The sequence below is a fragment of the Amblyomma mixtum genome, chromosome 2 (genome assembly GCF_055824585.1).
Source record: "Amblyomma mixtum isolate Tamu chromosome 2, ASM5582458v1, whole genome shotgun sequence".
In the NCBI taxonomy this organism is placed as follows: Eukaryota; Metazoa; Arthropoda; class Arachnida; order Ixodida; family Ixodidae; genus Amblyomma; species Amblyomma mixtum.
The window spans coordinates 127,264,336-127,336,424 of NC_143013.1; the positions used below are offsets into that span (position 1 = coordinate 127,264,336).

The following is a 72,089-nucleotide window of genomic DNA, read 5'->3' on the forward strand; positions in this document are numbered from 1 at the left end:
TAGCTGGCTCTGACACCTTGGTTGCAGCATTGAATTCTGGTGTTCCAAGTGCCAACTGTGCGTTGTCCGTCGACGTGGAAGAGTTGTTTTACTCGATTCCGCACGATGAACTTTTCAGTGCAGTAAGAGAACTGATTGACGTTACCGGCGTGGTTGGATTCCAGAATACCTGTGGTGTGTCTCCTGATTCTTTTATGGAGCTGCTCGCTTTTTATCTTGATTCTACTTTTGTTTCCTTTGGCGAGAAATTGTATGTGCAGAAAAAAGGAATTTGTATAGGTTCCAGTGTCGCGCCAGTGCTGTGTGAAATATTTCTTGCGCGTCTAGGTCGAGTGCTCGAGCTCAAGCTAACCCAACCTTTCACAGCAAAGATCATCAGATATGTAGACGACTTTTTAATTGTTTTGAAACTTTCTTCTCATGACTCTTTGACAGAAGTAGCTGGCAAGATCTTAAGTGTATTCTCAAACTGTTCACAATTTCTTAAATTCACTCTAGAACTTCTACAAAACGGATCCATTCAGTTCCTGGATTTAAAGTTATCTTTTAACAGAAGTGATCATGTGTGCTGGGCCTTCCAACCTAGGTCAAAGAAAGCATTGCTGCCTTTTGATTCCTCCCACTCCAAGGTGGTAAAGCGGGGTATTGCCTCCTCCTGTTTTAGATCCGCAGTTTTAAAATCATGCACTCATATGTTGAAGTCCAGATTTTCCCTTCAAGTAGAGCGGCTGGAAAAGGCAGGGTACCCGTGGTTTCTGTTAACTGCGGTTGCTGAAACAGTGGCCAACAAGCTCAGTAAAAAGAAAAAAGTTGCTTCCCAAGAACCAGCCGGCCAGAAAAAAGTGGAAGTCATTCCCTACCTGCACAGGGTTTCACATAATCTCAAAAAGATTTCAGGCAAATATGGCATCGACATTGTATTTTCGGCACCCTGTAAGCTCTCTAGATTATGCAATCTAGTGGGAAAAGGGGACTCGATTCGAGGAACTTGCGGCAAGAAAAATTTGGAAGAAAATAAGCGTGTCGCATGTGCAACAGGGGTAATCTAAAAGATCCCCCTCAGTTGTGGGCGTTTTTATATTGGACAAACCGGTAGGTGCTTAAATGATCGCTTGAGAGAACATGCGCGTTCCTTGGGGGGGGGGGGGGGGGGGGGGGGGGGGTTCGAATCTGCCTGTTCATTGCCGCAAGTGTCGGGGTTGTTGCCCTCAGTTCAGCCAGACCCAGCTTGTTGGAAGAAGGAAGGGGCAGCTTGAGAGAGAGATTGTAGAGGCCATTGCCATCTTGGGCTCGCAACCGGATGAATGCGTTAGTTGGCCTTCGGTTTCCATCCTCCAAAAAGAACTGGGTTTCCTTGACAGGTAACAGGTTGGGTGACTTCCTTTTGACGTTCTTTTTCTTCCTTTGTCTTGTGGTTTTCATGCTTCCACATGCGATCGACGGTTTTTAACACTTCTGGTATATGTAGATTATGACTCGCATGATGAGCATTGCATAGCGTTTTAAAGTCTGATTTCTGTACATTGTGACTCGCATATCTTTCCTGTGCATTGTTGTCAGTTAGGTGTTGTTATCTGTTGCTTTTCATTCATCCTTTTTTACCCGATTGTAAGATCACACGTGCCTCTGTCTTTATAAAGCCATGAAGTTTCAAATAAAATTTTAGTTGCAAGTACCGCCCATTGTCGTCTTCCTTCTCTGTCCCGTGTCCGCTGCGGTGTCTAGCTCCTTCTTCCCATATGTGTCCTGTAGGAAATATGAATCAAGTGCAATTCCTAGTGTAGTATCCAGTTTTGACTAAAGGCAAGACCACAGCATGACATAGATTTTTCAGCAGTCTGTGAAGAATGCAAAACATCACGAAAAAACAGCTGCCGCAGGTGCCGGGGGAGGGGTGGTCAGGGGTTCAGCAGCAGTCTTTTCTTTTTAAAATTGTAGATTTTCAAGGTAAGCCGTATAGGTTGTCATCTTGGCAGTCATTTCATTTTATTTATTTCATTTCATTTAATTTATTTACCCTAAGGGCCCTTTCGGGCATTACATAGGGGGGGGGGGAATACAATTAAAAACTGGTTATATATGCACACAAGTAAAAACTCACTTATAAGATAACCATAGAAATATAGAAAAGGAAAAAATGTAGGGAGAAATAAAATAATTTGGAACGTGTGTATTTGTACAATAGATATATATTTTTGAATGATTACACAAGGCTATAAAGGCTTCCATGGTGCCGGCCCATAACCCAGATTCCCATATAGTTAGGGCGCACAAAATTGATATTGATGCCTATGTTAGCCAGTACATAGATTCGAAGCTACACTTCAGCAATTCTGGTGAAGTTTTAGAGTAGCAATATGAGCAGCCAACTGGTGTTGTGGTGGCAATACAGAAGGGTAATCGCAATCTGAAGATACAAGAAGTTTTCTTTTGATTCGTTGATAAACATTATGTAGAGCCCGTCAGCGATCTACCGAGGACCATGAACTTCCAACACTCTGTCTGCAAGGAAGACTGCCACATCCAGGCCGTAACCTTCGAACCATAAAATTGTCCGGGACTATTATGCAAGCTACCACGAGTTCTGCGCTCACCCGACATTACCGCGAGTGTGCACGATGGCATTCAGTCAATTAAGATAGCGTGGATAAGGCAAAAGCAGCAGGTGTGAAGATACAAATAAAACAATTATTGTCGACGGCCGCCATCTTTGGCAAAATGGGGCTGCTCAGTAGACCAGCTTTAGTGAGCGCAAGCCCGACCTTTGTCAGCGTTGTCTTCGGTACGCGGTGCCTCCTGGGCCGGCGCTGGCCGTTGGTGTCTCATGTATTTCTTACAATATCCCGGTGTGAAAAGGCGGCATCCTGGCGGCTTGAAGGCATGGGACGGTCGCAGAGTCACAGTGGGATCTCAGGCGGTTGAAGTAGACAATTTCTCGGCCACGCCGACGGTGATCACGCGAAGGCGTGAAGGGTTAGACAAGATCATTGACTGAGATTGTTTGCTGAAGAATGCTAAAGGGACCCTCTTATTTTCTGAGCAGTTTGGTAGACTGGCAGGGACTGGAGGAGGGCACCAAAAGTAAGATCAAGGAGTCGGGAGAGGATGGGAAGGCAGCAAAAAGGCAGTAAAAGCGCGGGTGTGTTTCCGACGGTGCTAGCTGTGAGATAAGAAAAAACGGGTGAGTGGACAGCAATCTTCGGCGTGGGTAGCGGCTTGAAAGACGGGTGCAAATTCGAACGCATCTGGTCGGCAAGCAAATATGATGTCCCTGATGCTAGAAGGCTTCCGGCCATACAGAGGAAAATACGGGAGGAACCAGTGGTTGCTTGTGTTGCCGAATTGTAAGCGCAGGTGATGGGAAAAAATATGCTTAGCTATCATGTCATCGAGGGTACGGTTAATGCTCTCGGTCATGCCGTTCATGTGCGGATGGTAGGAAGACGTTGTGCGGTTAACGATATGATACTATGATACTCCCTAAGAAGGGCCTCTACAACACCGGACATGAAGACGCTACCGCGAACCGCTGAGCAATACCTGAGGCGCACCGTGACGCAGATTCATGCTCTGAAGTATGAAAGTGGCTTCGTCGCACGCCGTCGCAGCTGGTAACGGGACAAATTCCGCATAGCGCGTGACGTGATCAATGGCGAAAATGATCCAGTTGTTTCCTGCGGAAGTGCTGGGATGAGGGATATAAAGGCCGATTCTAACGCTGTCACAGTGACGGGTATGACAAGATAAAGGCTGCCGAGGAGCAGGTGTGTGCAGCGGTGGGTTCTTGCGACGCTTACATTCGAGACAAGAGCGGACAAAACGATACATGCCCCGCCAGTAGTGCCGAGGACGCAGGCAGGTAGAAGTTTTCAGCCAGGCGGCACAAGCTCACGACCAGTCGTGATAATTGGAGCGAATGACGGAGCGGAGATGCCGTGGAATTACGAGCAGTTGCTGCCATCTGGTGGGTAGTTCCATCGGTACAGCAGCTGGTCACTTATGAGAAAGGAATGGGCTGACGACGGAGAGCTCGAGAAGAAAGGTGCGCTGAGCACTTGGTTAAGAAATCCAGAACTGAAGCCAGCCACAGATCATTGAACTGCTCAGAAGCCATATCCATGGTGTTGAGAGCAGCTGTGCGGCCGCAGATGAACAGGTAAGCATGAGAGGTCAGAGTGGAGCGCTAAAGAGCGTCGGCATGTCAGCGCTTACGACGGGAGCGATAAATGACCCGAATTTCGTAATATTGTTGACATACAGCCGCCCACAGACTTGACACGAATGACGAAAGGCAAGGCGTGGACTGCCGTCAGCAGCACGAAGTGATAGTCAGTGGTGCGAGATAACGCTCTCGGTATGCTTACGGTGGCTGACGATAGCTTGTGCGCCGCTCGCTTTGACTGCTTTTCCGCTTGTGCCTGATTGCGGTGTGGACAGCGCGCTCGACGATGTGGCCTCCACGGCCCCGGCAACGCTCTTCGCAGTTTTCTTATCGCGGTAACCAGAAATTGTGCGCCAAGGCGCGGTTCGCAGCCCCTGTCGTCAGCTAGCGTCAACATAGCGAGAGCATTATCTGGCACCTGATCACTATCGCTTCGTGGCGCTGACGGCAGTCCTAGGCCACGCGCGCTGTCATTCGTGTTAAATCTGTGGGCGGCTGTCCAGCCCAACCTGCGGGCTGGCCGGAGGCATCTTTGAGAGCAGACAGCCAGCAATGGATATGGTGAACTTTGATGACAACGAGCGGGCGCCAGTGTAAGCTAGGGCTAAATTCTGTGATCCCCATAAGCAATTTCAATGAAACATGGTGCTGGGCTAGTTGGGTATTCATAGTTGGTAGGAAGACAGCGCAAAAACGACAACCACAGGGGAGGACAAGACACAAAAGAACGCTACTATCAGCTGATTTATTTTGTCATCAAGTCACATTTATATAACCAGCCAGTCACATCACGTCACACTTTGCAGCGCCAGCTATCTTAGACTAACAGTTAAGAAAGGTTTAATCACCTGTTCAGCTGTAAATGTGGCTTTTGCCACAGACAGATTGCAAAAAAAAGGAAAAAGAAAAAAGCACAAAAAGAAGAAGAAAAAAGGATGAACCGCGCATGGCTTAAGACCAGGCAAGGAAGTAAACTCTTTTGTGTCTTGTCCACCCTTGTGGTTGTCGTTTTTGCGCTGTCTTCCTACTAAGCCATAAGCAATAACCAAGCATTCTATTCCGTTACGGACAGGGGCACCTCCACCAAGTGTTAGGAGGCAAATCAAAACAGTTAATGTGGACAGCCACAGTCTTTGTTCGAATTGTGGTGCTCAGTGGACCACGTTCGTGAGCGCAAGTCCAAACTTCGTCAGCTTCGCCTAGAGTCGGCGGTGTCTCCTTCGTCGGCGCTGGCCTTTGGTGACTCAAGCATTTCTTACTCGCGCAATAAAATGTCGAGATAAAACCACGCATGTCAACACAGCAGCCCCCTACGCATGCGACATCCACGTTCCAAACACACCTAACTGCAGAATGTGAAGTGCCAACGCCGCTTAATGCTATTAATTCGATATCCAAAATCTTAAGATCGTGACGTATCTGATGTTTAGTTAAAACTCGCCGGAATTCTTTTGCCATTCATTTTTGGGGCGCGTCGAAAGCATTCCTCCTATATCAGCCAATATTTCTAGCCACATTCAAAGAACACTGCATACATAATTTCATTTCATTCATTCATTTATTTATACTGTCAGCCCAGATCACGGGCTATAACAGGAGTGGATAATGAGGCATAAAAAATAGCAAAAACACAAACATTGACACGGGCACAAAATTCGGTACATAAAGCGTTTACCACTTATACAAAAAATAAAACACTGGCATATATTTCATGTAGACAATAAAATGTCATGCAGCTTATCTAAAAATTCCGTAAGTGATTGTGAGGTGACAACAGAGTTTGGTAGCATATTCCATTCCTTAATGGTTCTTGGGAAAAAACTAAATTTAAAGCAATCATTCCAGACTGTGGCCATTGGTATGTACTATCGCGCTCAATATGAGTTGCAACGCGCGGTCATCGACCGGGGCTTGCTCTGTGGTGTGCCTCCTCCAAACAGTCGCTCGGAATTCTGGGAGAAACTTTTTCCTGAGCGGGGTGCTGTTGTTTCCTGGAACAGCAGTTTGTCCCAGAATTCCGAGCGACTGTTTGGAGGAGGCACACCACGGAACGAGCCCCGGTCGATGACCGCGCGTTGCAACTCATATTGAGCGCGATAGTACAAGCTGTGACGACGGCGTGATATTTCTCCAGTTTTAATTTCAAAGTACTTTGAATGGTTTATTTTCAAGCTGCGATTAATAATCTGAAAAAGAAACTTGAGCCTGTCACATTTGGTTCTAAAATCGAGCGCTTCCAAATCAGCAGGTTTACACAAAGACGGGAAATCAGAATGTCGGTACATATTAAATATAAACGTAGCACCGAGACGCTGAATTCTTTCCAGCTTAGAGCAATTGAATGCAGTGTGGGGGTCCCAAACAATTTTTTCATATTCGACGATGGGCTTATCAAGCTCTTAAAAACCAGAACTTTGATTGAAGGGGTTGCACTATGCATATTTCGTCTGAGGCTCCAGAGTGCTTTTGAGGCCTTGGAACATGTATTATCTATGTGTGAATTCCAACGTAAGTCAGAAGTAAGTGTTAATCCAAGATATTTGTATTTATTGACCCTGGTTATTATTCTATCATTGATACTATAATTATAAACTGATATAGTTTTCTTTCTTGTAACGGTCATAAAAACTGTTTTATTTGGATATAATACCATCTGCCACCTTTTGCACCATTCGTTGATTTTTTTCAAATTTTGATTTAGTTCAACATGATCTTCCAGAGTACCAATTTGTTTATAAATGATGCAGTCGTCTGCATACAACAGGACCGGTACACTGAGTTGGTTAGGCAAGTCATTGATGAAAATCAGAAACAGGAGCGGGCCCATTACGCTGCCCTGCGGAACGCCGGAGTCTAGTGGACTAATGCTGGATTTATGAACATGAACTTGAACATACTGTGCTGGATAGGAAAGATAGGACGTAAACCACTTAGTTATCGTTTCATTTTTAAATATACATCTGATTTTAAGTAACGGTTTCGGGCGCGAGACTTTATCAAACGCTTTTGCGAAATCTAAAAGTACTATGTCTGTTTGCATGCGGGAATTAATTGACAAGCAGAGGTCGTGTACAGTTTCAGTGAGCTGTGTGTTTGTGAAAAGTCACTTGCGAAAGCCATGCTGATTAGCAAATAACAAATTATTACAGTCAAGATAACTTAATAAATGTTTGTAGATGATATGTTCAAGTATCTTAGAGCAAGCACAAATGAGGGAAATAGGTCTGTAATTCTCAACGGTCGAAGTAGGACCACTTTTAAGCACAGACACTAGCTTCGCATTTTTCCAAGCAATGGGAACACAACCACTGTCGACAGACAACTGAAAAATTTTAGCTAGAAATTTCGAGGTCCACGCTGCATATCTATATAAAAATTGATTCGGGATTCCATCTGGTCCTGGACTCTTTTTGGTGTCTATATTCAAGAGCAAATTCAGGACCCCTTCCTCACTGATCTCTACATCCGATATAGGAGGACAATCCGCAGGCTGAAAACACGGCGATTCGCCATCATCACGTGTGAAAACCGATGTAAACAATGAATTAAATCTCTCAGCTAACTCTACGCTCCCTTCATCATTTGCCTGCTTATTTTTACCTGAGCGATTTACATACCTCCAAAACTTGCTAGGTGCCTCGGTTAGAAACCTTGTGAGAGTCTGACTGTAGAATTTGTCTTTACTTTCTTTGATAAGGCGTTTTAATTCTTGGCTCATTAGATGTGTGGAGTTTTTCAGTACAGGACTTGGATGGTCTGAGCACCTTTAACGCTAACGTTTTCGCTGTCTTTTTTTGTGAATGATATCCCTATTAATCCAAGGATTCCTTCTTATTGTTTTCATGGTTTTAGGAATAAACATATTGATTCCATGCGCTATCATGTTTGCAAAGAACTCCCACAACTCATCGGTTCCAGCTCTGTCTTCATAGAAGCTCCTGAATTCCTTAAACGAGTTTTCGAGGTAGTCTAATACTCCGACATCGTCAGCAGCAGCAAAATTCAAAAGAACTCTTCTAAAAGGTTTATGACGGATATCAGGAATCATATTGAGGGACACAACCACCATCTTATGGTCAGACAAACCTTCTTCCACATCACAACTCAGCAAAAAATCTTGTAAACCGGATGACAAGAAGACAAGATCCAATATCGAAGATGTGGTTGAACACACTCTTGTGCTCTGGTCAAGAATCTGGTTCAAATCGTAGCAATATGCGAGTTCAACCAGCTGTTCACTGGTAGCTACATCAACATTGCCAGGAGAAAGAGACAACCAATCAATTTCAGGGAGATTGAAAACACCAAATAACAGGATATTGTCACAATAGTGAATTTTGGAGTCCAATAATCTTTTCAAGGCAACAAGCACATCAGTAGTTGAGTTTGGAGCTCGGAAGAAATCCCCCACTAAGACAATGCGAGAATTCAGCCTGATTTTGATCCATGCAGTTTCTAAATCTCCAAACCCTTCCATGACAGTAAAGGATATGTTGCTATTTATCATTATCGCAACGCCACCACCTCTCCTTTCACGGTCTTTTCTTACTATGGAGTAGCCGGGAGGTGTAACTTCACAGTCTCCGATACCTTTGTGTAGCCAAGTCTCAGTGTTTATTATAATATCAGGATCATCTTCAAGACATATACTTTCTATCGCATCTACTCTGTTAATCATGCTTCTGGCGTTCACATTTATAATCTTGAAGCAATCAGATTTATGATCGTTCAGTCACTCATTGCTAGAATCATCCCGGCATTTAAACCGCTGCTTGGCTTCGTCGTCTCAAGCGTAGAGGGTATTGTTAACTTTTAACTTATCAAAAATTAACTTTGCTTTCGCACCGTTCTTTCGTTCATTCGCACATGAGTTCCAGAGATTTTTCCTTATTTCAACAATTCGCTTAGAAAAATCTTCACTGACACTATACGCAGTGCCCTTCAGGTTGAAACAATTACTCAAGATTCTCATCTTGTCCCTAAAGTCTGTAAATGTAACAATGATCGGATGGTCACTACCTTCTTTCATCTTTCCAAGTCGGTGAATGCGTTCAATAGAGTCAGCCTTTGTTTAAGTTTCGCCTCAAAAATATCCTCATTCACTTTTTTCAATAGGACCTCTGCGCTCTCTGACGCCTCTTCTTTCACACCTCTTATGATTAGATTATTGCGTCGCGAGCGATTCTCTAATTCATCAAGTTTTCGGGAAAAAGTTGCCATTTCTATGTCAGATCTTTCAGCAAATGTCTCTAGTTTAGAAAGCCTGTCTCTAGCCTCATCGAAGTTTATTAGCTTTTGTTCAATAGTAGACAGCCTGGATTGCACGTCAAGCATGCGTGCCTCTGAAGACGTTTGATTTTCCTGAATTTCCTTCAATTTGGTGAGGATTTCAGTTTGAGTTTCCATCACTTGCTTAATCATTTCCGCCGTCTGAGGACCAGGATTTTCCTCCACATCACCTGATAGCTTCAGCAGCAGGCCTACCATTGACATACAATCATTCTAGCAAACGATCAATGTGCGTGGACACGGCAACATGATCAGAAAAAGGTAATTGCTACGGAAGGCATATTTTCGTTCACCAACCTGCACAAACAGTGGTACATCAGCCGACATTGTCACGTCGATGCTGCCGCGTCCACTGCCGATGGAAGGCCTAGACGTTCCTTTTATAGGCAAGAGCCTGGCTTGAGAGGGGGATGACGTCACTGTGCTCAATGAAGGTGCGCAGATGGTAGCATCCACGTGAAGCCACCCTAGCATATCGGAGTTCGTAAAGAATACGCCTCCCGCACCGGATGGGCGAAAAGCATCAGTAGATACCAGGCGACGATCGAAGCCCGTGTCAGCGTACGGTTTATGGGGGTTTTACGTCCCAAAGCGACTAAGGCTTTGAGAGACGCCGTAGTGGAGGGCTCCGGAAATTTCGACCACCTGCGGTTCTTTAACGTACACTGACATCGCACAGTACACTGGTCTCTAGAATTTCTCCTCCAAGGAAATTCCAGCCGCCGCGGCCGGGATCGAACCCGCGTCTTTTGGGTCAGCAGCCGAGCACAATAACCACTCAGCCACCGCGGCGGCCTGTGTCAGCGTACGATGCGCATTTCCCAAGACGATGGAAATGAATCCGGCAAGAACCTGCACAAACAGTGGTACATCCGCCGACATTGTCACGACGATGTTGCCGCGTCCATAAAGCATTCTTCCGCCGACTTTTGGCTTCTTTCGAAGACAGCACTACTAGCAACTGACTGAGCTCTGTGATACGGAGCGGTAGGAGAATGGCGCATGCTGCATAGCCCCGCTTCGTCACCGTCGTCGTCCGTCGCTGACGAACTGCAAGCAGCTGCAGGTGATGTGCCGAGAGTTTTTTTTAAGTGCTACGGGGTTACAATGCAGGTTATAGTGTTTTTATACTATCGCAGCCAGAGATAAGAAACCGATGACAGTAGACGTGGTATGCGATTTCGACAGTGATGCTAAGGTTCATCAGCAATTACATCCATTCTGCCTCTTGGATTTCAACGGTCAAGACTATTAGTGCCTGCCAGGACGATATTGCAGTAGCCGGTAAAGACGTTGGGCGAGGCCCAACCCTAGCGCATACGCGCAGAATGGCATGCTACGCATGGGGACTGAAGTCTGGTGTTGATCAAGAGGCGAAATAGGGCCAAACTCGTGAATGGTGAAAGCCTCTGAATTCAACTCTGGACGGTCATGGCAGCGACAGCAGTAGCAACAGCTTCTGCCAACTCTTCGAACGACGGCAAACGTTCTTATGCCTGATTGGAGCCGTTTAATCACCAACCAATGGAATGTTCCGGCGCCATTTTCGCCTGTCGAAAGCGTCGGTGCGCTGGCTTGGTGACGAGCTAGGCGACGACCCATGTCTGCAGAGACTATGTGGCAGGCCTCAATTGCTTACAGTCGAGCAGCAAGTCATCTGTGCCCTAAGATTCCACAGGCCCGGGAGTTTATCGCAAAGCGCCCGCTGAGACCGGTAAGTCTGACGTCACCAGACGACTGTGAGTCGCTGTATAAGGGACGTCGCCGACGCTCTGCGCAGATGTGGTTACTCGCTTTGCGGAACACTTTTACCGAAGGTGCTTATATTAAAGACATGTTGTTCTTCGCAGCCGCACCACGAAAGTCGTGGGGTGTGGACTGCACGTACAATAAAGAAAGGTTCCTTCACAGTTTAACCCATACTTCATCAAGGAATCAACCATATAATCTTGCTTGTACACTGAAACAGACGGCAAGAGGAACTACATACATTCCCTCACATCAATTTTTTTGAGATCCACAGACACGAAATGTAAACGACACCACATATCGCAATGATCATGCACTTAGAAACCAGACAGCGTACGATATTAACCGCCAATTAGTTTTCGGGTAGTCACCTTATAGAAGAAAAAAAAAGAACTCTCAAGGCGAGGATAGGTGTAATTCCAACACTGGTTGGTTTACGTTAGCTCTTTTCTCTTTGCTCTGCAAGTCATTTATTTCGAATTTAAGGTTTCTCAGGCACAGCTGTTCTGTGAAATAAATTTTCGGCCTAAGAAGAGGCTGCACAAGGGCAGGCATGTGGATAACAGCTTGTAGATGAGTTCGAGATGATTTGACTTAAATTTCCTCTCACTGTACGCGCTGCTGTCTCGCCTAATTTTGAAACATTGTTAGAGTTACAGTTCAAGTGTGTTCAATGGTCCATAACTGAGATAGCCCCTGTCGATAACTGCCACGAATCCAAAATTCGGAAATCGGCTCTAGTCAGAGTGTAATCATTTTTCACTAACCATATTTTTGTGGACACAGCCTAAATACTATTCAAATGCAAGAGACCTAAGCTGCCGATCATGCCCCAGATGTGCGAAAAGTGGCGAAAAATAGTGGGCAGAATGATGACTGACTCAGAGGTGCATTCTCATTAGGAAGGTCGCTCATGCATTTCAGGCCAAATTGCAATTAAGGCAAAGCGAGAAGGGCTCATGAATGCTTTATGTGTCTTTTTGTGTTCCTTGTCTGCTTTTTGACCTGCGTTTATCCCCGTTAAGCAGTCTAAGCTGGACCACGTTCAAACTTACAAGTCACTGGAACAATTTGTGCGCAGATTTGCTCCGCAGTCTCGATGATGAATTAAAAATACGGTTTCAGGGCATCTGCATCCTCTCTAAGCAGTTCTAAATTTTCTCTTACGGTTAACTGTGCAAGTACATGATTATGAGCCCGAGTTGCAAATGGAGCCTATTGAGCTTGAAGCAAGCCCCACATTGCGACAGAAGTTCGACGACTTAGGCGTCCCGGGGTACTAGAGAATTTTAGATTATAACATTTATAAGATAAGAAAGACAACAAGATAAGATAAGAAATGAAAAGTAAAGATAAGACGTTGCCAAGAAATTGCGCGGTTGCAGTGGTGAGAAAAAACAAGAAGTGCAACATAGCATGGTTCTGGAACTGAACTTCCCATGCCCCACTTGCGCCCGGGCACGCGCCGCTCCACTTTATTTTATTTTGCCGAATTGCTTAGCTGGCACCAGGGCACCAGATGGGAGCGCCCAACTGAGTGTCACCGTGTTGCGGCGTCAGTGGGCGCTACAGGGACCCCACCTCGACAGGAAGGCGGCGAAATGGATGCCCTGACAAAGGAGAGATCGGGTTGTCTTGATGACCGGAAAACCGGCGGATACGCCGATGCTTTCGAGGAGAGCTCCGTGCAGCCTCGCTGTAGGTTGGTTTCAGATGGCACAGCTCCTCGCGACCGCTGACGAGGATGGTCGCGGACTTGGGCGTCTTGTGGAGGACGTGGTACGGCCCGTCATATGAGGGTCTAAGGGGCGCCTGTACGGCGTCTCGCCGGAGAAAAACGTGTGCCGAAGACGCAAGGTCTGCGGGCACTCAGATGCGATGATCAGGAGGTCGAGGGGGGACCGGGCGCAGAGGCTGAACACAATCCTGAAAAATACGAGCGAGGAACAATATCGACAGATATGTACAGGGGCAGCCTATCTAAAGAAAACGGTACAGAGATCTGCATCGAAGTTCGCGTCCAGGTCGTGGGTGAGAGGCTAACCGGGGTAGTAGACGTGACTCGGGAGGCCGTGGTTGGGAGAAACGCTCAAGTCGTCGTTGGAGAGGAATAAGGCTTGAACGTAGTCGAATCAGACACCAGAGGTGAGTGCGAAGCTCGGCCGAAGGCAAGCGGTGAATGTTAGACCGTGAATGAAGGAAGGCTAGCAGTGTCAATACCTGCAGAAGAAGGGCGCTGGGCGCAGGTTTGCTCCGAAAAAAAGGGACTTAAGGATACAGCTAGGCTGGTAGCACTAGGAAGCATAGAGGGTGGGCATGTTCTGATGGAATGGCAGGTGCTGACTGAGCGACTTCTTTGAAGCGAGCGCTGGTAAACGCGTGGGCCGCAACGGATGTAAGCAAAGGGGTCTCCTGAGCAGACTGGCGAAGGCAATGCAGTCGGCAGGAGGGTATCGGTGATTAAGGAACGTCACCTAAAAGTTGATGCTCCTGTGTGAAGTGCACGATCGTTGAGAGGCTGGGACAACCTTCACTGAAGGTTCACTGAAATGGACACTCAATATGAGGGCAGCCTTCTGCAGTAGTCGGGATGCTTTCGGGAGACTACTGTGGGAGGCACCTTAGAGGAAAGGAGGACATGTTCTTCTGAAAAGACAAGGCAAGTGCCACTCTAAAAGGGCCTGGCCCGTCGCAGTGAGCAATATGACTTGGTTGCGATGTCGGAGGGATGTTCCGGATCTCCAAATTGCTGGAGCATACCGCGATTTCGGGTGAGTTAGAGGCACGGCAGCTGCAGAACACATACGAGGAAAACAACGGGAAATGCTGACTAGGCAGCACGCGCCACCGATGAGGAAAGACGTGACTGCTCAGCAAAAGGAGGCCAATGACGGGCCGAAGGCTCAGGTAGGAAAAGCTGCCGCGCTTCGCTGGGGCGCACTGGGTCGTGAGAGATGAAATGACTATACATAGTGGTCGTGGCTCTTTCTGCATTTGCCTGACCGGAGACGCAGGACAGGGGTGGTGGGGAGGCGAAGAGGGGCTATTGACACAAGCTGTGGTCCGAGCAGACGACTGCGGGATGGTGCGGGGCGGACGCTGGTTGCGGCGAAATAGCGTCTGCTGCGTCTAGAGCAGCAGCGTGCAGTAGAAAGCGCAATGTCCATCAGAATGGTCGCGCGCAGCTCGTTGTACGGCCGGCAGACCAATGGAGGGTAGGTGAGTCGGCGCAGCAGGCCGGGCGGGAGGATATCGGAGAGGGATGCGTGTTTGGAGGGCGGCATGCTGATGTCATTCACGTACAGAGCAGCCTCGAGCTGGGCGAACCACCCGCAGACGCTCTGTGGCCGAAACACTGGAACCAGTGGGTCGAAGGCTGGATCCTGCCAGCTTATCATTTGGGAAAGCCGCTGAGGGAGAAGGTGCGCCTCGCCGGCCACCACAGTGTCGAGAAATCGTGTAGTTGCATCGGAGCCCAAAAACACGATGTGCAACATAGCTGGCTTCTAGGACCCAACTGCCCATGCCCCGCTTGCGCCCCGGGCACATGCCCCTCAAATTTCATCGCCTGTCGTATTGCATAGCTGGCCCCAAGGTACCAGCTGTGATCGCCGATCTGAGCATCACCGCGCTGCGGCGTCGGTGGGCGCTAGAAGCTAACGCCGGGTATTGCATCCCTTGTCGTTGATAAGCTTTGTCAAACCTGAAGCCAGCAGCATGCTTAGAACTGAAGGGTAATTCTTACGGTTATAAAATAAGCCTCTCCGGGGAAGGCCACCTATCTTCGTAGTTTTTTTGGTTTAATAAACTGCAAGCTTGACACTCTTCGAACACAGACACACAAAAGAATGTCGTTCTGATTGACCTTCCTCTTCTTTGTTTATATTTTGCGGCTTATAGCCCTCGTGAGTCAAAATTTTGCCAATGCAATCCGCATAGCAATAGGGTTTGAGACCCCTCCCATACGTCATTACTTGTCGCTATAGATGGGTCTGGATGCTGAGACCGAATATTAAGGGTTCATTGGAGCCCAGTTAAGATGTATTTTAAGCGCTTGTAGTGTCAAGTGCTTCACTGTTGGTGGGCTTATATTCAGCCAAGGCCCACACAAAGGCTTTCTTTATCCTGAAAATTTGATGTCTCCACCTCTACAACTCTCCGCCAATATATTCACCACCACACGCTGTTGTCGCAAATTGTCCTCTTACACATATGTGGCAAGCAGTAGCGAGTCATTTCTTTGTCGAACGTATCCTCAAAAAAACATGCAGTGAAATATCATGGGAAAGTTCCCACTTCGAGTTATTGATCAATTCGCTCTCGCCCTACCGTAAGCTTGCCGTCCCGGTTAGCTCAATTGGTAGAGCGACTGCTCCGGTGAAGCGGTGGTCCCGGGTTCGAACCCCGGACCAGGACGAATTTTTCTTTAACTACGAAGTTTCTGAGAAAGCTTTATAGCTTTCCTTTGTAGCCGTATGGCTGCGCTCGGGTGGATGTCAATGAGTAATTAATCCCTTATTACAAATCTACTCCACATTGGGGGATTCCCCTAAACTTTTGACCAGTATCTTGGAATATTTCGCTCTCTCGTGTACCTGCCGTAATTAATACGCACGAACGCCCCTCCAGACAAATGTCAAACAGACTCATCGCTTCTACCAAACAAAGGATATTTGCATCAATTTTCATACAATTTATTTAGCCAACACAAAAAATGAAATAATCTTGTCTCCGCGGCGGCTCCGTGGTTATGGTGCTCGGCTGCTGACCCGAAAAACGCGTGTTCGATCCCAGCTGCGGCGGTCGTATTTCGCTCAAGGTAAAATGCTAGAGGCCCTTGAGCTGTGTCGGTGGGCTAAAGAACCGCAAGTGGTCGCAATTATCTAGAGCCCTCCACCACGTCGTCCCTCATCGCGTGAGTCGCTTTAGTACAATCCCCAGTAGCACAAGGTGGCGGGCCCATGCGGGTCCGACATGGGCAATGAGGGCTGCCGGCTGCTCGCAATAAACCCACATGGGTCTCCCGTGGGTGCAGTACTGGCAAAAAACGCTGGGGCTGCCCACTTCATGCCTGAATGGGACCCTCGTCGGCTAGGCATGGGCTTAAACAGACTTGGCAGCCCACCTAGGTCCCACCGCAGATACACGCGGGCTAGGATGCGGGCTCTATTGTGGTGAAGCGCGGGCAGCCTCAAAAGGGGCCGCCCGTACACAACCGTGAGCGAGCCGCAGTGTTTTTGTGTGGGCAAAGAGCTAGTATTCCCGCCTTCAGCCTACATGGGTCCCGCGTAGGAAATACAGGGGCTAAACTGTGGGCTTCACAGTGGCGAAGCGTTTCAGGCATGCAGTTTGGGCTATCTGAGCAACACCGGCGACGGTCCCGCGTGGGCTGGGCATGGGCACATTTGCCATTCCGACGTCTTCACCGCCTGTATTCTAAATCGGGTGTGAAAGGGGTAAGCATGGGCTGCGTGCAGTTCGTGTGCATAAAAGATGGGGCTACATGATGGTGAAGTGCGGTCACACCCAACAGGGGTTGCCCGTGCAGCACCCTGACGGAGCCAATTGGGCTGCGTGTGGGCTAACACCAGTGTTCCCGCCTGTAGCCTACATGGGTCCTGCATAGAAAATGTATGGGCTAGGCATGGGCACAATTGCGATTCCAACATCTTCCCCGCCTGTATCGTACATATCTGGTAGAAAAGGCCTAAGCGTGAGCTGCGCCGTAGCAAAACATGCAGTGTCTGCGGGCAAACGGCTAGTATATATCCGCCAGCAGCCTTCATAAATCCTGCGCTGATTGCTCTAGGCTTCACAGTGCAGAAACATCATGCGCCATTAGCGAGTTGCCGGGCAACAACTATCGACAGTCCCACGTACATTAGTCGTACGCGGGAAGAGTTGACATTCTCACTTTTAGTCTGCCCGCATATCCTACATCACAGGTAAAAGGGTTAAGCGTGCCCAAATAGCAAGTCCTTGCACGTTCCACTCTGACGAAGAGCTGCTCCTTGAACGTCGTAATAGCAGAAGATTCCGCTTCTGGGATTTGTTGGTGCTTCTTTTGCGTTTATCGCAATGAATTTTTTTCTGGTGTGCTACGGTCGCCGCGGAGAAAGCTGCCAGCATAAGGTTTCTTGCTTGTTTCAATGCACTTCAATTACGCCAGCACTGCAACCGCTTTCGTCGTCTCCATGCAGCATGTGGCGCATGGAATTCATGACTGGTTGATGAACATAGCGAGCCTCCGGTTACTGCGCCAGAGGCTGCAAAAAGTTTGTTACTGTCGCGTTCATTGCAGCAGCTTTCTTAATGTCCGCTAGCACCAGTATGTAGCGATGTATCGATCAAGACACAAAATTCTTGGTTTTTGTGCAGGCATTCTTTGCGCTTCTTCTTCGTCAAGTGATCGCACAGTGATAACGTAACTTGGCCAAGCGCCATCGCGAGCGGTCCCACCCTTCACTCTATCAGGAAGAGATACTAATCACAAATCGCCCAGAATATTTCTATCGACGAACAAGAAAAGGTTAACTCGAAGTAGCCGGCAGCTTGGGGTGTTCCCTAAAGGCCGACAATTCGGGCTAGCGAAAAGGTACAGTGCTGGAGAGAAGAAAATAAAAACAGAAACTCCTGTAGAAACGTCACACGAGTAGCCTGTCTTCGCGCAATTTTTTTTCAAGTTTTTTCTTTCCTCTCACCACCGCCTTCCCTGCTTTTCCTGGGTCCGCTTTCAACAAAAAACCTGCTCAACCCTGGTTTTTCTCTCTGCCTTTGTTCCTTCCCTGAGGACTCCTCTGTGTCTGTCCTGTCGGTCCCAGCCCCCTTCCCCGAAATGGCGCGGAGGCGCTCACTCTACAACCCACTACCGAACATTTTTAGCCGCCCTCCCGACCACACTCCCCGCGACGCTTCCATGAAGTGGAGTGGGGGCTCTGTTTCTACTTGTTTATTTATTTATTTATTTATTTATTTATTTATTTATACAGAATACCCCTAAAGGCCCTCGAGAGGGTATTACATAGGGGGGGGGGCACAGGCAATTGAACAGAATAAAACAAAACCACAAATATAAAACAAACAACAAAAGCACAAATAAGACACTTTGGATGACATAAGAAAAATAACCAATGAAAAGCACAAATAAGACACTTTGCATGACATAAGTAAGCAAAAGAATCAAAAGAATGGCAGCGCGGCAAAGAACGAAGATTACTGCAGTATTAAAATTATACAAACAGAGCACTAATACAAAGAATCTTTTTAGTAACAAACCCTGCAAGAAAGGAAGCCATGAACAAATAAAATAACAATGTATGCGAAGAGTTAAGCAGTAGTTATTGAAGATATAAGTTTAAAATATTTTCCGGATCAGTGGTGGTTGCGATATGTGAAGGCAGAGTGTTCCAGTCAGATATTGTGCGTGGTAAGAATGAATGCGCATAGATAAATGTTCTGCACGTGAAACGTCTAACTTTAAAGGGATGATCGCGGCGGTCAAAAACCGAAGGAGGCAAAGAAAAAAAGTCGTTATGAAGTAATGGATGATGACAAAGTTTATGAAAAAGTGATAGTCATGCAATTTTACGGCGGAGACATAAATCCTGGAGACCTGCGCGTTTCTTTAAGGCTGTGATGCTGGTGTTACGTGAATAATCGGAGTAAATAAAACGAACGGCGCGGTTCTGCTATGATTCAATGTTATTTATTAGGTAAGATTGGTAAGGGTCCCAAATAGCCGATACATATTCAATTTTAGGTCGAATTAGAGTGTTATAGGCATGAGCACGGAGGTGAGGAGGAGCATGCTTTAGGTTATATTTTAAGAGACCTAATGACCGATTAGAAGATGCAAGCATAAGGTTAATATGGTGGTTCCATGCTAAGTCTGAATGAAGGTGAAGTCCTAAGTACTTATACCTGGTGACTAGCTCGAGTGAGCTATTATTTAAGGAGTATGCTGTTTGAATTCGAGACATTCGGTTAGTAAAAGACATCAATTTAGTTTTTGAATGATTAAGTTGCATAAGCCAGGTTGAGCACCATGCTGTTACTGAATCCAGGTCAGATTGAAGGGATTGGCAATCGGTGTTAGAATAAATTTTGCGATAAATTACACAATCATCAGCATAAAGTCTGATATGGGAAGAAATGGAATCCGGTAAATCGTTGATATATATTAGGAAAAGCAAGGGGCCAAGCACACTTCCTTGTGGGACGCCAGAGTGTACTTGGCTGAAAGACGAATTGTGGTTATTGACAGTTGTAATTTGAGACCTGGAAAAGAGAAAATCTTTAACCCATGCAATGACAAGAGGGTGAATATTAAGCACTGCTAGTTTCATTAATAACCGGTTGTGAGGTACTCTGTCGAAAGCTTTAGAAAAGTCAAGAAATATGGAGTCTACTTGAATGCCAGCATCAATCGATGAATGTATGACTTGAATGAATCCGGCAAGTTGCGTTTCGCATGAGTAGCCTTTACGGAACCCATGTTGATATCTAAAGATAATGTTAGGTTCTTCAAGATAGTTAATTACCTGCGAGTGAATTACGTGTTCAAGAAGTTTGCAAAGAGTGCTAGTTAATGAAATGGGTCGGTAATTTAGTGGTGAGGAACGATCGCCAGACTTGAAAATTGGCACAACTTTAGCTAAGCGCCAGTCCAGCGGAATCACGCCTGATGATAGAGATTGTGAAAAAATAGCGGACAAGATGCGATGAATACCATCAGATGAATTTTTGAGTATTTTGTTATTAAGCCAAGGTGATCTGATGCTGATGTTGTTTTAAGCTTCACTAGTAAGGATAAGATGCCGGTCTCACTGATACATATTTCGGACATTGATGTATTAGAAGTGCTGACAGAAATAGGAGGTAGAGGGAGATCTTCACGGGTAAAAACGGATGTGACTGCGTTATTGAAAAGTTCGGCGCATTCGGCCACTGGAACACTGCTGCCTTCCGCGTTGGTAAGAGTAATGTCAGGATGATTAGCGGGGTTTATTATCTGCCAGAACTTCCGCGCATTGTTTGTTAGCATTGCCGGTAGATCGTGTGTGAAGAAGTGCCTACGTACAGATATCAACTCAGACTGATATTCCTTATCACATAGTTTGTACCGTTGCCAAAATTCGGAGTGTCTGTTCTTGTCGGCTTGTCTGTAAAGGCGCTTTTTCTTGTTATTAAAGCGACGTAGATGCCTATTAAACCAAGGCGCTGTGTTAGTGCAAGGGATACTGATGACGGGTATGAATCTGTCAATGAGAGTAGCAAGTTTCACGCTGAACAGGTTCCAGTTCGTTTCCACGGAGCGTGACGAAAAATCGTGAAGAAAATGATCAGCAAAGACTGACAACTGAGCGTTTATTTCACCGAAGTTTGCTCGGTTGTAGCACCTTATTTTTTTTAGTACGAGTTACCTTTTTATGGGGCACAAAATTCAGGTTACCCGTGATTATGGAATGGTCGGAAAGGCCTTCTAAGAGCGCAATGTTGGAGCAAAGGTAAGGATCACTGCGGTCGCTGCGCGCTTACTTTATGCAGAAGTGCTCCCCCGCCTTTGCTGCGTTTGTTTGGAACAGGTTTTTCTTCCCTCCTTGGTTGGGTTGAGTGTCCCACAACATACCACATTACAAGTGAGTGCGTTGGGCCAAAACCATTGGAACTAAAATTCCCTAGAACAACGGAGCAGTGGGAGGCCACTCTGCTCAGCTCAGACCTTGCCATTCAGCAACAGCTGATCAAACAAGCCCGGGCGGCAGCGATAGCCACTGGGGTCCTGAAATGAGGACACCATTCGCTCTGTAACCTTTCATTCTCTTATTTTATTTTACTTTTTTCAATAAATGTTTTGAACAACAACAACGAGCGATGAAGGTAGCTGCGAAAACACGCTGGCACTCGCTAGTCCTCGTTGAATTTCTGTTATACAGTTTTTTGTGTCTTTCCTCGTGTTGCTTGATCAATCCACGATCGAAGGTGACATCGCCTTCCATGCGTACGTCCGGTGCAAGTATGGTGGAACCCTGTCGTCCTTGTCTCAGTGATAAATAAAATCGCTCCGAAAGACGCGAGTGGTGAACAGTAACATTTACTGGCATTTGAGTGGTGGAAGCCACGGCGGTGAAGGTGGATTTTATGAAGGCGACGTCGTGCTGCTAGGATGTAAGTACGCATTTGAAATCACTCTGTTGTCTGAGTACTGCCGCCGTCTCGGTTATATGCTCGGGGTCAACAGAAACTTTCTAGTTGTTCAGTGTCTTTTTTGAACCAGCCAGTTGTAGATTGCACAGCGTAGAGGGACAAAATACCGAAAAATTTTCTCTCAGTTACATACCAAAATGTCTTGGTTTCATGGTAACAAGACTAAAATTACTTTGGTGGTGTGTATTGTTGCTTTACACAGGCATGTGGTGCATACGTGCGAGCGCACTCAGCGATGAGCGTCCTGAGGGGGAGCGGCTCAAGGCCCTGAACAAACATCACGCATCGCATTGATGCTGCGGAATGTGCCGTAAATAAAGGAGGATGACCAAGCAAGCATTGGAATCGTCCGAGCAACCTGTTTACACACCAACAATGTAACGACACACATTTGCAACACAATATTGATTCAAATACGAAAGGCGTGAGGTGCATTCACGATACTGAGCATTGCCAATGCTCAGGGCCAGGCGACATTAGACGCCTTACTAGTACGTGCCTTCTCTTTCGTCCTGTCGTCTTTTGCACGCATTATCTCTCTTTAAGTAATGTGACGTACAACTTCCTCTGCGTGAGATTCTCGGTAGCTCCTTTTCCTGTTTTTTTCCTTTTCTTATTTCTTAGCAATTACCAATCAATAATCACTTCACCGATAACGATCGTCGATTACAATCGCAATTATCGATTACCTATCATCAATCCCTATCTACGCGTATGCTTACAGAGCACGGGATACTACGACACTTCTACACATACATCATCAGTCTCTATCTTACAGAGCACGGCATACTACGTGACTTCTACACATACACACCATTTGTTCCAGTACAGTGAAGCACCATAACACCCCTTTTCATTCCAGCCGCCGCGGTCGCTCAGTGGTTATGGTGCTCGGCTACTGACCCGAAAGACGCGGGTTCGATCCCGGCCGCGGCGGTGGAATTTCTTTGGAGGAGAAATTCTAGAGGCCCGTGTACTGTGCGATGTCAGTGCACGTAAAAGAACCCCAGGTGGTCAGAATTTCCGGAGCCCTTCACTACAGCGTGTCTCATAGCCTTAGTCGCTTTGGGACGTTAAACCCCATAAACCAAACCAACCTTTTCATTCCATCCAATTTCTGACGCGTAATTAGCATATTAATATTTGTCTGGCTCCGCCGTGGTGGCTCAATGGTCACTGTGTACTGTGTGATTTCTGCCCGTGCACTGTGCGATGTCTTTGCACGTTAAAGAACCCCAGGTGGTCGAAATTTTCGAAGCCCTTCACTACATCGTCCCTCATAGCCTGAGTCGACTTGGGACGTTAAGCCCCCCTGCACCACACCAATATTTGTTTTTTTCATTACTGTCAGACCAGAACACATTCCAAACACAGGTTACTAAGCCGTACACCCGACCATGTGTTCAAAGCGTGTCCCTCAAACACGCCTGAAGCAATTACCCTTGGTGGCCTACGGGCAATAAAGAACAAACAAAAAAACCTTCGTGGCATACGCGTTACTTGCCCACCTGGCACAGTGGGGCTATTTTGTTTTTCTATTTACAGGAATTCGGGGTTTTTCCCGACTGACGACGGGCGGAGCCGGGATTTCACCTGAACGAGCTCCTTACGCTGTTGCTTAATACCTGCGACTGTCCAATAGACCTTTCCCGGAATGCATCACAGCTCGTGTTTCTGGTTCGATGGGCAAAAGATAGCGCGCACCGAGGTGTCTCTAACAAGGAAAAGAAATAGGGCGGGGGAGCGATCGTCCCAAGGAAAACCGGTTGAGAAGCGAAAGTGGACTGTTTTGCCTGTGGAAGCAGTCCAGATTTGGCTAATTAGTGTAGATTCATAATAGTGGTTCAACAGCGCAAACACACCAAGATCAAGAAAGAGAGAGGACACACACACCAGCGCTGAATTCAGCGCTGGTGTGTGTCCTGTCTCTTTCTTGGTCTATGTGTGTTTGCCTGTGGGCTGAACTTGGGCTAGCCCACGTGGGCCGGACTTGGGCTTGCCCATGTGGCCGAGCATGGGTTAGCCCATGTGGGTCCCCGCTGCGCAGCCGCCTAAGCCCCCCTGGAGGTCCCCTCTGAGAAGCCCATTACTGCCCCTAGGGGTCCCGCAAAGGACCGAGGAAAGCCCCCTATATCGTTTTTATGCATGCAGACCATAGGGGTCCCCTGCTGGTCCTATGTATCAAGCCCACTGGGCTGCCCCTGTGGGTCCCGCGCGATGCCGAGTAGGAAATCCCGCAGATATCCCACATCGGGCCCCCATGGGCTGCCCGTGTCGGGCCCACGAGGGCCCGCAATTCCGAGCCCCGTTTGTGCATCTGAGGATATATCCCAGCAAGCCATACCATAACTTATCTTACTCACCATTAAAATTCCATCTAGCAGCTCATATTGTTTATTAGTTTGTCCCAAAATGAAGTGGAAGAGATTATGCGATTGCAGAGGTTTTTTTCAGGTAAGTAATAAAATCCATGCCTTTTCACAAGCAACATGAAATACGTGGACGGAAATTAAAAAGAAAAACTTCGCAGTTGCTCGTGACTCACACTGTATGCATGTGTTATCGTTTTCTTTCTTAGGTTGTCTTCGCTGCGTCGCAGTATTTTCAGACATACACAAACCGTAAATAATGCACATATTTATGTTATTTCTCTCCGTTGTGCACTTTTAGATTGCTTGTTATCGTCTTGGTGTATGGCTGCTTTTCTATACAGTCGCGGCAGATTGTTATTCCCTTTGATCATCTAGCTATTCCTATGCGGCACGTAAAGATGATCCAAAATTTAATTCCACTTCTGAGCGAGTGATCGGGAATGCAGTGTGCGTTATGCAAAATCCCTCGTAATTTTCTTCACATAAGACACGAGAACAATTTCGCCGGCGAAGCAAGCCTTAGTGTGGCCACGAGAGCACATATGGCTAATGTGTCTGTGTTAAGCATTATTGTTTACAACTGTACGCTTGTTTGTGTCTCCTCTATGCGAAATATGACGTCATTCATGTACATTTGGGTTGCAGGTTGGTTTCTGGTTTGGTTTTAGCGCTTGCCCGGTTTTCTCTCGGCAGTACAAAAGCTTTTAAATTTCAGTGACATTGAAGAAGCAATCTGGCTAATTCTTTCCGGTGCACGAATTATTTATTACTTCTCTCTGTATTGCTGAACACACACTTCCATTTCGCAACATCTAAAGTATTGCACTCAATAATGCTGCCACGAGGAAAAAAGAAATAAAGACGTATGACCGGATTTTTTTCTTTCTTGTTCGCTATTATATGTCATGGGGGTGAAAACTAAAGTTAACTCAGCTTCTCGATTTCCATTGGAACCTCTGTATGCCAACGTTCCTTTCGAAGTTTTAGGAAAAGCGTTTGCTAAGACGAGACGTCTTTTTCTTAGTATTCATGCATAGTTCGCGGCATGTTTAAGAAACAACCAACTACTTCCCTTCTCTATACACAGTTAAGAAAATTGCCTAACCAGCGAAGATAAGCGGACTAGTTGCATTACTGTTTTCTTCTCGGCTAACGGATACGATTATCTCCCATGACTTCATATTATACATACTGGCCCTGAGATGACTTCGCAGTATGTTCTCGGTTGCTGGCTGGAACTATGCTAAAGCCATTCGTTTCTAACGAACGCGTAGCGCGTGCCAAGTTCTGCACCCTGGCCACTTAGAGAAAGATAATGGGTGTGTTCATGCCACCCAAGCTGGTGTTCTCATCGCAAATACGTAGCGACCACTTTCGTCCTCACTACCAAAAAATTGAACAGGTAGTCTCCCCGAGAGCTAAGTCAAGAACGCTGTTTCTTCTACGCGTGCCGCCATCTTTTGGGGGGCTTCAACATCTTGTTCCTTTGCCTTACCAGCGGAAGTTTGAAAAGGCTGCCCTGCTCAACAGCAGCCACTGTCTTCTGAACTCTGCTGGAGAAACGAACAAAAAACACATCAGCGCTACCTCCTGTGTGCTAGTGCCAAGAAACTTAGGAGACACAGGAACGGTATTCTTAAGGCAGCAATATGCAAAGTGGCTTGCTACTGACAAAATGAATCAGAAAGTAAATTTGGGTTTCCGCTGTAGGAACTTCCACATGTTCTCATGGCCAGTGAACGGCCACCAGCGAAAAAAAAGGGTATACGATAAGTGGATACAAGAAAGGTTGAACTCAATAAGGTTAGCAGATTGGGTACTACTGCAAATACATGCAATGATCATTCTGGACATTATGAGCCGCCATGGTTAAAAGTAATTTCTTCGGAATGTGCAGACCGCTACTCACCCTTGACGCTAATAATTATACGTTGTGATTAAAGGTTATGCGCAGTAGCTGCCTAACTCGGCGTGAGCACCTGTACTTAGCCGTGTAGGAGCCTGTGAAGGAGGGGTAAAGGGAGGGAAAGTGAAATACTTCGCGTATTGGTGGGCCTTGGATCAATTTCGACCACTTTGGAGCTTTGGCAATTTGAATCGAAGACGTCTGTATATTTTTGTGTTAAAAATATATTCTTTGGCTCTTTCTGGCTACCTTGACGTTGTCCACGAGCAAAAGATTCAGCGATCGCCTAAAAAGTTGCGATTAATCTTTACCCCTCAGCTGGTTGAAACCCTTGAGCTATATACCGAAAAGGATTCTGAGATCACTTTCCGGTGTGAAGTGCGGTGCAACTATCTTTTCGAATGATGATAACATTGTTTTCAAGCACCTCAATTTGCCGATTTTTGACCTTAAAATTTATACAAGCTTCTTTTTCAGTGCAAATCGCTTTGTTGTAGGACGCATTCAGCTTCTCGTCACTCTCTCAATAAGCTTTAATGGGGAGGTACAGATGTGGTCCACGGACTTGCGGCCAGTGATGTTATCATAAGCGATATCTGCGCACCGGGCCTAAGAATTCGCTGAGTGGGTAGTGTGCCTCCACGAATGGTTGCCACTGAGACCTTACTGGAAGGCGCTTTCAGCCGCCGCTTTCAAGATGCTGCGCATGCAAGCACTGGTTTTCGCAACGATAGGTCTCGATATATCGGGCGGGAGTAATCTGGCGTGGCGCTAAGCTGAAGCCAGAGAAGGTTGTTTCTGCGGCTGTCATTAGCTTGAAATTATTTGTTGATGTTAGGTTATTGAACCGATTGCCTTTGTAATCGCATTTTGTTCGGAAAGCAGAGGTCACTTGTTGTAGGACTGTGCCTGAAACCGTTATCGTAGCTTCAACTTGCGCTGAACGATTACAGTTTGTCCGTCTAGAGTGGGGGGCACTCGCTTGATTGTGCCTGTTTGAGGGCCTCGGAACGATAAGAATAAAAGCCTGCTGCAAGCAGCCAAGAACTCGAGAAGCGTGAAATAGCGACGTGGTTGGGGCAGCTTCTAGGAGGCAAGACAGTGAAACAGGCTGTTAACCGCGTACAGGGAAAAACCTATGTCCAAAGCCCACCACTAAGGGGCCCTCCCAATTTGCTGGGCGCCAGGCTCTTTACCTAATAAAATATTTTCGTCATCATCACCACTTACTCCAATAATGCTGAAAGTTCACATGGTAGGCGCATGGAATGCCGAAAAGTTTGCCCCACTCAGGCATGCGTCTAGATTGACAGCCTGATGCGAGTTGGGTTAGGTTCAAACCTAATGAACGATGACATACATTGTCTAATGATTTGGAGTAATGAAGGAACATGGAGTCAGCTTCTGAAGCACGATATAAAATATGGTGGAGTTTATTAGTGAAGTGTGCAAGTTCAGTGACGAAAAAAAATGACACTGGAAAACCACCCTGCACGGGTGAAAACAGCGAATGGACTCCATGAAAGTTTACAACGTTTGTAAAAACTACATGTTCTAAAATTTTAGAGCAAGTACTCATAAGCGAGCTTGGACGCTAATTCTTAAGATGTGTTCTATTGCTTGATTTGATTAATGCAAGCACTTTTGCGATTTTCCACTCTTTTGGCAGAATACAACTATCCAGTGTTTTGCTGAAAAACATTTGTTAGTATTAATGGCTGGAGGGAATTGTCTTCTTTCAACATTTGCATTACTGCAGTCAAAACCATGGAGAAATGAAATTTCAAAGCATTAGGTAACGCCCGAAGCCTGAATAAATATTGGAGGCGTAATTACGCAGTAATACTGGTGTGTCGAAGATAGATTAGTGTTCGAAGAGTGCAAAAAGTTAAACAAATTAACCGGCTTGTCAGTAGGTGGATTGATGATGCGTGAAAATTTTTGGTGCTTGAAGACAGCACGGATGTTAAAGTGTTAGAGTAGAAATTTTCTTTTGTTTGTCGAAGTGCTGTCAAGGAAAGTATTAGTAGTGGCCTGCTATGTGTCCCAGTGCGTGTTGCTTGGCGATAGCTGAGCGGTAAGATGTCGACGCTTTTTATCTGTTTGAGAGCCGCCATACCCGTCTAGGGGTAGAATACCTCGTAGATTCTTGAATTTTGCATACAAACATATGCCGGTTAGTTTGAACAAGGCATCCAAAAATTTATGAATACGTTTCCAGCAAATTCTAACAATTCGTTATGAATTGTATCGAAGTATGCTCTATTGTAATGAAGTGCGCTCTGTTTCTTTTTTCCCAGTTTGGGACAGCCAGTGTTATTATTGGAAGTGTGCGCAGCGTGATCAGTTACATTAGTTAAAGGGGTTTTGGCTAAGATGAAATCTAAGTTGTTCGTTAGTAGATTCTGGTAGATTTGTTGACTAACTTGGTAAGTGAGAAGTCTACGAGGTCTGTTAGAAAAATATCCGACTTTATTTTTTTACGAACACCTGATGGATTTGAAGCAAGCACGCTTGCACCAGCCTACCTTGAACATTCGTGCGCATGCACAAATTTTTTCTCGCCTGCGGATAGCTTTAGTCACTGGCACGCAGTGTTTGAGGGAGGCAGTGCGCAGTGCTCTCGTCGGTTTTTTATTGCAAGCAAAATGGCGGAGCGACAGGAGCAGCGCTACTGCATCAAATTTTGCCAGAAACTAGGCGACAGCCAAGTGGAAACCATTCGGAATATTCAGACGGCTTTAGTTGATAATGATATGACCAGCACACAGATTAAGCAGTGGTACAATTGCTTTAAAGACGGCCGCACATCGGTGCAGAGAGAGCCACGCTCCGGTCGACCATCAACATGCCTAAACGACCAGGTCATTGCCGAAGTGAACGCTGTGGTGACGCGGGACCATCGTGTGACTATCCGAGAAATTGTGGAAGAGGTGGACATCACCAATTTTTCTGAACATTCCATTATCAGCGAAAATTTGGCCATAGAGAAAGATGCGGCGAAATTCACGCCGAAGCTGCTCACGGTGGAGCAAAAGCAGCTTCGTGTTGAAGTCTCACAGGATATGCTGGATTCCACAAATAGTGACCACGACTTCATCAACACCTTGATCGCTGGTGACGAGTCTTGGGTGCACAGGTACGACTCGGAAACCAAATCCCAGTCGTCACAATGGCAGCATTCCACGTCACCAAGACCAAAGAAGGTCCGCCAAGTGCGCAGCAATGTCAGAGTGATGCTGACTGCTTTATTTGACTCCCTCTGTGTGGCACACCACGTGTACGCACCACACAAAGTAAACATTGACCAAAAGAATACTACAGGGATGTCCTCCGTCGCTTGCTTGGTGCTGTGCGGCACAAGAGGCCGAAGTTGAGGTCAACAGGAAATTGGCGCATCGATCATGACAATGCTCCTGCACATTCCTCGTACTAAATTCACACTTTTTTCGCGAAAAACCAGACTGCTGTAGTTCCACAGACTCCTTACTCTCCTGATATGACCTCCTGTAACTTCTGGCTGTTTCCCAAAATCAAGAGGCCATTGAAAGGAGCACGATTTCAGACAAGAGAGGACATTATGGCTGCAACGACAGCTGAGCTAAATAGCCTTAGTCGCTTTGGGACGTTAAACCCCATAAACCAACCAACCAACCAAACTTCATTCCGAAAGGGGCCTTTTCGGAGTACTTCCAACAATGGCAGCACCACTGGGAGAAGTATGTGCAGTCCCAAGGAGACTACTTTGAAGGTGATTAGGTTTGCAACGTTCCAGTTAAGGCAGTTTTTTTTCTTCGGCGAAAGGTCGGATACTTTTCTAACAGACCTCGTAAGCATAAATCTGGGGAATCACTGACTTCGCAGTAAAATGGAGACAGAAAAACAGGCTGAATAGTGGAAGTTATGTCACGAAACTTGAAATTACCTATTTAATTCCCTTTTCAAGGGTATGACATGCAGCATACAGCATTCCCGCTTGTAATTCTCAATACCTGGGGCTTTTGAGGCATTGAAAATAATATTTTGTGCTGCTAGGGCTGTACCGGCTTTTGTAGCAACGAATACTTTACAAACATTGAATAACACCATCTGCCGGGCTAGTTGGTTGCGATGCATATGTATAGTAGATAGCACAGAGCGCTGAGCGCTCTGTACTATCTTCTTCTATTTCCTGTTTTGTGTTCGCGCTCCTGGTACATATAATTTACAAACATCGTCGGCAAACACGCATTTTTGCACTAGTCTCGTTTTATTTCCACGCAGTCGCTTAAGACGGGGACCAGGTGATCAAAAGTCAGCTTGAAGCGTATTCTTGTCCAGTGATAAAGTTCCTTCGCAGCGGAGCGGCCAAAGGCGTCGTGAAAGCTTCGGTAGACTATATAGTAGAGACGCCACTGCATCCCGCTGCCTGTTGGTATAACCGTACTGTCGCTCTGACTCGAGTGCAGCCCTTGCACGCTGTTACTTCCCCTTGGCATTATTTTGATACGCCGTAGGAGATACTGTTTCGTGGTGGCCAGCCGAAGAATGAGGCATGATGAGAGATGGACAAGGGACGATTTAATGGCCGCTGGCCTAGCGCGAGCGCTCCGTCCCGCGCCACTACCAGCTTCGTCTTCTTTGTAATATTACCCAGGGCCACCGAGCGATCATCACGATCGTAAATTGAAGACATCGATGAAGGGATGGGCGATACTGTGATGGGCTTCCAGACAAGAGATAATTTAATGGCCGCTGGCCTAGCGCGAGCGTTTTGTCCCGCGCCACTGCCAGCTTCGTATTCTTCGTAACAATACGAACTCCGTCTTCTCGGGAGCGCAGGAATCTCGCGCACAGCTTGCTGGCACGTGATATGTTTCTGGACAGCGCCGCTGAGGTGGTGTTCTCTGTATGCACAAGAACAAAAGTGCGCCTGGGAGGAAAGGTGCTTTTGAAATTCGTAGAAGATGGTGGCGCCAAGGGACAATGGTAGGATTTATCGTTGTTTGCTGGATTATGCAGAAGAGGAGGAGTCATTGCCGACATGCCCACTGTGAGAGTGCCTGCTCATTAAAGGAGCGTTCCCACCGAGAGTTCTTAACTCGATTGCTTTAAAGGCCCCGTTCGCCAGAAAATCTAGTGTAGGCGTTGTGAGCCAAAAATCATAGGTACGACTTTGGCAGGTGGCCCCAGAGAACTACCTAGGGGGCTTGTGGACACCCAGGTCACGCCACATTGCGGCGTCATCACAACCTGCACATCGGATTGTTAGCACACTACCCACTGTGGCAGATGGAAGTTAAATTAATCATTGGTCACTCCAAAGAGCAACGCGCGTCGCACAAGCCGCACCACTGGGAGCATCTGTTGTCGCTTAACCACTGCATCATTGCGCTAGGAGGTGTACGGGGACTCCCATGGATCTAAGATTTGAAGGCGGAAAAAGACCTTCTGCATATATGGCAATCTACCTAGTACGTCATCGCGTCATAGCCTTAAGGCGGAAAAGGCACTTGGGAAGGCATTCGTAAAGTGCACTTAAGGCTCGCCTTAAGGACCTTATGTGCACTTTCCGAGTAAGGATTTTAATTGCCCTTTCCTATTTTTTTCGCCATTTCAGTCTCCCTCTTTTTGATAGCCCACGCGAACTATTTTTCATTGCGGCTAAAGTATCGTTCACTCTGTGATTTCGTTCCTTACTCCTTGTGTCATTACATACGTTGCTTTGCTGCCATGAGGCCTCTGTTGATCAACTATAAGCTTAGGCTCACCTGTATCATCAGCGTAACTACGTTTACAGCAGGACAAGTGCCTCTCATATATCCCTCCATTAACCTTCTCCTATGCTATCGGCTGCCCACTTATTATCGCAAATCTTCTAGTCGCACCCATGCTTGTGAAAATACGTATGTCATACAGCCTAATGCTTACTTTATAAATAAGTCTCCAATAAAATACAAAACTACACTTTCAAGATAACAGAATCGAGATATTGAAATAGCTGACTCAAATAAGGCAAAGGACCAGTAAGCTAACCGTGCGAGCATTCAGTCACAAATATGACGGGCCCTTTTACTTTGTCTTACCTTAAGTAGTACTTTGTAGTACTACTACTAGTAGTACTAGTAGTAGTACTTACATTAAGTAGTACTTTACTTTGTCTTAAGTAGCACCTAAGCTTAGAAAATCATCCGGCATGGCTTCTGACGTCATTTTATTTGTGACAGAAATTCTAGTTATGGAAAGCTACAAAGAAATCAAGCGTCCATGCTTACCACACTGTTTCAAAGGTAAGGCTGTTGTTATTTTACTAAATAATTGAAAAGCTTGCGAGTCACTTAATCATAATCCGGAATGTTTGCTGATTTTATTAATGAAGAAAATAGAAAAACTTTGTTTTCTTTAATTTTTGCGTGCCTTCTCTCCTTAAATCTATTGTTTAATAATAATAAAATATGTTTAGGGATTATGCTTGTTTGCAGACTCCACGCATATTATATGCATTCGTTATTGGAAATCTAAGTCTAACCACTCTTGAGGTACCGTCCACATCACCGCACTTGCAACAAACCAAATTTAACTCGTTGAGACAGGCTCACTTTGCCGTGAAAGAATGTATGCAAGTTTGGCGTTAGTCACAGGGAGGTTTCATCGCGTGTACGACGACAAAGCTGTGCCTCATGGAACAACCGTCGTCCGTGGGGAGTGTGTTTTTTGCCAGCATGTTGCGGATTTCCGCGCGGAAGGAACCACGTAGATCTTCCGGAATATTGGCCTCCAGCTTGAACACCGGCACGTAAAGATCTGTAAGTAGAAAAAGTGAGCATATACGCTATTTCTTAATATCGAGGCCATGTAAGAATTGGAGTCAGCCAATAGCTTTTTGCTCTGGTTGTCCCTAAAAGTGTAATAAATCTGCGTAAGTGCTGTGTAGAGCTTTTGATACATCTTAACGTGTCCCAGCTAAATGCAACCAAGCTTTTAAAAAACACGGGATGTCCTAACCGTCTGAAACCAAATGAGGGTTGTTTAGAGTCGCGTGACCTAGTCTGCAGTATTTTTTTCGTTCTTCAAGGTTGACTAATTAGTTACGCTTAATTAACTAACTTTTTAATTATTGACTTGAGGAACAAAGTGTCAATGGAAAAGTGGTAGATCGCTTTGAGAAACAGCTTACTGAGACATTTGCAGCAAAGTAATATTTACGTAAAGCAGTTTTTTTACCGGCCTTTAACCATAACCCGCACAATACGAAAAAGCTTCCACATGACAACTGTGCCACTTCAACGTCCCAAGACGCGCCTTAAAGAATAAAATCCATTTTTTTTCTGAAGTCCTCTCCTCCATGAGACTTTGGGTGCACATTGGGGCAGAGAAGCGAGCGAGAAGCTGGTCACGTGATAACTTTCTAAATAAGTGAAGCTACGTAAGTCGTAACTTGACGGAAACTGCACTACTAGCGGTTTTTGAGGCGATCTAAAACTTTTCCATTGACACTTTCTTCCTGAAGTCAATAATTAAAAAGTTAGCTAGTTAAACCTAACTAATTAACTTGGAAGAGAGAAAAAAAATACTCAAGACTAGGCCACGCGACTATGAACAACCCTCAGTTGGTTTCACTGGACTAGGACACTTCGCCTTTCTTAAAAGTTTGGTTACATTTAGCTGGGATACCCGGTATAAATTCACACCTAACGCGCGAAACGGGGAAATATTTTCAAGGTTTTTACAGAGAGAACTGTTGGGGAATGTTTCTCCGCTCTGCCCCGTTGGCTAGCACTGCACCACACTCATTCGTCAGCATTTAATGACTGCATGCAGCTCCACTGGGACGGGCCACAGTTATTGGCCTTCTTGTCGCGACACTACGTACGACGTCACTGTAACGTGCCATGCCACAAGGAGAAGCGCGAACGCAGCGACGTCTGCCGTCGCCAGTCGGCGATATATTCAGCCTGCTTTGCCTGAAGCTTGTACGAACGTTATTGCGGTTCTCAGAGAAACAATGAGAGCCTTTCGCATGTGGTGTGATGGGAGCCTGGCGGTATCGGGAGGCGCAATTTCGCGCGATAGACCGGCCTCGGTGGTAACAGGGAGGATCGTATATTGTGAGGATCGTAAATAGCAGTTTCGGCATTCTTGTGGAGCCGTCGGTACTCTGCCATTTAATATTTTAAGCAGTCCCTGTTAGGAAATGTATCTTTTGAGGCGCCTCGTAAATGTTTTCTCTGTATGTATGCAATCGCTCTATGTTATGGTTTGCCCTAATCATGTCCCATATTTTCTTCGGCAGCCAAAGAAATGGCGGCTTAAAAGGTTCCTACGCAACATCATGGATTCCTAGTGCTTAGAACATTCGCACTACACCGTACAGCTGGTCGTGGATACCGCGGGACAATATGCCTGTAATAACCTTTCTGTGGATGGTTTAAGGCAATGTACTTTCGTTTCAACCGGTCACGCTAAAGCAAGATGGCTATTGATATGGTTGTGATTTATAGGGGTTTTACGTCTCAAAGCGACTCAGGCAATGAGGAGGGCCGAAGTGAAGGGCTCTGGTAAATGTCAAGAGTTTGTCCCAAAAATGTTAACGTTGTGGTGGACATTCATGTTTCAAGACCTTTAATGCCTTCCCCTCTGTCGAAAACTATTAGGGTCGTTTTTGCGAAGCAACAATTCCCATACCTCTGTCGAAGAATTGAGAGAGTTCGTCCCTATCTCTGCGTATATACATAGCAACTGTTGTTTTTATTTCTACTGTCATTGCTTTTTCTTTGTAATGACCATATCCAACATTATTGGTCGAACATTTTAATATTGTAAAATTATAACGCACAGCTATGGAAATATTGAGCATAATGGTTCATGCTTCCAAAGTGAAGCAAAATTTCTTGTAAAGTTTTTTCCATCTGCTGCACAATGTAATTAAGGCTACCATGAGAACCAATGGAGAACGCTTTGACGATGCAAAACATGTTAACAGCAAAAGAATTTAAGCCTGCTGACGGGAGATCTGCCGATATACTGAATGTTATCGTCAAATCTTACATTATTGATTCGAGGTGGAAAGCCAAGGAACAGGACGACATGATAACAGGTCAAGTTTCACATTGAATAGCTGCGCGTATAGCGCGAGCGTTCGGTCCCGCGCCACTGCCCACTTCTTCGTCAATTGCGTTACATTACCCGGGGCTACCGAGCGATTGTCCAGGTCGATTGTTTGAATTCTAAAGGGTGAGGTGACGGGGAGCATGGCTAGAAAGGATAGAACTTGAAAAGCTTGCCACCGAGATGAATGAGAAGATCTGATGAGATGTTGCCCCCAGAGCATCAGGGCCAGTGGTTGGTCGCCCAGAGTCGAAGTTCAAGGTTTATGGACTCGCCAGATAGCTTGGGCGGGGTTGTCGTGCTGGTCATAGCTCTTCTGGTTCCGGTCATCGTGTCTTGTGGTCGGGGCTGGGGACGGGGCGGGGAAAGCGGCTGATCGCTTCCGGTCAAGTCGAGCTTGGGTTGAGCGGAGCGGCGGAGTACAGGGGTGGTATTCTCCCGGTGTCCCCTTTTGCGACAGCTCGCATTAGGGCGGGGCCTAAAAAATTGCGTACAGTTGCTCGAAGAAACAGAAACGCCGCCGGCACTTCCGCCGGGGATGCTTTCATTCACTCCGAAAAGCGACAATTTACCACTGCTTATTCACTAGCAGCAGTGGTTTCGTATCTTTGATTAGTAGTTGTTAATTATTGCAGATATGATTATTTTTTATTTCAAGCAGCATAATGTACATACTACAAACAATGAGTACTTATAATGCCATCTCGTCGCAGCGGGCAACGTCTGCTTCTTCGTCTGTTTACGACGGTGCAAAGTAAGTTCGCATGACGAGCGGCAGCCCGGCTCAGCAGACGGTAATTTGGCCGCGCCGCAAGAATCCCTGCTTTACTGCTGCTCGCTCCGATGCAGTGCGAGGAAAGGCGATTCAGTGTTGTCGTGTGCCGACTCGCACGACAGCCGCGGCGACATCTAAAAGCTTCGTCGGTCAAAGCAAACGGGTCGCGGTGTCCGCGGACACGGCACTTTTCTTCACGGCTCACAAAACCAGGCAAGGAGAGTGGGATCCATGGCGTCTATTATCAATTTCGTAGCCCGTCGCCCGCGCGAATCGCTTCAGCGCATTCCGTTGTTCGACTAAGCGTAGTAAATTGGGGCGACGTCACGATGACGTATCAGGAAGGCGGATCCGTGTCATCACGCCACCGTCACCGCGGCTAGAGCAAATCAGCGAAGAGCGAAAGCGACATGTCGCAAAAGGCAACAACGGGAGAATACCACCCCAGGTTTCCTGGGCCGACGGCTAAGGCGAGCAGAAGGCGACAATGCTCCAGAGGCTGGGATGACAATGTTACCCCGCACCTCACACCAAATAACACGAGGCCCGGATTACATGATGACAGATCAAGTATGATTTTTAATGGCTGCGGGCCTAGCACAAATCGTCCGTGCTGCGCCACTGATTCTTTCCTCGTACTCTTTGTAACATTAAATATAGAAAATATTGCGTTCATGAACTCTTTCCCCATCAAAAATGCTTTTTTTCTAGAACTGTCGGGTATGGAAAAACAATTCTTCGCTTAGTGGATGGCTCCAAGCGTTCCATTATCTGAGGTGAATTAAAGCTGCAAGGCACATGTCCGTAAGGTCCCTCTAAGCAGTTTGTGCAACAAGAAATCACCTTTCGCACCTCACCTTGTTGAGCGAGATTGCACCCAGCTATTATATTAATTCAGGGGCTGGGGAAAAAAAGACAAACCGAAAACTTAATGCGATGCTGCTTACTTGAATTTTTATACACATGGAAAAAAGAATTCAGACTGGCCAAAAAGCTTTACAAAAAGAGCAAACCATGGTTTGGCGTTTGGATAGGAGTCCTGCAGGCTGGATGTGTATAAATACGCGGGAGGTGTTAACTCTCGATATAGCGCATCAAATAGCCCGCAGTGACTGGAACTTGTACCGTGGCTGCAACGCCTTTATTAGTGCCATAATAGGAACCTCCACAATTACTTCGACCGCTGGGCAGTTCTTTTACCGCCTATCAACATTTTCTCAAGCAATCACACAGCTAGAGGGATAAACTGTCCTCTCGACGCTGCCCTCCGCCCTGAAAGAAAATTTGCAAGGTTTCAATACGCATCAATTATCTATTTCATTGCTCTAGCTAGTGGTAGGGCGAGTATTTTGGTGTCAACGTCAATAATCAGCAAACGGGCAGTGATGCCAGAAGTGGAGTACTTCGTATTGATTTTAATCTTGTAGGCTTAATTACATGCACTAATGCTGCACAGCACACAGGAGTTTTCTTTTATTTCCCCTCAATCGAAATCCAGCCGCCACAGCTGGTTTTTAATTCCGCGTCTTCGAGCTAGGCAGCCAGAGAGAGGATCCTCTTGTTAGGGATCAGCGATTGTCCTTTCTGAAGGCCGACCGTGAGGACCTCTGCTATAGTAATTTGCAAGGGTCATCGGACCATTTGGCTCACTTCCGTCGCCCAACCATTTACTTGATTCTGTTTGATATCTACTCCTTCCCCGCAACCAGTCGTCACATATTTCCCTCATAGCTAACTTTTACGGACTTTGGAACCCAAAATATGCAAATAATGCAGGAGGCAAAAGCGTTCAATGTATATTCTTTCGTTTTTATATTTTGCAGAAATCGGTCAAATAATTCAGGAGGCAAAAGCTTTATATGTATATTCTTTTTTTTTATTTTTTCCACAAATTGGTCAGAAAAATGGGTGTAGCGCCTTTTGACATGCACTCTGCACATCGTTGCTGCTAATCCGGCAGGGCAGCGTTCTGTCGCTCACACCGCGACTCTTGCGGCGGGGCCCTGCCAGGACAAGTGACTGTCAAAAAATTTCTACTTAAGGTAGAATGCCCCATATCAAATCTCCTTTTCCTGCACATACCCAACAATTCTGTACTAAAGCAGTTTTAGTGGGAAAGTGTTTATGAACGCAATTTTTTCATATAGTGTAAGATTTCAATACAGCAATCAATATATCTGCATACCACCTGACGGTATCGCCAAAAGCATTCCCGATTGTTTTTGTGGCAGACCTAACTACTCCATGTAATCGATGGATACATTTCAATAAAGATACACCTATTTATCAGGAGATTTAAGTATTACCATCAATACTTCCAAACAGTGTCATAGAATTTTTCCAGTTTTCAAAATTTTTGTATGAGAATGTTGGATATGGCCACTTGAAATGTTCGGAAATTTGGGAAAGGTGCACAGTTTCGGCTCTTACGTTTCCCTGAATGTCAGTAAAAATTCCTTTTTCTATCAGTTCTACCTTTCGAATTTCGTGCAACAAAGAAATTCTCTGAATGAAACATCACTAGCCATGGTCGACTCCTCGATATGGTATGCTGCTTTAGCAGCTGCTTTAGCGCTTGTGTGTGTGTTTCCTCTCTTTTTGTCCGTGTCTTTGTTTGCGCTATAACATTTCTAACTGCTTTAGCAGGAACTACTTTTCTGTATAGCTATGCAAGCCCTTTGCTACGAGTGTGCGCGAGCATAAAGAAAAACCTCTGTTGGAAAAAATAAAAATAAATACCCACCAATCCATGATTCCACATCTGGCATCTTCCAATGGCTGTCATAAACTGAGCACGACACGAGGGCCAGACCTGCCTCATCCAGGGCATTCTTCTCCGCTTCCACCACTTTCTCAGCCACAATAGGTGGTTCAAAGAAGAAGCGGTCCGAGTATATCTTTGTCGGGTCCTGCAAAATTGAATCGAAGAAAAATTCTCGTAGCAGTAACAAAAGAAAAGAAAGCATACTGAGAGGCCAGTTTGCTGGATGCATTGCTTGAACGAGGAAAGTAATGTTGAGGCATTACACAGAAAACGCCGGTATAGGACAGGCGCTAATCCTGTATTCGCCTTCTAACAAGATAGTGTTAAGAAGATGGCGCAAAAATCCGGCTTTGTCATTGACCGCGAGCGGAAAATCCCCGGAAATACCCAGAGAAGGAACCTAAGAGGCATTGGACCACCAAAGCCACGTAATCTTGTGCCGTCATCTCAACCAGCCAACCGAGTAGTAACCAAACTGCACACCGTGGATGGTGGCAGTTAAATAACGATTGGCCGTGAACGGTTGCTCGAGATGAGTAACCTGGATAGCACAAGCCCCACCCATGAGAGCCCCTGCCATCGCAGGGCAGCACCACGACATTTAACCACTGCACTACTCTGGCAGGAGTGGTATGCGGACTCCCAGTTATTTACGGATGTTAGGCATAGGATGGACAAGTCCGCTCATAGCGGTTAAATCCATATATACAAATTGGGCGTTCACTACTTAACATTCATACAGCCCTGGTAGCCCTGATACCACTCCTGGAGTGGTTCAACCATTAAGCATTGCGCTACCGCCGTGCGATGGCAGATGCTGCCCCGGTTGTACTTCTGCGACACACGTTGCTCATCCCGAGCAACCTTTGACGACCAGTGATTATTTACCTGCCACCTGCCACGGTTCGCAGTGCACTCACAATTCGGTTGGCAGGTTGTGATGACGTCACAAGATTACGTGGCCTTCAAGGTTACTTCTCGGGGATTTTTAGAGCTTTTTTAGCTCTACTAGTCGTGTTTCTCAATGTCATGTGAGCGCAGTTTCATACAGGCAACCCTGCGTGGCCTCCGCGTAACAATACGTATATTACATGTGACTACACGACAGTGTCGTAGGAATCACGGATACGTGGCGGAGGAATCACGGATACGTGGCGGCGATGCTCGAACGGCTGTATATATCACAGTCCAGCCGTAATTGAGGTCGTACCCCTTAGTACCAACATTTGTATAAAGTATGTGGGCCACTCGTTTGGCGCAAACGGTTATGGGTGATCTCAAACGATTCGGTATGTCACGGAGCACGAAGTGCCTAGTTGTCTCGGAGCCTAGTCTACGCGGGGGATTCGCACCGGCAACATTTGCTCCCCCAAATCATGCCCCCCGGGGATCTTCAAACGGCCATTGCGGCCGAACCGTTTTTCGCAGAATGTGCCGGATGGTGTCAAACGATTCGTCGTATTGTGCTGCACATGCTAAACGTAATCTGGATATAAACAAAGTTGGTATGGTAGATTAGTGTAAAATCTATTATCTAGATGGCGCTGATTGTATTCTAATAGTTGGCGTTGCGCGTAGGCTGCCCTGTCAGTTGTATATAAACGACCAGACTCCTCGTTCTCGCTGCCACACGATGATGGAAGGGAGCCAGACACCAGGCCGCCGCATGCGCCAACGTTATATCGCTACTTCCAGACAGCTTCCGATGATCCGGACCAACGATTGCTTCACTAGAATGCTTTGCGTGCGCATCGAGAACGGAAGCGTGCTCGACTAGAATTCCAGATCTAACGCTCGGTATTCTTCGCTGCCTCAGCATCGGCTAATGTTTCGTGGAGTTCTTGCTCGCGGCCCACGACGCCACCTTTTCTGCGACAGCAGCTCTTTAACGCTATTGTATTAAAAAGACGCCGGCAAGTAGCACTAGAACACGACATTTCGGAAGCCTTATTGATAGCGCTCTGATCATCCCATTGGCTGGGTAATATATGCATGAAAAATCGACCAAGAAAACGTGTGTATATCTGGTCATGATGTCCGAAATTTAGACGCAGTGCGTTAGCTTTCGTTTTGATGGTCAGCAACTCCAGCTGCGTCTCTTATGTTGCGAGTGTTTTCGCAAGAGCAGCTTTTTTTTTTATTTCCAGCCAAATTTGCGGTGATTTATCAGCACGTGCTCAACGAGAGTTCTCAAGCAAACGTTGGCGTTCTAGCATTGTGACATGATGCTTTAATACCTTTCTGACAGTTATTCTACTCGGCACTGTACACAACATCACAGCCAGAATAATGAATAGCTTAAACAAACAGAATGGGATCTGCCTTCCGGCGTGCTGCCCTTTAGGTTCAATATAACTTCTCGCAACTCTCCAGCGGCTATGCGGTCCACGTGCTTTTAATAGCAGGTGCAGGACGAGGGGAAGATTTCCTAGCATCAACATCACACGAGACAGCAGCCTGCCTCGGCAGAAGCCCAGAGCCCGGTGATGCGTCCTCTTGCAGCTTGCGTGCCACTGAAATGCTGAAAAAGCTACAGTATCCGCTGTCTGCAACTAATCTGCACTGTCTGATATTCACTGCCATGCCTTCAATAATATTGCATATTTTTGTGTCGGCCTGAATGAAAAATGCTACCAAGCACCAATTCTTTTCAGCAGCGGCATGCACCTAATCACGGGCCATGAACGGGTGTTTCCTGACAGAGGGACTATATCATTTAAGCAGCCCATCTGGGTACTCGCACAAGGCCGTGCTATGGAAGAGGCAAGGCGACTTTTTGGTGTCATCTCGCCTGGAGGTGTAGGAGTTCTCCCAGCTACGTTCTTGCAAGCGTTGAAAGTTCACCTTCAGTCCAGACAAAAAATAGGAAACCGAAACATGGGAATTGGCCGTCCATGGCAATAACTGATTTTGAAGCAATTCCTTCTTCTGCACTGCTAATCTCAGGCAAACTACGGTCCACCAGAAAGCAACTGTCAATGTAAAGAAAAAAACGTGGGAAGGGGTTGAAGGTGGGCTAGCTCACTAATGAAACTGGCTCAGCTGCGTGTCGTTACCGCCAAACTCTCAATGAAAACCCGTAGCTGAATGGCGGTCTCGGAGAGCGCCAAAGCCCGGCTCAGAAGAGCTTGAAGCATGGTACTTTTGTTTGTTCGTGCTCATAGCCGTCGTCGTGTTGCTTTATCAATTTATTTGCGGCTCAAGATGCGGCGACATTTATCTCGAATGATCACATCCAGAGGAAACTGTTTTGGCATTGTTCTATATTCTTGTAGCCGCTTTGGCGTTTTATCTCGAATGTTCTTATCGAGCTTTCAAAGTAGCGCGGCCAGAAGAGGCGGTGATTCTGTACTTCGACGACCGCCGAGCACTATTGTTGCTGTCGCGGCCACCGGGTTTAATTGTTCTTGGGTGCAAGGCAGATAAATAAAGAGTTCGTTTAAGAAAAACTTCAGTCTGAATGTCAGTCGTCCACGGCACTGGGCGCATTTGTTTTTCAGTCCCGGACTGTCCGGGACTACTTGCGGACTCGAGTCCGGTATTTGTTTTTCTCGGGCAGCCCGAAAGCTCCGACTACCTGCCTGCATCGCCATAGCAACGCGTTCGTTTTTAGCCTATGGCAGTCCGCGGGCTGCTTGGGGCTGCTGAGAAGGCAGCAGACGATAGATGCGCGCCGCGCTGGCAGCCATATTGAGTTAGACTCCGTGTGCATTTTGAGTATTTTTCATGTTCCTGGAGGTCGATATCATGCGTTAAACCTTCACATGAGCTCCGTAGCTGCTCTCTGAGCCATCGCAATACTTTTTGTTCTTGCATCTTCGTTTATTTTCTTGAGATCCACCGCACACGGACGCGCGTTCGAAGCTGCGAGCGCGTATTGTTTGCTCGTGTCGTCAAGAGGTTCTCGTTCGCTTGTTTTGCGACATGCTGTCTGTACGCTTACCTGAAAGCATCGCAGGTGAACCACTCGTATACTGGAGCAGCTATAGAGCTTGTTGTCAACATTTTTGCGAAGGCTTTCGTCTCTCTGCCTATCCGCAACGAGTTGGGCTACTTTTTGCGAACTTCGCCGCAAGCAGTAGCGGCGAGCATACCTCCGAAGCTGATTTCTGTAATGCACCTACGCTAAGCTGACAGTACAGTCTTTAAATCGACTCAGTATCATGATCGAGCGCACGGCGTTGCTTCGGCGTTGCTTCGGCGTCGTGGTGGCCGTGGCTTGCATCGTCTGCTAGCAGATGACAGCGTCCTTGTACGGTAACCGAGGGGGAGCCCGGCTCTGGCGGCGAGTTCGAAAGCAGCCTATGGCATGCCTATGGCAAGTAGGTCATGTGACCATGACGCTTTTCCTGTCCGAGCGGAAGCCGAGACCTGCCAGCAAGTAGTCCGGGACTGGAAAAACAAATGCGGCCACTGTCGTCATCACGGGACAATATGAACGCGGTCGACCTTATTATGCACAGCGACCATGGCGGCTCCTGTGCCGAAGCGGGTTGCTTTTTTAGCAATTTTGACTAAGATGTAACGTGTTGGGTGCCTTGCATGGCAGTGAAGTGCAAGTTGGGCGCCACAGTATAAGTAGCTTCAGGGGCCAGCAAACGGAAAAACTGAGATAGAGCAAGAAAAATTCTCCTCCTCTGTTGTTCACTAATGCTTGTTGACGAATGCTAACTTACATATCTGAAACGGTTAAGGGACCAGGTTTGATTGTAGAAGCGCTCACCTTCATCATGAATGCTCTCGCTCTGCAGGAGGCTATGAATCTTTATATAACACATTGGAATGAGGGCAAGTTTCTGGTAGAAAAATAACTGTAATTCTGTAGGTTACATCAACAGTCATTTTTATCGGGAGCACTGCTTCTATATCTAGTGAAAAGACCGATGAGGTTAACGGAAGGAAAGCACGCACCCTTCATTGATTATTCAAAGACAAGAAAGCACCACAATGTGGCTTGTTATGTTCTAAACAACTCCCTATGCCGTGTGCTGAAACGCCATCATGCGACATTTTTGGCACTGTGCTTGCTACATTCGACGCCTTGTTCCTGTCAGGCCTGATTCTGCAACACCCTCGATTTCATATTTCGTTCTAATGCAAGGATAATTGGTTGCGAACTTTTTATCTCCGGGCTCCATTCCATCTGCTCCGGGAATCTTTTTTCATCGTCATCTCCTTTACAAGGCAGAATTGGTAACAGGTTTCCTGCCCGCAATACTTAAATACCCGGCTTGCGTCTGCATATCTCGTGCAGCTCTCGTCCTGAAGCTATCGCCGTGGATGGCGATTTCGGGGGGCGTTACAAAAATGGTACTAGACTAGCGGAACATGCACAGCTTGTTCGTGACTTCAAAAGCCTGCATGTTCGCCTGTGTGTTTTTATTTCCGCAAAGTGCCGATTCAGAAACCGATATCACATCGCGCGCTATTTGCACCATTGGCTCTTTTCTGTCCTTTTGCCGGGCATAACCCATTTTCATAAGTTCGCGGTCTCGATGCGTCTAGCCCATTCCGGTCAACGCTGGAGTGCGCATGGGAAGCCTATTTCCAAAACCCCTGCGTTTGTATTGTAAGAAGGGAAATAATTTATTTGATTTTAACAGCTGCAACCAGTGATTACCGTCGGCGCCAAGCTTACTGGGAATTGCGCTCGGCGAGTGCTGGACTCCCAGAGACATCTGAAAGAATTGCTGCCAAAAAATATTATGATCTTACTTTGAGCGGAAAAGCATGCTTCCGGCGTGTAGACCGCCAGCAAGATCTGGCGATGTCGGTGGGTGAACGTCGGTGGCCCAGTGAAGCAAATGAATAAAAATGATTAAAAAAATATCAGTGACTAGGAATTGAATTCCCGGCGGTGTGACTAGATCAGCTTCGCTGCCCTCTGCCGTAGAGGACTAGGCTCTCGGCGCAGCTGAACACGGCTCGTGTTAAACTGCAACACTCTCCCGCGCTCTGCATTGCACAACGTCTTCTACATCAACTAATACTACCATCAATCGAATATTTCGCGTTTTGAGCTATGAGGCGGTGCTGACAGATAGGTGTGCTCTGCAGGCGTTGGAGCGGAGAGCGTTGCCTTGCACTAGAGAAATACGCGTTGGCGTTGGCTATATTGCTGCGGTAACGCCACTCTTATGCATAGGGCCGCCGCGGTGGCTCAGTGGCTATGGTGCTCGGCTGCTGCCCCAAAAGACGCGGGTTCGATCCCGGCCGCGGCGGCTGGAATTTCTTTGGAGGAGAAATTCTAGAGGCCCGTGTACTGTGCGATGTCAGTGCACGTTAAAGAACCCCAGGTGGTCGAAATTTCCGGAGCCCTTCACTACGGCGTCTCTCATAGCCTCAGTCGCTTTGGGACGTTAAACCCCATAAACCAAACCAAACCTTATGCATAGGCCCCGGCGTACAACAGGTAAATTGGCAATGACGATGAAAATGACTATGACGCGAATAACTGGCTCCCTTGGCCACTGGACACCTCAATCGCGCTTTCAGGTACGTAGTGGTGGGGTCCATTTGCAAAAACTGGGCTTTCGCACGATATTTTGTGCTGAACCATGCTAAACTGCCAGCCGTCTTTCTTTCTTTCCCGCGTAAAATAATTCTCACATTTCCTTTTGTCTATCCATAGCGTGACCGCATACTTCGCTAACGGCTTAGTATACCAACGTTCTTCGCGACCAGGAGCAGTTGATCATCCTTGCATTCGGAGCCTTGTGACCTCTTCGTTCAAAGCGAGCACTCAAAATTGATGGTCGCGCCAACGAGCAGCACATGGCTAAAGAGAGAAAAAGTAAAGTACTCATCTCAGGAAAGTGATTTCGGATTGTGTTAGTGACACTTCAATTGCCCTGTGCAATGCTAACGTGAATTTTCTGTCGTGTCTAGTGTCGTGTCGTGTCGTGTGTCGTGTCGTGTGTGAATTTTCTGTCGTGTCTAGTGTAGTGTCGTGTCTTTGCTGTCGTGTCTAGTGTTATAATTTTCTCCTGGCTAGTTTTCTGGTTACTTGTTAGGCTGCGCCTGCGTAGGGCTGTGGATATGTATACCATGGCTCTACCTTGGATAAATGAGTTGCAAGTAGCACCCGTGTTTGTCTTTCTTTCTGTGCCGTGTGTCGTGTTTGTGCTGAAAAGATGAACACTTTGTCAGAGAACCTACTAGCCATACATGTCACTCTTACATAGCGAGAAAACATAATTTCACACCCCTTTTCTTTTACCGAGAGTCGGTGCACCGCGAAAGGCGACGCGATCTGCTTTATCGATCAGCGGCTTGGGCATTGAACCGGCATATGCTGCCGATTCCGATCTAAGTACGGCGCGGGTAAGGTAGGAGTTACGGTTACACAGATGCCTGCGAAGTACGAAAGAGGGGCGTGTGCTGTAAGGAGGCGCAGAACGCACTTTTGCCCCGTTTTTCCCAGTCCTACTGTGATCGTGACAGTGGACTGTAGGGGAAGGTTATGAATGAAGCACATGTGAAGGAATCTCATTCACACACTACGAAATTTGAATAAATTGGCGGATTCGCATGTTTGCGGGAGCGACTGCATCAATCATCGCCAATTCCGATACTGTTTGCATGCATATAGACAGGGATCAAGTCAGCCAAAAAACTCACTGGAACGTAGGTCTTCCACTGCTTCATGCAGCTGAGCTTGTACATGACGTCAGTGATTACAGATCCAGTAAGGGTCACGAGTGCGCACTCGCCGCCGTCTTTCAGTAGCCGGTACATGTTTCGGTACGCTCTCTCCAGGTCTCGAACGCACTGCAGCGCCAAAAACGAGTATATGCGGTCGAACTGACCGTACTTGTGCAGCAGCGGTTGCGGGTCGTCGGCCTCGATGTCCAGATGATCGTAAGTGATGTTAGGGTGACTGGCATGCTCCCGGGCATAGTCAAGCAAGAGGTCCGACCTGTCAACGGCAACAATTCGACGACAGGGACGCAGGTGGTCGAGCAGGGCATCTTTGGTGAACCCTCCTGAACCGCAGCCAATGTCGAGATGCTGCTGTCCTGCGCCGGTGGCACGCACGAAGTGCACACGCTCTAGGGCGTCGAGTTTGTGTTGGTAGCCGGGTTTCTTCGCGTTCTTCAGCGACGATGGGTCGATGTAGCAGGAGGGTTCAGACTTCTCCGACATCGTGCTTCTGCTGATGACGGACATGTTCGCGAGTCCTTCGTGTCGGTTTTCTCGTTATCTGAAGTTGTGTCCGTTCAAACGGGTGCTGCGCTTGCCTGCAGGTGGAACTCTGCTTGTCGGCTGCTGCAGAAGTGGCAGAAGATAAGAAGCATAATGCTAGAGCACTGGTCCGAGGTCAGTGCTATCGAGTGTGCTAAGCATACAAGGGCCCAGAAACAACTTGACATCATTTCCACAGAGAAAAGGTGTCAAGAACCGTGCAAATCTCGAGCGCATAGACAACGCTGGTAGATAGTGCCTTTATAGCAGTGCCCGATATTGTCAACGAGGTGCATAGGGCTACTTGACAGGGCAAAAATAAAGAAAACACCGATTTCTTCATACTTAGCAGCGCCAAAAACGAGGACATAAGCGAACGAGGAGACACAACACTCGTACACTTTTGTCCCGGTTTTCTGCGCTGCTAAGTATGAATCTACACCAACTAGCCCAAATTTCTCTTTTTATTAGCCGATTTCTTCTCTTTTATTGAGCAAAGAACGTCGGACGACAGCGATGTCAAACCATCTCATATTTCTAGAAGCTTGTCGAGATTAGACTCCACAATAAGTTTGAAGGAAACAGCCTACGTGTTCGCACCGGCGTCTCCAATATCCAATACTTAAGCGAACACCCTATTTTCATACGATCTAAAGCTTTTACGTTCAGAATTATTTCCTTTGCATCCTCTAGGACAACAAATCATGCTACAAAACTCAAAGCTATGGCTGTGTGTATTAACTATATATGTTTTAATATTATCACATAAACATGGAATATTTGCGGCATTTATGGATATGCGTGGTACTTTTGGGAAGATCTGAAGAAACATTCGCGACCATTTAAAATGCTTCAAGTTCTTTCTACCTTTACTTCTAGTGAACAATAGATATAATTATTTACAGTATATAAAAATACTAATTGGTGGTAAGTACGCATACTAGCTTTTTCTTATTCAAGTGAAAATTTGCACGTGAGCTTTTGAACACTAAAGTCTCCAAAACCAGATGCTTAAACAGGTTGTAAAGTTCGTGAAACTGGAGTAATTACTTGTTGCAAGTTTCGTAGCCGCCAGTTGACCTCACTCATTCATCTGGCTGTAGTTAATATTGCGAAAGTAGGAGGAGCCTTTGTGGTGGCAGCCAGGAGTCAAGTATGCACGCTGTGTACAGTCACGGACAAACTTTCAGGAGCGCATACGCTATAAACGAAGCTCATACCTCTATTATTAAGCGCCGGCTGAAGACCTCCCTTGTGTCGGTGAAAAAAGGACCACCCTTGTGCCGGTGAACTTTTCTAGCTGCTTTGTTAGCTGCTTTGTTAGAAGGAAACGTGGTCCAGAGACTTTTGTTCCAGACTGTACATTGTACACGCCAGAAACTAAGCCACGCATCCACATGAGTTGTAAGGTCTAGCCGCTTCTCTCACACCACACACTAGCGAGAATCAGTGCCTCCGCTGAAGCTAGTGCTAACAACCGGAGGTTGTACATACATTCGTGGAGATATATTTTCTGGCGAGAAGTGTTGAAGGCTTCAGTTTACGCCGGTTTTAGGACTTCGACTTTCGACTCTGAGAGGTCCCTAGAGCAGCTAGAATATACTACAGTGAGCATGAAAAGGAATTCCTAACAACCATCCAAGGCAAGGAGGAATAAATGGCGACACGTGGCAATGCGATATCTTGAAAACACCAAGGTCAAGCCTGACGGGGCCTTATATCGACTTTGAGGAAGGCCGACCCCGAGGACTGATGGGGTGTTGTGAAGATAAGCCGTATTTTTCAAATATACGGAGGAAACATGAACTCCGCTATAAAGGTATGACGCCAGAGCGTTAATGGGCGCCATCAGCAGACTGGGGTACTTATCGCATATCATTTTGCAGTCATTAACAATGTTCCTTAATTCAGTTAATTTTACCTATATGTTTACTTTTATTTCAGTTCAGTTCAGTTTATTACCTTAGAGACTCCCTCAGGGGTATTTCATAAAGGGTGGATTATACAGAAAAATAAGTACAATGGTTGCCATGTGGGTTCAACATATAGTATGATATCTTACTGCTTTGGAAAAGTTGGATGGGCACGTGATAGCGGCGATGCTGTGGGAAAGGCCGTTCCAATCTAACGCTGCTCAGGGGAAGAAGGAGACAACGTGGTCGTATGGGTCCGAGGCCAAGCAACTTGAAGAATATGACCAGTGCGATACGGCATGCGATCTGGTGATGTGATATAGCCTGCGTAGCCGTGGGTGCTGTAAAATAACTTATGAAACAAGTGTAGGCTGGCAGTGCGGCATCGAAGAACAAGGGTTGTTAAGGTGGATTCTGTTTTTAAAGACGACACGCTGACTTGTTATGAATAGGTATTGTGAATGAATCTAACGGCACGATTCTAGACGGATTCGAGGGCATTTATGAGGTATATTTGATGTGGATTCCAAACAGGGGATGCATATACTAGTTTCTGTCTGATTAGCGATTGGTAAGCCAGGAGTTTAACTTGTTGGGGAGCGTGACGTAAATTGCATTTGAAAAAGCCCAGTGTTTTTGGTTTATTGGGGTTTAACGCCCCGAAGCAACTCAGGCTACGAGGGACGCCGTAGTGAAGGGCTCCGGAAATTTCGACCACCTGGGGTTCTTTAACGTGCACGTACATCGCACAGCACACGGGCCTCTAGAACTTCGCCTCCATAAAAAGCTAAAGTGTAAAGCGATGTTTGTACCTGAGTTTTCGCGATATTTTTTTCTGACCAGGTGCAGACGCGTGGGTCCTGATGTCCTTCCAATTACAGGACGAGGGCACAATTTTTACATGCAGTTGGGGACACGCTTTAATGGTTGTACGCTGCTTCGACGGAATACACATATTCAAATTTCTTCCACGCTAAGAGTCCACAAATGTGCTATGTTTTCCATGAATGTATTTGCGTTTTTATGTTCTTCATTGTTTCTTTTTGTTTCTTAAGATTATTTTACGGCTGTGCTCATAAGAACGCATACTCTGCTAACTAAGGCTTTTCCGATCAGGATAACGTACAGAGGGACATGCTGTAGCCCTTGGAGCAGCTAAATTTACATCACCGAAGCTCTAGAACGCACAAAATTGAATTTACATAAGCCGCTGTGGTGGCCCAGTGGTTATTGTTCTCGGCTGCTGGCTCGGAGGTTGCGAGTTCGATCCCAGCAGCGGCGGTCACAATTTGATGAAGGCGATATGCTACAGGCCCGCGTGCTATGGGCTGTCAGTGCACGTTCATGAATAGCTGGCGGTCGAAATTATTCGGAGTCCTCCACTACGGTGTCCCTCATAGCCTGAGTCGCTTTGGGACGCTAAATTCATTATCTAAACCAAACCAAACCAAACCAAATTACATGAAAATCGCGACGTTGCGTTGAGTGCCATCCAGTACACGGCTGACAACTTTCGGATTTTGTCGCTATGAAATCGCTACCACCCCAAGCGGAGTAAAGTCCGTGAAATCGTATTCTTTAGTTGTACGCCTTGACGGCTGAATATAAAAGGGGCAAGCGTGTTAGCAGTGTTTTCCTACAGGTCACGTTTACCGCGAGTGCTGAAAAAATAAGGAGAGATGAGGTGGTACAGACATACCGAGTCTCAGATGATTTCACACACGCTCTATCTTGTTTTCTAATTTAAAGCTTAATGAAGGGTATTCTGAGCAGTTCTCCGTATGCGAAGTTGGATTAAGCGCAAGATAACGAAAAATTGGCGAAGAAAGTGGGAGCGTAATACGAAACGAAATGAAACAACCCGCATGAGAAGCACGCGTTCAAGCCCTCATCTTCGTCGAAAATTCTGGGCGTTACGTTTCCTTGCCTTTTGATCAAACTTTGTTATGCCTCACCTTTTCAGCGATAAAGGAAACTGGGCTACTGATGGCTAAGCGTTGGTGTCCTGCCTTTTATGTAGAGCGTGAAGCGGACCGAGCACGTGAGCTATTGTAAATATAGATGTAACCCGAGCGAAAGATTCCTGCTCATTCTAGCCATAGCCGCATATCCTCTGTGAGCTTCAGATGCCTACATTCCCAACTGTTCAAAAGCATTTTTCAGCGGGAAACCTTTTATGAACGCAGTTTTTTCATATCATGATAGATTTCGCTATAACAATCAATATAGCCGCAGATCACCCAACGGCTGACTTGAATTTTTTTCTATTAACATTATTGCTATCGTCGAAAGCGTTCCTCTTTGGTTTTAGATTGAAGTCAACTGTTCAATGCATCGACGGAAACACTTTGAAAGATCTTCCTACATATGAGAAGAATGGACCATGGCATTCAATATTTATGTAAAAGTATCTTACATTTTTGTTATTTTCAAAATCTTTTTCCTAAATTGTTGAGCATGTGAGTCATCAAACACAGCACAGCAACCAACGATTCCTCAAACTGTCGCGTTGAGTGTTAGGCTGTCAAGTACAACCATAGGACGGCTTCTTCAAGATGTGATCAAAATATATTTCCCTCTATCCTTTCTGTCTGTGAGCTTTATGGGCATTAAAAATTTAGGGAGAAAAAATTGCCTTTATTGCCGGCCTTATTCCCCACCATCTTTTGCACTGACTTGACTACGCTGACTGTTGCTTTATATGTGCATTCCCCAATTGGTAGGGAACTTAGTCAGCCACGCATACGAAACAATACACAGACGCCTATTACATTGGAGCACTAACTACGCGTTCACATTATTTCACTAAAAATTAACATATACGGATAGATTTACTTACGCGTTTAAAATGGTGGCCTAGTCGACTGGGGCCCCGCTTCACTGGAACAAGTTGCTGCCCTAGGCACTACTCAAGGATATAATGCTTACGCTTACCTTTAAATCCGAAAACGAATGGCAGCGCACGATATATATACTTTTCAAAAGGGCAGTTGTGGGATAAAAGAAATTCACGGGCGGCTAGAACGTTTCTAGCCACAGGCGGGAAAGCCATTGCGGGGATAAAAAAAAAGAAAAAAAAACGTATCTTGTGCAGTCGCATTTAGAGCCATTGCGAAAATAGCTGCTTCATGGCCGCACCGTCGGAGCGGTTTTTCTATTATCGTGGAGAAAAATATGCGTTCCAATTAGCGGCAGATTTGTACCCGAACAAAAGCTTGCAACAGGGTCGACAGTGACAGGTCAGAAACTGCTATAAGGTTTAATGAAATACCCACCCGCAAAAGGAAAGTGATGCGGCATAAATTGCCACAGAGCAATTTTAAGAGAACAGCGCCACAGAGGGACATGCACAAGACAAGCGCTCTTTCATCGTCGGTCAACAGCAACAGAACATTTGACAGGTGGATGGCATTGCCTGTCAAAGCTATTTCTATTACACTCTCGTATTTCGCCTCTCTTGGAGAGACAATGGCACATTAGGCTTGCTGGCCTAACACGGTTGGTCAGGTCGATGGCTCTAAATTCCCGTAGAGGCTTTCATAGACAGTCTATCTTTGCTGAAAACAGTGTTCCTAAGGGCCTCGCGACTGTTCTTTTTATTCCGTGGTTGTTCTTACCTGTTCACAAAGCTTGGCAGGTGCAACACGGTCCTGCAGTGTCGCCAGAGTTCGTAACAGGGCCACGCAGTTGGACCCGCTCGCCGCTCATGAACTTGCCGTTTCTTCTTGTAATTGCTGCCCGTTGGGCCACTGTGAGAAGATTCCATCAGCTGTCGTTGATTCTTACGTACTTTTTCTCGGTGTCTGCATATTTTTAATCAGTATTGTTGGTAGCGAAAAACATTCCAAGGCAATTTTGTAGTGTTTCTTGCCGTCTGATGTAGCTACGTTAGCCAAAACGTGAGAGGCGGTAGGCCACATAGACTAAAGGTTAAGCTTTGAAAAAAAAAAATTCTGGGGTTGCTTGCATCTTAGACCTAGTTACTAATTGGAAGCGAGTGAATGTAGTGATACCACAATACCACTATTTCACGCGTGATGCACTTTTTGCTCATTTTGCCTCATGCCGGAGCGGTGATCTGTGTGCTTGCTGGTGTCTTAGTGTACAGGCCGCAAAAACATGTTAAGGAGAAAGCCTTATTACCGAGCAATAAAAACTTGGGTCCATGTGTGTACAAGAAAATACTTTTTTTCATATAATGGTCGTATAGGTCTACAACTTATCTAATCCCTATGGGAGATATATGGAGATGAAAAAATGAATTTGGTCACTGGAGTAGGATAAAATTAAGAGGTACAAAGGTAGTCGCCTATAGCACTCGTGAGGCCGAACACTATTAAATCGACGGTCAATACTAAAGTTTTCCGCAGGCTTCGCATGTGTCGCAAAGCGCCATGACACGTCTGGATTTCTTGAGAACACAGAGGGGGCGCGGTGAGATCGGCAGCGTTATAAAAGTCTCTGGAATTGCGCAGCGGAGGCAGTACTGTATGGAAGACTGCGTGCGGCGGTACTCTTTTCTTCTTTGACCGTTTCACTAAAGGGCCTGTTTTTCATTCATTTGGCCCCTGGTTGGTCTAACCATAGAGTATCAACAAGAAGTGGCGAGCTACCCAAGAATTTTTTATTAAAACATGCAAACGCAGTCTTATAAAATTAGCTTGTTCTTCATCGCTTGAGGCGCCTTCTGCGCGCAGAAGCTTCATAGGTAGGGAAATTGTTTCGTTTCGTCGACCGTAGCAGTCGACGCCAAAGGATTGAGGAATAATCTGCGTTTGATGATGACTATCTGATCACTTGCTTCTGGCCAAGAAGAGACATGGCAGAAAACATCTTTAGCTCTTAAAGTTTGGGATTAAATACCAATTTTTCAGTCGTTCCGTCTTTGAGAAGCCGAGCGCCAGGCTAGGGGAAGGTTTGCAGAGATTGGAAACCAATGGACTCACGTCGGCATCGCGGATCAAACCTGGCACCTGCCGCAAACGAGGCGGACTCTCGAACCACTACTCCACCACTGCTGAAAAGACTTATTTGTGTAACAGTGCTGTTCGTGGCTAATGTGTGTTCAGGCGTATTCCAATTCGGAAGGGGAAAGAGAAGGCGGTATATGATTTCGTGGGAGGCCGGTGCTTTGATAGCAGTAGTGACTTTGATCGTGCAATTCATTACTCCTACTCGTCGTTGGTGTGAGAGGATGAAGTCTGTAGTGACGCAATAGTCCTAGCCAAAGCCACCCATCGCTGAGCTTCCTAAGCCGTCAAACTTCAAGTGCCTCTCTGAAAACGCATCGGCTTTACTTGTATTTCCATGTCCATGGTCAGTGTTAATTGTGAGCAGTATTCTGGCGGTTGGCGCGGCCGTACCTTTCCATCTAGGAGAATAGCGTCGCAAACAGGCCATTGAGTTGCTCCTCCAACGGCTTATCCGAGTATTCTTATTCTCAATTTGTTGGCCTCTTATTCTAGTCGTACCTACCGTAGCCAGTGAGCACCTACGCTCGTAATAAAAAAAGGTAGTAAAAAGGCAGTAAGCGCAGCAATTAGTAGCTTTCAGCGCATTTTTGTTGCGTTTTTACTGAATTTACTAGCCTCTTCAAGGTAGAAAAAGTCGGTCATTAATAACTTTTGCTGCTATGGTGGATAGTTAGTACCTGGTTAGTAACCGTTCCTTCAATCGAAAATAAAGCCGGAGAAGAAAATTGGCACAGATTGTTCTGCGAATAAAATGGCTTTGCAATTAAACATTTCCGCGGCGTTGTGCAGCTAGGTCGACTAACCTGTTTCTACAATCACAACTGTATTAAGGCTGCTATCGTAGCTGAAATGGTAACAGCCACTAGCTAGTAACTGAGAAGCAGTTTTACGGGGTACAGTGCACGTGCCGCGCTTGTGTGACTCTTTCGGATACAGAGTGTGTCACCGAAGACTACTCAAGTTTTAAAAATAGGGTTTTTGAGTAATGAGAGCGTTTTTTTTTCGGCATAGCATTGTCGGCGTTGTAGCACATCAGACTGCAGCTAAGATGTGCTAACTAGGAGGATGGTTAGTTATTACTGAATAGTTAGCTTTTTAATTATTACTGCTCAGCTCCTTTGTTATTGAGAGGGGTGTTCAATCGGGAGAGATGTGAAAAACCTGTTTTCCCCCTTAGTTTCTATGCGGTCAACCATCTTCATCATCATGCGTGAGGATAGGACAGGCTCGGTGATCAGGAAATCTCCCTCATGGGGGAAGCGTAAGCAGCTACGGGAGCGCCACCTCGAAGGTTACGCGGAGCTCCGTGGAGCCGGTGAGAGGCTGTTCGGGAGCCAGCCACGTCACGAGTGGTTGCAGGCGCACGCTCTCGTCACCTTCCGTGGCAGGTGCACGGAGATCCTTCATGCTTTACAGCTGGACTTCTGGTTCCAGACAGCGAAACGAGCGCAGCAAGCGCGTGGTTTCGTCACATCCCCCGAGGATGGCTCGAGGATGGCTTTGCCCCATGAATGCGGCCCGCTCGGGAAAACCCGGCCACCATTGAGGCGCTTACAAACGTTTGCCGCCGATACCCCAGAAGTCGCGCCCCTACCCGCAGCCGGTAAGTCGGAAGCCCTTCTTACGTGTATTTCTGAGGAATGCCTCGTTCACGTTCTGTATCTAGCTGGCCCACTCTCTGTATTGCTTGCAAGTGCAATAAACAACATATGAGTGTTAACGCTTTGTTGTCCCTTCCTTTGTTCCCTCGAGCACGAACCCCTCCGCGGTTAGCGAGAGGAAACGCTGCATCCGTCGAGTGGAAGTGCGGGACGGATCGCTGTCCCCAATAATTTCCACAGTCATTGTATTCGACGGAGCCCCCCGGATACATTAAAATTTGGGAATGTAACTGAAACGAGTACACAGTCCGCATCGACCAGTAATAGTAGCCATCGCTTCGACCTGCCCACAGCCGCGCCGCTCGAGTGCTTCGGTTCAGTGGCTGTAGATATCGATGTTTACTGGTGGCTTTTTTCTGTTGCTTTTTAGCACTTTTCTTGGGCATTCGCTAGATCTGTGGATCAAGATCGCAGTACTCCAATGACTATATACCGCTTGAGCACAATACTTCCGCAGGAATGCACCGATGACGCCGACTGCACTTTAGTAATACTGTTGTTTACATAGCCCTGTATAAACAGGTATCGCACCTTTGCATGACATAAAACGGAAGATTGGCTCTACTTGTGTACGTAATATTCTCTCTTTTGTACTCGTTTTACGCTTTGTTGCTTACGCAGTGCAACAGTTGTGTAGAAAGTGCTAATGCGATCACCCGCCAAGGAAACGCTTGATAGATGGGTTGATGACATCCCAAAGGACCGAGTTTATCGCTAATTTTACCTATGTTACAGAAGTGGTGAAATTATTTAATTTGCTTTTGTTAGGTTTTGGTGGAAATGAGGCATACTTGTTTCCTTAAACCTACAACGCGCATGTAGCCTGTATGCAAGTCTGAAAGAGCACCAGTACTTGGGCCTTGTTTCAGTTGCAGCTTCTTCTAGCTAGCTGACTGCTTCGCTGTACACGAGCGGCGACGTACGTCCAGCTTGTTCTGTCAATTCCTTACTTTTTCCTGAACCAAGTTCACCCCTTCTATGGCCAAAGCCTTGAGCTCAATTCATGTATTCATGAATGTTTTTTCTCCTGGAAGGGGACTACTAGCAAGACAGAAGTTGTAGGCGAACGTGTGTCCTTTTTTGGCTCACTTTTCGGCTTCAAAGCCACACCATCCAGAGCGAAAGCAAAAAGCTTCCTTGAGATATTAGTTAACGGTTCTCAATTGCGACATGGCGGCCATGCAGCGTCGAAATTTGGTGCCTACGTGCTCCCTCTTTTGTGTGTGAACTACATTGTGCGCTGTTTGGTGGGGCATTGTTCGGGCTCCGACTCTGTGCGCAAGCCAGCGTCTGCGAGTGCCTCCTCAGTTAGCGCCCGATGTCGTAAAAAGAAGACGAATGAGCACCATTCTCAGTCCGCTCCTAGGGGGTACACCAAAACCCCGCACTACGGTGAAGCCCAGCCGCGCCAACCGCATCACCGAGGCCGACCGCTGCTTCGGAAAAACCGTCGCTTTCGAGGGCTGCACTTCTCTAGCCGTCTGGGCGTGTGGACAGCCGATTTGCGCCCCTGTGAACTCGATATGGTCGCTGCCCTTCTCAACTCTCTTTCCAAATGCAGCTAAATGGACTTGCTTTCGTCGTTACCTATTAGAGCATTTTATTAAAAGACTAGCCTAATTCAGTGTGTTCATTTCGATGTGTTTCTCGCTTTCAGTGCTAATTCTCTCGTGGTACGCAGGTTCCACTACACTAAAGGCGTTTCTAGTGTTTTATAATGAGTAAACCTTCCTTTGTAGTCGTTATCTCACACGCCCCCGTCTCATTCACTGCGTCTGCTTGCGCTCGGCATCGGACGGCCACCCCCCGATTGTCATGACTGGGTGTTGATTTTACGCAATCACCCAAAGCGTGGCAACCTGCTTTGCGCATGCCGACGACTGCAGCCGGCGTTGCTCAGATGTGTGGATTACATATCATGCGTAGAAGATATCTTCTATAGACTATAAAAGGTTTTATTTAAGATATCGTATATAGAATTTTTTTTTACTGCTGTCACTGCTGCCTGCCGCCAGCTCTGAGGCCTCGTAAAGCTGTTGCTACAGCTTTTTGCCTGGGTGACCGTAAACACTGAGAAATGTTGACAATAAAGGCAAATTGAACTGACATCGGAGTACTGCGCTCATTGTTTCAATCTCTTGCGTTGTAAGTAATCGTCGATTCCAGCTCACCGTTTTCAAGAGTAGACTATGTGGACTTTTGCATTGACTAAATCCGGTGAATTCACTTCCCGCAATCGCCACGCAAATCCTGTGGACTCGCTAGGTCCTTTCGTCGAGAAAAGGGCCATCGTCGAATAAAATTCAAGAACCTGGTACGCCTTTATCATCGGTGAAGCTGGAATGTGATCCTATGAAATTTAATCGCATATTTTGCCTATTTACAATGTGGATAAGGCATAGGTAAGCGCAGGTATTCGAGCCATCGCATCATCGGCGCGATGTTTTCAGTTAGCCGCGGTGAACTGACGTTTTAAAACTAGTCGAGGAACTAAGGTGCCTACGGATGCGACACAGACGGCGACAATAAATTGCTTGTTTTTATGTGAATTGAGTATATGCTTTGAATGCATTCTTGCGCCCTCTTCCCAGAAGAAACCTTAGTTGTCAGTGCGCGCTTGTCCTGTGTACCTCGTTTGGTCGTCTCTTTTCTAGTGTCGCGCATTGATTCCATCAAAATATTCACTCGGTTTATCTCATATACTCTCCCAACTGGCTGTCTCCAATTAGGCGGCAGTACTCGCGACTACATCCGTACCGAAAATTGTTAGCAATCGTTTGTCTTACAGTGCTCCTGGTTGCGTAATACAATTTCTCTTGCATACAAGTTACTTGTGCTAGTGAAGCTGGATTATAGCTTGCGACAAGGATTTGAACTGCTTGAAGGAATTTTTGAGCGCTAAAAAACCACGGAAAAAGGACGAACACACGGGACGAAGCTAGTTGGAAATACAAGTATGTATTTCCAACTAGCCCCAGTAGTAGCTCTTTTGACTTTAATTTCTAGTACATCGGGCCTGAATGTTCCTCATCAAAAAGCGCTTCGTCCCGTGTGTTCGTCCTTTTTCCGTGGTTTTTTAGCGCTCAAAAATTCCTTCAAGTATGTATTTCCAACTAGCCCCAGTAGTAGCTCTTTTGATTTGAACTGATGGCACATGCACCGTGAATTGTATGCATTTTTAGACTTTGCCTCTTCCCTTAAGCAGCGTTTTAGGTGTCGACCGTGATATGAGACACGTACTGCTCCATTTCCTTTCCGCAAAAACAAATTTTCACATTAGACTAAGACACAAACGCTCACCATTCACATTTACTAGTGGTGTCATGCGATTTCTCGTTCCATATAGGATACGTTTCTTAGGTTGGAGGCTAGCTCGCGACAGGTATTTAAAACGAATGGCGGAGTGTTTTACTCGGGCCTTGCTGGATTCAGAATTTGTGGAATCAGCGTTCGGAGGTGCGTCTTCGTTTCATTTCTCAGTGCGTAACCAGCGTCGAGGTGGAACGCTCGCGATGACATACTTTGATTTCGCCTTCACAGCACGTAAGTAGCCTTAAGTGCCCTCTTAGCTTTTTTGCACTAAAACATAAAAATAATTCGATAAAAATTGCTGTAGAAAATTAAAATAAAACGGGCTATTAGGAGAGTGGAATTTTAAATTTTTGGAAATAGCATTTCAATATGAAATCTTGTCCCCATAACGCAGCCCAAAGAGTTTTTTTGAAAGTTTGGTAGTATTCATAGAGTTGTAATATAAGTAGTAGTTTAAGTACTTTTTCAAAATACTAATTGCAATCGAGAGCCAATTAAAAGTTTTAAATTGCTTGCGAATTTGGCATGGAGGTTTTAAATATAAAAAAGAGACGGGTTTGTGCTAAAAAAGAATTAGAGTCGCGAAAAACTTCGTACTGACCATTTCATGATACATGTTGCAAATGCACAGCTCGTATAAATTGTTAACAAAAATTTTGACCGTAGGAAAGAAATAAATCTTCTTGGCAAACATTTTTTGGAGGGTTAGATTTGCTCTTGTATGGAATGTTGAAAGCACTGTCATACACAGGAAACTTTTTTTCTTAATATTATTAAGAGAAACTGCTTGGGAGGTTCAATAACAACCCGTAATATTTATAGCCATTAGGGTGGAACACCGTTATGAAGGAACGCAAACTTTGGCGCTTTTGGCATGGAATGACCCCGCCACTGCACTCAGCCGCGCTTGTGTGAAGCCGTGGAGTGTTTTGGTGTCGTTGATTTTGGCGACGAACTGGTTGCTATCCGTAAAAAACCGTATATTACTGAGAGAGGGGCGTGGATATCTGCACAATACGCACATTGTGAGTGCTCCCAGATGGGGAGATACGTTTGCTCCACGTGTTGATGCAATACTTTGGTAACATTCTTGTGTTGTCTTTATTGTGTTGTATTCATTTAGAAAGCAAGGTAACGAAATAGTATTCAGCCCTTTCATTATTATACAAAATTAGCGAAAACCACAGCGAATGGCAAGTCCACCTTTGGTATCTGGAACACTATCTATATGGTGGAGCATCACGTTATTGTTTAATCTATCCCTTTTTATATAAATTGTTTAAGATTTATTACATGAGCCTGAAGAATAAGTAATTATTAAGCAATACAAAGTAATAGTTCTCGTTTCAATAAATTCAGCGAAGGTCATTAGTCCATGGTTGTTGAAGTAACTTCATCTCTACTTGGTTCGGTAACGGGTACAACGTGTAAGGCGTTGCCTTCTCTAAAAACATTTTATTGTAGCGTATTAGTGTTGATTTTTGGCTATTTAATAAGTAATACGTTCAAGGGAAAGTATAGGCATGGAAGTGCGTAAACGCAGTTCTTTAATGCATTGTTTCATGCTTGTGCATTCCCGCAAAAATTCAAATGGAGGAGACCGCCTCTAACAGCATTCGCAAATCAATGTGCATGTCAGCACTTCCCGGCGACAGATTTGGAGGTGAGGGGCCCGCCAAGGGGCAGCACTGGAGCTGTTTGTTGGTGCGCCGGCATTCTCTATACCTTTAAGCGAAAAGTAGCAAGTTGAAAGAGCTCCTTTCCGTTCCGGCCATGTGGCGGCGACGCAGTCGAGATTGCGTCAGGCGACGGATGGGTGAGGATAACTATGCTGCGAACGGTTAGAACATAGCGACACGCCATGGTGCTATGAATACCGGAGATTTAGGCCATGGCCTGAGGAATCATAAACGATGTCGTAGCTTTCTTGCGTATGGGACCTGCTTGTTCTTTTCATCATTTTTAGTACTTTAGACAGTGTCTGAGAGGCGGTCAAGGCTAAGGACTGAAAACCCTGATAAGGCTTTGGCCTCTTGTATTTCTTTTCAAATCAGTGAAGAACATTATTCTCAGGTACAATGAATCAGGCAAGTTACCGTAATTCGCACAAAAAATAACTGTCATAAACGTATGGAATGCGATAATTGAAACGCCCTGCGCACGTATGGCAAACGCTGCAATAAAAAAATTGGAATCGCAGTTGTAGACTATAAAGTAAGCTGTCATCTAGTAAAAGCATTATAAGGTCTATGCATATCACAAGAGGCAAGGAAGTAAAGAAAATATGACAGGATGTAAAACGAACATTACTCCAGCCGCTAATTATCATTAGCATATGCGTAAAACATTACCGTTTACTACGCCTCTTATGCACAAACATAAGAAAGAATTCCGAGTAAGCAGAAATTAGTTTGTTAGAAATAAAGACAATGAGCCCTATATCAAAGCGCCGTTTTGACCAAAAAGCTTCTATATAATTGGTCAATAAAATTATAGATAACTGGCTAATACCTGTTATAAATAACTGTTTATGAATGATTGTAAGGGGGCATCTGCATATAAAAGCGTGTTACGAAGCCAGTTATTTGCATAAATTTGGCAAAATAGTCAGGCTTTCTTTGACATAACTTTTAAACGAGGCAACTATGGAATATTGTGCGATACTCTCAAAGAAACCAATCAGCCCTCGGCCGTCAGTCGCCAGCGGTTGCGGAGCAGCTGGCCAAGGCGGAGGTCAGACCTGTGACGCAGCGGAGGTCGCTAAGAATTTCCGGCTTCTGACAGGGCACTATTGGAAACAGAACCTTGCAACGTTTAACGCTAGAATCTTAGGAAGCGAGGCTAGCCTAACAGCGCGGTTAGACGAACTGGCGGGTATTATATGTAATGCAATATAACCGCTGGCCCTTCAGGGTAACGGCGTGGATTTCAAGAGAAGCCAAGCGTATAGCAGGGGGCGGCAGAAAGTTAGGTGGGTGGATGAGATTAAGAAATTTGCGGGGATACGGTGGCCGCAACTGGCGAAGGACAAGGTTAATTGAAGAGACATGGGAAAGGCCTTTGGCCTGCTGTGGGCGCAGTCAGGCTGATGGTGATGATGATGACTGTTGTGAAATAATCGGAGTGGTGTAACTTCCCGATGCGTAGCAATAACTTTCTACGGAAGTTGGTCCTGCGCTGGCGCCGACTAGTTAAGTGTGCCTTAAAAACAATCAGTGGGGTGTGTTTTTGACAATGGATAGCAGGAAACTACAAGCATCCTGAGATCTGCGGATACATTGACAGTTAGTACAGCCTTACGATATGCGAAAAAACTACGTTCATGAACATATTCCACTTGGAAAAAAATATTTATGCAGATTTTCAAGACGCGGTGGAGAGATAAAGAAAAGTTGTCCAATTCGGAGACCTATGTAAAACGGCGAGCACAGGATTTTTGTATAGGTCATATACGCTCAGTTCTAACATAATAGAAATGACCCCAAAATAATTTTAATGAATATAGGCTGAAAGTAGCAAATCTATTTGCTGGTTAAGATGGAGAATGAAAAATATTCGTGAGGTCAGTCTTTCATAGAAAAACCGCCATAGCGTGCCTTCAAGATTTAGGTGTGTCGCGATCGCATCACAACGTACTAGGCTTAGTAATTTTATGACCGTGCCGGTAAAGTGCCATTTAAATTCATCAGTATGTTGCCCATCTCCAGCAAGCGATAGTTTGTTTGCGTATGTAGGTAATAATGCTCTGAAGCAGTCATTTTAGGCTGACTTCATTTATGTACACCATAGAGGTGGATTGAGCACTTCGTCGTCTGCGGAAGAAGCAGCATTCAATCCCCTGTGATGCCTGGTGCCAACGCGTTTTATTGCGTAAGCAATATTACGACACGTTTCAGCCCTGCGGGTCGGGGCGGCCGCGAGGCGCGTTTGACCTTGAAGGGCGGTGCGAGGCGCGGCGCACTACAGCTGTAGCCGCGCCGCTGCCGAGTAGAGGCGCTGCCCTCGCCGCGCTCTCGCCAGCTGCGGAGTGTGGAGAGGAGGCTGGAGAGCGGGAGGAGGGAAGTGCGTTCGCTCGCCTGCCGGCTCCTTCGTTATGCCGCCTGATAAACAGAAGGACAGGCTACATCGGCTTGACAAAGCCAGGAAACGACAACGGGCTTCGGAGACAGATGAAGAACGCGAACAGCGCCTTGCTAAGCGGCGCGCTCAAGACGCTGCTAAACGGGCGCACCGCGCCTCTACTGAAACCGAATCGTCTGCAACCGGTGATGATCCCGACTTGAACGCTATGGATGCTTACACAACCTACCAGGTTTAACCAAAGCTAAACCACAGCATTTTTTTTTCATTTGTACATGCTGTCAAGCTGTTGTCTGGATTGCTGTCACGTTCACGTGTGGTGAACTGCGTTGAAATTAAGTATTTGGCCCCTCTAGAGCTGATCAAGCAAGTTAACCACGACTCTTTTTGGTGAAGGTGATTTGAGCCCTTATTCATTATCCTACCATTCACAAAAGTACAAGTTTCACGTACTTTTGACCGGCCACTACAAATTTTTGAAAGTGATAACGCTTTTTAAAACTGATTTTCATTGTGATCTTGTTTTTCTGGTCAACCTCTAATGCTTCGTCATGAGGTTATCGCCATGTTTTACTGCAGCATCTCCTAAAATTTTCTTCCGACGAAAAAGAGTTCAATAATTTCAGAGTAATTGAAAGTATTCAATTCGTCCTACGTTTCAGCCTCATTCTCTTTTGCGAGTAGCGATATGTACAAGAAAAGCTGTTGTCTGAGCACTCGTATCTTCATAAATGACGAGGACATAATAGTGAATCCAATACCGAGCAGTCATTTGTACTTTGGAGGGAATGGTCAGTATGCCTCAAACATTTATTGCACGGAATTAGTGCTAGCTTGTTAGCCTGTTAAAACTAAGTTCAGTACTAATATCAACGAAAAATAGTACGTACGTTGGTATTCTGCCTGGGTATGGTATTACGCTTGAGTGGGTCACGCAAGGGACACCTGCAGAGAAATCGCTAGTAAAATACTAGCCGCCGCTAGGAGCCATAAGCACCATAGAAGCACGAACGTTCGAGAAGAAGAGCAACTATGTTTTGGTTAGTAGGGCTAACATTCCGCATCATAGCTATTTTTACTCTTGTGATATACGAAAGAAATACTCTGTTTTATTCAAAATTCTGTCTGTCTTTTCTCATAAACAATATGTAGACAACAGGGAAGCACATTGACCCCTGTGGCTTTTCCTGCATAATGTAAGTGAAGGTCCCCTGTGAAAACTGCGTCTATTTAACCTAAGTGACTTTTACCAGCCTATTATCATCAGCCCATTGGGAAGACGAAGCTTTCTGCACGTATTATTGTGATGTGTCCCTCTTTTTCGAACGCTCCTGTTATGAGTGTCGGCTACTGCACGTACATCTATGTTCGACCTCCCCTTCGTTTATTCCTATTTGCCTTTCACGAAGTCAACTGCATAAATGGCGATTTCAGGTGTTTTATTCCTCGCTTATTTTCTATTGAGACGACGATGAAATCTTCTGCTTTCTCACATATATCGCCCCATCGCTAATATAGGAAACGAGATAATCTGTCTCTCGTGGAATTCTTAGCCATCCAGAGCAACTTTTCACATGAGGACTTAAAGTTAAAATTTTTGGACCTTCCCGCTTTATACAGTCTTATTTTCTCATTACAATAATTTTATTTTCTCTTCTAGCAACGTTCTTCAAAACTGAAGATGTAGTTTTTGATTCGATTGCAATTCTGTGCACGTTTCAGCAGAGTTCTAGCTCATGCATCTCCTAATTCTACATCAGCACAAAAGCATCTCCTGTCAATAGTTTTGTTTGTAAATCAGCAGTATTTCTTAATGTCCATAATTTCACCCCAGGAGGATCACGAATAAATTCAGAGTACCTGGAGTTGGTCAACATGCGCTGGCATCGTCGACAGCCCGTGAGTCATGAATTTCGCCTCCTATCGCCATGGACGCAGGAATGGATTCAGAACGCATTTCGGAGCAGTCAAAGTGCATATGATGCTCTTGCGCTGTCCGATGGTAGGCCACGTTTAATAACACCTGGGGATAGAAATTCTGCCCAATACATCCACAAGGGCACCTCATTCTCTATTCCCTTTTTTGACTCTCTCTTTAGTCTCATTTGTCAAGACGCGGTTCAGCTGTCTACAGAGAGTTAGAAGCTTCCTGCGTTTTTCCTTTTGTCTTAACCACTTGTTTCTAGTAATGCTTCCACGGTCTTCAAAAAGTCATAATTAGATGACAGCATCTTATAATTCGACTAAATCACATCAGTTGTTCATGCTTGATATTCAAACTTATTATTAATGCTTTTATACTTTGCGAATTGCTATCCTTTTTTTTCTAGTGTGTGCATGCTAAGGAGGATGACGTTAAGCTTTGACATTGTGTTTGAAAAATACTACGCGTGAAAAGTGCTCGTAGTACCTATGTCGCTTTGTGTTCCCGCAAGTCTTCATTTACTCGTATACGGAGATCAATTATCTGAAGCGAAACAGTGGCTGTGAGGGACGCCTCCTCTGGCTCAGTGCCGAGCGCGCTAACCACTAAGCCCCCACTGCACCTGCTTCGTATTCTGACCGTAGAGGTTGGACGAGGCCAGGTTTGCAGCTTATTAAGACCCGTCTCCTTAACATTTCCCCTTGACACACCAGAGCACAGGTCGGTGTGATAGCGTTCATGCGTTAACAGCATTTTTTGTTCTTGCTTTCCTGAGGAATTCAGCTCACATGAGCGAGGCACTCGAAGTCTGACATATCCAATTAACACAGGTGCTACTCAGCAGAGAGATTAATGCTTTTAAATGCAAAATAAAAAAGTTGCTAGTCCTTATCTACTTCGTATTATGATCGTACAGATTGTACATGGACAGGTTTGCAGCTAACTAAACCCATGTCCTTCATATCGCAGCTTGACACACCCGAGCACAGCTCTGCGTGATGAGTTAAGGGTACTTTTTGTCCTTGTTTTCCTGAGGAATTCAGGTCACGCGACAGAGAGACTCGCGGTCAGATATGTCCAATTAATATAGGTGCTGCTCGGCAGGGGGTTTTAATGCACTGAAATAAAAAACAAAAACTTTCTAGTCCTACATAGCAAGAGCGATGTGCGTCAGCTCAACTCACGTACTACACAGGTCTGCAAGTTGTAGCTCTAAAAGCGCTGCTTTTATGCGCAGTTAAGCCGCGTCGCATGAGCGGGTTGGCTGCTCTCAGAAAGCTGCATTTGAATTTTTTGCGAAGCACGAGCCCCTACAGGGAGTCCCTCTTCATACCCCTCCGTAAGCCGCAGCGACCGCACAAAATGCCTTTGACGTGGTAGCATCGAACAAACAATATCGAGGCCAGAATGTAGGTAGCGTGATGATCTCTGAGGCTGTTTTTCAATGCGAAACCATCAGGTGTGCTATAAAGGCACCGGTGCAGGCTATATGAAGACGGTGCAGGCGATGGCAGAGTCTATGAGAAGCCTCCAGCTGTGAACAATATGGCAGAAGGTGGTATTTAAGAGTATTTCTCTCCTTCCACCTGCCATGGTATGCGCCGCACAAAAGGGCAATACAACATGCGTTGTAATGCAGCAGTGTGTGGAAAACAAAGTCACACGAAAACAGCGCCTGTGTCTCGTCTCCCCTTTCTTCGTCCTTCGTGGAGCTTACGCTGTTTTCGTGTGATGGAAAACCAACTAGCCCGTGATGTGTTCGTCGGAAAGAAAGTGTTGAGTGAAAACTCAAGGGAAGGAAATTTTGTTGGTTTACATACCTGTGGGGCTCGGGCTCCATCACTGCTTAACGATATTAATTCGTTTTACCACTCTCATGTGTACAATAATAAACAAAAGAACACTTCATTAGGAGAAGGGAGATTGGATCAGCGGCCACAAAAAAAGGCCTGAAGAAATGACATTCGTGAACAGCTACACTAGTAACATTTAAGGATAAACTTAACGGGAATTTGCATAAAATATCTCAACATTCAACTCAGGACCGACTATGACGTATAAACGAGCATAATAGGCTATGCGCGTTACTGAACATTCGCAGCATGTAAGCTTGCATTTGTTCGTGCAGCGTGTTAGGAAGTTTTGATAAATATATGCTTCCGCACTGATTTACCGCACATTTGGGTGTGTGCTGTAACCGCCACCATAGGTGAGAGGAAGTGCTCCGACAACAGCAACCAAACAGCAGAAAGCATAGTGCCTCCCAGAAGTCGGCGCACGAGGTATACGTGCCTAGTTTCTTTGTGAATGTTTTTCTTGACTTTCATTTATATCCAATTTTTCTCTATTGTAATCATAGCGAAGAAAACCTTTTCTCAAATCTATATTTTGTTGCAATATGTGCTGCGAAGTATCTTCGGGGAATGATTGTCGGCGGGTTCACGCGTACTGCCGTCATGACTAAGTTTTCCACTGTGTCAGAAGTTGAACATGTGGTTCGCTAGCGACAATTCTGTAAATGGTTGTGGAATTTGTCTTGCCAAATTCAAGCAACACATCGCCTTTTTCTAATGAGGGCAGAAAACGAAGCAAAACATCAACAGAGGCAAAGCTAATGATCTATGCCGCCGAGAGTCCAAATTAGCGTTGGGTATTCCAGATAGAATGATGTATGATGGTGTGGACCGTATTCAATTGAAAGTGCATCAAAACAGCGCTCGCAGTTGCACGATGCTAACACGCAACGGGCTAACAAGGTTTAACTGCAAGAAATGAGGAGAGTATTTTCATACTCATGAAGATGGTCCGACAAGTAGCTTTCGAATAAAAGTTAGCCAGCAATTGTCTAATCGATCTTCCTTTCATACTTTCACCGAAAAATTAACCAGTCACAGCTAACATTTCGGTCATAGTATGCGAGGTGCGGTCCAATGTTTCTAAAAATGCAGCTGACGTCTGCCAGCGCTGTCTATTCTATAATGAGTAACCAGCTAGCCACCCAACACATCCTGCTCATATATGCGAGCATAACGGCTTTATTTTATTTCTGAGAACACCCAATTATCGGGGAAAGATTGAACATCAACTTCTTAAAGGTAATTACTGATTACCAGGGACAAATCGGAGGAAATTGGTTCAGAATAAGCGTTTTACAATTCTAAATTGCATCGCTTTTTTTTCTACGAGTAGGGACGTTTGTGCTAAACAGAGATTGTTCTAAGCAGTGGTCAGGAAGACCAGGAAGGAGATTAGTGAAGGTCATAAATTTTGCGAGGTTATGCCCCCGAAAGGATGTGATCAAGGCGACATGGTTGTAATGCAGCGGACCCTATGCAGGAAAGGGAAGGAGGCGGGCCTTTGTACCCATGATGTGGGGCCTGGGTTCTTTGTTTTTATTGCGAAAGCAATACTACTCGCACTATGAAGCTGCACTGACAAAACCGGAATCCAACTACTCAGTAACCCAGAAGGAATGCTTGGCGATTGTTTGGGCGATCGGAAAGTTTCGCCCTTACGTTTATGGCCGCCGTTTCGATATCGTCACGGACCATCATTCCCCGTGCTGGCTGGCCTCCTTGAAAGACCCTTCAGGCCGCCTCGCTCGCTGGGCCCTACGCCTACAGGAGTATGATATCCGTGTCATCTATCGCTCCGGCCGAAAACATAACGACGCCGACGCATTCTCCAGCTCTCCACTGCCGCCAGACGTTGTCTGCCACTCGCCAACCGGTTGCGCTTCGGTGTCGTTTTCAACAGATACCATGGGCAGCGAGCAAAATAAGGACCCCTGGATATCTTCGCTTGTAAGTTTTCTCTCAAATTCCTCGGCGGCACCCGTGCCTCGTGCCCTACGCCGCCAGGCTGCTCACTTCGCCATTCGTGATGGTCTATTGTACCGCCGCAACTACGTCCCTACCGGCAGGAAGTGGTTGCTTGTCGTCCCTGCCCATCTGCGGTCGACATTCTGCGCCCTGTTTCACAACGACCCGCAGTCTGCTCATGCCGGCGCCTTTAAAACATACACGTGACTCCGTCTCCGCTATTATTGGCGCGGTATGTCCACCTACGTCCGCAAATACGTCCGCTCGCGCCCTGACTGTCAACGTCGCAAGCCGGCTCCTCACCACTCAGTCGGCTAGATGCAGCCTCTCCCTTGCCCTTCCCGTCCTTTTGACAGAGTTGGGATTGACCTCTATGGCCCCCTTCCTTACACTGCTGCTGGAAGCCGCTGGTTTATTGTAGCCGTCGACCACCTCACGCGTTACGCCGAAACCGCGGCTCTTCCTGCTGCTACGGCACCACACGTTGCCTCTTTCATCTTGCATCACTTCACTCTTCGCCATGGAGCTCCCCGGGAACTGCTGAGCGACCGTGGGCGCGTCTTTGTGTCCGAGGTCGTGGAATCTCTTCTCAAACAGTGTAAGATCACTCACCATACCGCCACGGCCTACCATCCTCAGACTAACGGTTTGACGGAACGGTTTAACCGCACCTTGGGCGATATGCTGTCGATGTACGTGTCTTCCGACCACTCCGACTGGGACAGGATCCTGCCGTTCATCACCTACGCCTATAACACCGCCACGCAGACCACCACCGGCTTCTCGCCGTTTTTTCTCCTCTACGGGCGAGAACCTTCCTCACCACTCGACACAGTACTTCCTTACCGGCCCGACGTGTCTGAGTGCACCACTATTTCGGAGGCGTCCAAGCATGCCGAGGAGTTCTGTCAGCTCGCTCTGTCGTTAACATCCGGCGAGCAGGGGCGTCAAAAATTCCGTTTCGACACAAGCCACACTGATGACAGTTTTCTACCCGGCTCTCTCGTCTGGCTTCACGTGCCGTCTACCTCCCCTGGCCTTTCCTCCAAACTTCTCCCCAAGTACCACAGACCTTACCGCATCGTAGACCGCACTTCCCCGGTCAACTACATTGTCGACCCGGTGACACCCTCCACAGATCAACGCCCACGCATCCGCGAGACTGTTCATGTGTCACGCCCGAAGCCGTACTATGACCCGTGTGTGTTGTCGTCTCCCTGACTCGCCAGGATGGCTTCGCCTTCAGCCCGGGGGTAATTGTAAAGAGGAAGATGAGCAGCGGCGGCCGCCGCTCCGCTAGCGCGCGGCGCGAGATCGCTGGCTGGATGACCGAAGCTCGGACCGGCATTTTGGCTAGCTGTCGCTAAGTTACTTTCCCCGGAAATCCTGCTACAAAGCCTTCGCCTGACCCGGCCGCAGTTACGTTTGAGCATTAGCAGAGTGAATATGGGCGACCAACTCGCTCCTTCAGATAGCCCGGCTGCAGTTACGCCGCGCTGCGCACCTGTGGCGCTACTGCCGCTGTGACGTCGTAGCAGCTGTAGATTATGTTTTCTTTCTCTCAGTCGCAACAACACCAAAAACAAAATATAAAAAAATTTCCGAAGTCGCTTTGAGTCATCACGCCGTGGCGGCCGGTAGCCACGCGTGACCTGCAGACGCGCCGCACTGCGTTCCTTCAGTCGGAGGCGCTGTGCTTTTGCTTTCGCCACCTACCAAGCTTAGCCAGAGCTAAGCCCCCGGCAATTGTTTTTTTTTTGACTAGGGATGCAGAGGGTTGAAGTTGGAGAGAGGGTGCGGTGTAATTAGTTCCGAAGAGTCGACTGCCCACTGCACCGGGACAAAGCACCGTTTCTTTCCCTTTCTTGCCTAGCCTCTGAAGCATTGCAATAAAAAGGTGTGCGCGAGAAATGCTTAAAATTGCAGGTGACTGGCAAGTGACTCCTTGAAATGAGATTAACCACGACGTGATGACAGTCGGCCTACGCCATTGGCTAGAGGCCGTCCTCTGGGGCGGGGGGTGGGGGGGGAGGGGGCATTTGCTGCGGCGTTCTTGACTTGTGCCCTACTATAGAGTGTTAGAGAAACAATAACCAGCGCTCGTTGAGCCAATAACTGCATGAGTGAGACTAAACAAAGGGCTAGTATCGAGGATTGCGTGACGCTCAGTGAAATATAGCGCACTGTGGGAAGAGGTGCATCTCCAGATTATGGATAGATAGTTAAAATTAGTAGAGGTTTAATAAATTTCAACTTAATAGACGAGCGAAATGATATGTTCATTAAGCTCCGCCTTAAAGGTATGACGCGATAGCTTCAGTTCATTAACATCCATATATGCAGAACTGGTACTTGTCTACTTAACATTCATAGATGGCGGCGAGTCCTCATCGATGTCACTACCAGCGCAGTGGCGCAGCGGTTAAGCAATGCGCCACTGCACTGGCAGGTGCACAGCCACCGATAGGGATCATGCGAGCTATGTTGGTCTTCGGAAGCAACTTCTCGCGACCAACCATTAATTTAACTGCCATTTTTCATGGTGTGCTGTTTCCTCACAATCCGGTGGACAAGTTGCGATAACGCGACAAGGTTACGCGACCAAGATGGGGCGACGTCCTCCTCCGCACAACACAAGGCAAGATACTTGCTCGTAGTTGGTAAGTCGGGAGTAGTGTTTTAGCAATAAAACATCCCAGTAGCGTTACAGAACACCTTGGAGGACACATAATAATTATTATTATGGTGACGCAGGGTAATGGCGATGCAAATTGTTTTTAAACCAAAATTGCGATTAAGGGACGATAGCAAGCCCCAAATACAACCAGCTAAATGCATCGCAGCGCCGAAAATTCTATACTTTTGGCAATGTTTATCTTATACGAAGTTAGAAGCCTACGCTGTAGACCCAGACAGAAGAGAAAGGAAAACCGAAAAAATTAGTGTCGCGAATCTTCAGAGCCCATATTGTTACTTCAGGGCTCTCAGGAATTGAATATTCGCAGGCCCAGATGTGAAAGTCGCTTGTGTGGAACAAGGTTTAAGTTGTTTGCATATGAATGTACTATCAGCGTCAAATGAAACGCGAACAAAACAACTGGAATGCGAGCACAAAAAATCAAGCATATTAGAGGCTGGAGATGAAATACAGGCGTGGGCTATTAACATTTCAGAAGAGCGGTCTTTCCGGCTTCGATGGGGAAATGAACTGCTCATGTATTTTGCCTCCCTAGAATAATATCTGCGAGTTGTGCTGTTCGCGTTTCAATTGGCTTGTTCGCGTTTCAATTGACGCTGATAGTACAGTCAATTAACAGTAAGATAACAAATATTGAAAGTTTTTTTCAATTCTTGTGCTCATTATAACGTAATCATGCTTATCGAGAAGTGGTATTCTAACGATTTTGATATTTGAGCGGCCCCAAAAGAATACTTTCTTTTAAATAAAAAGTCTCGACGTGGAGGAGGAGATGTCTTTGATAATAGATAAATCTATACTATCTGAGCTATTGACAGAGTTTTTATGTGTAACAGAAGATTATGAGGTGCTATGTGTTTGAAGCGCGAGAGCGGATATAAGTTTTATGCTATCGTCCAGCATTGGGAAATATACATGTTTTTCTTGGGCTCTTTGATAGTATTTAGCCATTCAGTACTGAAAATAGGCGACATCTGACTATCGGTGGGGATATTAACATAGTTATGAACAGTGACAGTCCAGTTAAACGAGATTTTGAGGGTGCATTTGTTTCGAATGGTTCGCGAATACCATAGAAACAGAAACACGAATCACTTTGTTAACCGCAACCATTTTTGCCCTCTTCTTAAAAACTATGATATTTTATGTTTAACCAGCTACTAATGAATAGCCCTATAAGTGATCATTTGCCAATTTGCATGCTTGTACACAG

The 72,089-nt window shown here is 46.2% G+C and overlaps 1 protein-coding gene and 1 pseudogene across 1 annotated transcript; both read right to left on the bottom strand.

The window, feature by feature from the left end:
• Nucleotides 1-8,894: 8,894 nt before the first annotated feature.
• On the bottom strand, nt 8,895-10,333 carry LOC149360826 (uncharacterized; annotated as a pseudogene).
• Nucleotides 10,334-32,294: 21,961 nt separating this feature from the next.
• Nucleotides 32,295-46,559, bottom strand: LOC149360827 (juvenile hormone acid O-methyltransferase-like). The gene is made up of 3 exons (XM_089569402.1): nt 45,931-46,559; nt 38,290-38,455; nt 32,295-32,467 (listed from the first exon to the last, which is right to left on the bottom strand). Exons 1-3 carry the CDS (start codon nt 46,477-46,479, stop codon nt 32,295-32,297), a joined length of 888 nt encoding a protein of 295 aa, XP_089425528.1. The 5' UTR covers nt 46,480-46,559.
• Between the last annotated feature and the right edge of the window lie 25,530 nt (nt 46,560-72,089).

Coding starts and splice junctions, on each gene's coding strand:
- LOC149360827 (XM_089569402.1), bottom strand. CDS start 46,479: ATGTCCGTCATCAGCAGAAGCACGATGTCGGAGAAGTCTGAACCCTCC. Junction 38,456..45,930: donor AGTGGAAGACCTACGTTCCA/GTGAGTTTTTTG, acceptor TCAATTTTGCAG/GACCCGACAAAGATATACTC. Junction 32,468..38,289: donor AGATGTGGAATCATGGATTG/GTGGGTATTTAT, acceptor TTCTACTTACAG/ATCTTTACGTGCCGGTGTTC.